Source organism: Apodemus sylvaticus, chromosome 18 (genome assembly GCF_947179515.1).
Source record: "Apodemus sylvaticus chromosome 18, mApoSyl1.1, whole genome shotgun sequence".
NCBI lineage: Eukaryota > Metazoa > Chordata > Mammalia > Rodentia > Muridae > Apodemus > Apodemus sylvaticus.
Genome location: NC_067489.1, coordinates 52,204,072 through 52,265,019, shown reverse-complemented (window position 1 = coordinate 52,265,019; position 60,948 = coordinate 52,204,072). Strand labels below are relative to the sequence as shown.

Here is a 60,948-nt window from a genome sequence, read left to right as displayed (position 1 = left end):
TTTTCCTGAAGCCTCTCTCACAGTTCCCCGTGGGTTGTGTTTTTTTGCCTGTGTTGCACCAAATGGCAAGTCATCTCCAAGTGGAGGAAACTATAATGTCAGTTTACAAATGAAAACTCAATGCGAATAAATAGCTTTCTTTCTTTTTTTTTTTTTTTTAACTATACAGAGTTCCAATTGTGTTTTTAGAAACAGTGAATCAAGTGCTGTAGAGTGACCAAAGCTAAACTATTGGATCTTGGGCTTCTGGTGGCTTGGGGGCGTCTAATAATATATCTGTAGATCTGAGATATCTGTAAAGCCTAAGGCTGCTGGCCTGTTTTCTGGGGCAGTTTTCTAGCCCACCACACTCAACCCAACTTCCCTGCCACTGGGTCTTTCCATGGGGCTCTCTCTCTCTGCTCTGCCTCTCTAACCTGTGCCTTGCTGCTTCCATCTCCCTGCCTTTCTCTTCCTCTCTCCACCCCATCTCCAGCCACCAGCTCTTTATTCCTCAAAGGCCACACTTCTTTCTCAGACAAAAAAAGCTATTAGCATAGTGGAAGAGATTCTTCTCCCACCCAGATGGCTTACCCAGCTTTTTAGGCAGGTGAGGTAGCTACAAACATATATCCTGGCATGTTGCAGGAAATATTAAAAAAAATGAACCGGCCCATTCCTGTGCTTGTGCAGGCAATTCTTTGCCCCAGCCGCCTGGCAGGCAATGGCCAACCTGTTTTGTCTTTTGGAAACTCCTTGGCCTGGAGCTCCTGAAATGTCTCCACCCAGCTCACTAAGTGCCTACTGGCAGGTCACTACCACACCAGCCCCATGCTTCAAACCCCCCAATGGCCTTTGTGGTGCACATCAGGCAAAACCACACTTTCCCAGTTGAGCTGTTGTGTGAATGAAAACTCAACCCAAACTTAGTTCAGAAACGAGGGTAACTCAGTCATTGGGCCCAACAACTAAATTCCTAATCTTGTACGTCTTATTAAATCTAAATCCTCCGGTAATGAATCCTGAGGGTTCCGCCATTGAAAGAGAGAGACTTTAGTAGCTATGTCCTATCCAAACACTTTCCACAACCAAAAGGACCAAACTCTTTCCTGCTTCCTCTCTTCCCCTCTCCAACCCAGAAGTCCCGCCTACTTGCTCAGTAACTGGCTCCTTTATTCATTAGGGGATTGGTTCACAAAACATCACCAGGCCCATCCACAACACTGGCACCTCTAGCATAGCAATTAACAATAGAGAAAACAAGGGTACACCTTCCTAACCAGGTGATACAGTGTGCGTGAGGATAGATTACCCCAACTCTGGACTCTGATTACCTAAAGTTAAATACTGATTTGTGTTGGTCATAGGTGCCGCAGTAGAGAGAGAAGCATACCAAGGTCCTAAGCCTTATAGCCTCTCTGGGAAGACTGACACGCAGCTACCTCACTCCAGTTACTTTATTCATTCAAACATCATACAAGATTAATTGGAGGTGGGAAAGGTTCCAGCTGTCAAAGTTATCTTGCCCTTGCTGCGAATGAGAGCAGAAAACCCACACAAATCTCAGTCCCTTTTGGCCATGTCTAGCTGTAATCCAAAGTAAGGACTCCAGGTTTGCTAGGAGTGTCTCAGGACCAAGGTTAGTGCCGCGCAAGCTCTCACCTAGCACCAAGTGCAGACCTTCCAGAGAGACCTTCAAGATTCAAACAGTCTCATAACAATTTCTTATCCTCTATTGATTGCCCCCCAAAATAGAAAGGCTTTGCTGAAACATTTCACTCAAAGCCAGACAGAAAGGCTTTACTACACATTTCATTTAAAGCCAGACATAAAGGCTTTATAATACATATCACTAAAGTTAAAATATAAGAAAAGTAGTTTTGTAAGGGCCCAAAATTGATGAAGGAAGACCCCAGATTCAGATAATATGCAAAAGCTTATTCTTCAGAAACTACCAGCATGTAGAGGCCAACCATTCTTTGAAATGGTGACCCAAGACAAAGGCATGCAGGCCTTCTTATAGGGAACTGGGCAAAATCTCTAGAAGGATTAAGTAATCTAAAATTTCACTGGTGAGTGCTAAGGGGTCACAGGTGATCGGTGGTCTACATTCCTATGAGTCTTCAGTAATGTGATGAAATATGGCTATCCAGTGCAGATGGCTCATTCTGAGATTAGATTATTTCCCCATTTTTGTGCTTATCCCCAGGCTGTTCTTTGGGAGGGTGTTTTCTGATTCTGTTCTGGATTTTATAGTCTGTTTCTAGAGTTGGTGTCTTATGACTTAATTTCTGGGACTCATGGTCTATACCTGAAGTTGGTGATTTATGGATTTTTTTTAAATCAGGCCTGGTCCTTAAAATGGAGACAAATAGGGTTTATATTGTCCTTTCAGTTTATTAAGTTGTGTGATCCTAAATAAGCCTTACAAACTAAAAAGTCTTTGTGGCCTAACATTGACATTTTGTTTGTGCTTTGTGCCATGGTTTAAGAAGCAATTTTTATATTCAGGAATTGATTGTCTTAGTTGGGGGTTTCTTATTAGTTTTATTATTGCCATAATAAAACATCATGGCCCAAAGCAACTTGGGGAAAAAATGCCTATATCAATTTACAGTTCCATATCTGACTCCATTACTAATGGAAGTCAGGGTAGAAACAAAAACAGTACAGGAACCTTGTATTAGTTTGGGTTCTCTACAGTCACAGAACATATGGGCAGTCTCTATATAGTTAGGGAATTTGTTGATGACTTAGAGTCTATAGTCCAACTCTCCAACAATGGTCAGCAGCAGCTGTGGCTGGAAGTCCAAGGATCTAGCAGTTTCTCAGTCCCACGAGGCAAGCAGGCAAGGAAGAGTGAGAGAGAATCTTCCTTCTTCCTTATATATCTCCAGCAGAGGGTGTAGCCCAGATTAAAGGCTGTAGGTCTCCAACAGAGGGTGTGGCCCAGATTATTGGCAAGTGGGTCTCCAGCAGAGGGTGTGGCCCAGATTAAAGGTGTGTGCATCCATGCCTTTAATCCCAAATGATCTTGAACTCAGAGATCTCCTTGTCTTAGTCACTATGCTTCAAGGTCTCCATGCCAAGATCCAGGTCAGAAACTTATATCTCTGAGCCTCCAAATTAGGATCATAGGTGAGCCTTCCAATTCTAGACTGTAGTTCATTCCAGATATTGTCAAGTTGACAACCAGGAATAGCCACTACAAACCTGGAGACAGGAACTGATGCAGAGGCCGTGCAGAAGTGATGCTTACGGGCTTGGTGTCGTTCCATGCTCAGCCTCTTTTATTATAGCACCTGGGACTACCAGCCTAGGGGATGGCACTGCCCATAGTGAGCTTGGACCTCCTACATCAGTCATCAAGGCAATCACACACCCTTGCCTATAGACCAAACTGGGGGGATTGTCTTCTCAATTAAGTTTCCCTCTTCCCAAACGATTTTAGCTTGCATTAAGTTGACATAAAACTAGCTAAACACAGTTATCTAGGAAGGTGCAGAAGGGCCCTACTGGGTCATCTATTCTCTGAGGTTGTCATGGGGGTGGGGAGATGGAGGATATATGTCACAGGATTTTCCCTGTTGAATTACATTAGTGCAGAGGAGGCCTGTTATTGGACATGGAAAAGGGAGGCAGAGCAAAGAGTTGCAGAGACAGAGCATTTAATTTTCTGTCATTAAGCAGCAGCAGGTACTCTGTAGCCCACATGCACTTGTAAAAGTTCCTCACAATTTCTTACAAGGAAAGGTAGTAACAGAGAAGTGAAGAGAAGAAATAAGATGAAAGTCCTCATAAAACCCTGGCGTGAGATATTTCTATCTTATTGGCATCTGCTGCTATATAATAAAATTATTTTTACAGTTATTGGTTAACTCACATAAGAATGCATTTCTTTTATACACTCTTCTGGAGCAGCATGTGGGCTGGACTCAACTGTTTGTTGGCTCAGCTTAAAGTCGCTAATATGGCTTAAGGTCTTTGTCTACTGCACCTGGGCATCATGGCCTAAGATGGCCACATGTAGTTGTTTTAGTGAGGATGCCTCCCATAGGTCCATGCACTTGAACATTTGGTTCCCAGTGTATGTCTCTGTTTGGAAGATTTAGAGACCTATGCATAGCCTTACTGAAGAATGTATATCACTGGATGGCCATTGTATATCATTGGATCGTCTTTGAGGTGTCAAAGCCTATGATCATCCTCAGTGCTCTATCTCTAATTTATGATTGTGGTTCAAGATGTGAACTCTGTTTGCTGCTACAATTACCATGCTGCCTGCCTGATATACTATATGACTGATATACTATAGTGATGGAGTCTTATCTCTATAGAACAGGGGTTCTATAGAGATAAGGGGTTCATGACCCCTTTGGCAACCCTCCATTTCCAAAAACATTTACATTATGATTCATAGCAGTAGCAGAATTACTAAAGGGTCACAGCATTAGGAAGGTTAAGAACTATTGTCTTAGAACCATAAGCCCAAATAAGCCCTTTTCTATTGGTTACATTGGTCAGGGAGTTATATCAAAGCAATAGAAAATTACTGAATAATAGTTGGGCATGGAGGCACACGCCTATAATCCCAGCACTTGGGAGGCAGAGGCAGGCTGATTTATGTGTTCAAGACCAGCCTGGACTACAGAGTGAGTTCCAGGATAGCCAGGATTACACAGATAAATCTTGTCTCAAAAAAAAAATTACTGAATACACCACACTCACATGGTTTTGGTATTGGCTGTTACAAAACCAACTGTCTCATTTTCCAGTAGTCCAAACTAGGCTTCCTCCCTCCATGGTCTCAAGTTCTTCACATGAAAACAGAAGTGGAAGTTTGCAGTGGTATTTCTTAGTCGTGGCAAGAAACTAGACCCATCCAAACACAAGTCACAGTAAAGAGACAGTCTCATAGCAGAGATGTGTGCAGGGAGAAGAGGGATGCTTCTAACAGTTTCAACAACTATACAGTCCCCTTTACCTCTCTAAAGCAAGTATAGTTTCATTTTCTCAAGGTAATTTTCCAAGGAAGGATTTAAGACAGAGGTTCTCAACCTTCCTAATGCTGTGACCCTTTGATATAATTCCTTGTGTTGTGGTGATCCCTGAACAATAAAAATTTTTATTGCTACTTCACAACTGTAATTTTGCTGCTTTTATTAATAATAGTGTAAATATCTGTGTTCTTTGATCGTCTTAGGAGACCCCTGTGAAAGGATGCTCTTACAAGTAACTTTAGGGCTCAAATATATTTTAAAATAATTTTGACCTATAGAAACCATATATTGGGAGTAAAACTTAGACAAACTGCGTGCACATGTTTGTAAAAAGTCTACCCTAAAGAGAAATAATTTATTTTTTTTTGTTATCTCAAATTTCTCTTTCCCAAGTGAAATTTGGCCTAATTCAGCCAATTCAGTAATCTTTCACTTTCTTTGGGGAAGCAACCATTTGGATAACTTAGTTAATCCAAACCTTCTTACTTCTGCTCCACTTTTTCCAGGGAGGATGTCTGACTCTGAGAAGCAAGTAGTTCTGTGAAATCTACTCTCCAAGTGTTAACAGGCCAGCAGCTGTCCCCTGCAAGTCTTGAGTATGTCAGCAAAGCAAGTGTTATAGAGATGCTATGGGGCTGGAATATGTTCATATCAAAAGGATCTTCACATCAAAGAAGGTTCATAATATTAAAGGCAAAAGATGCAGACTTCCAAACACCATGTGGCTACTCTGCTTCCTCTGCTTAGAATACGCTCAGTGCACTTTATCTATAAAACTACATTTCCATGAACAATTAGCTTAAAAAATTACTCTTTCAAGAAATAACTAAAGCTTTCAGTGTGGTTATAGGTATATCCATCTTTAGAGACCTGTGCAGACCTGTAGTTTACACAAATAATTTTTCATCAGTCTTTTCTGATGTTGCTTTTCTATAGGTGGTACTGTGGTATAGTCATAAATCTCTCATCAATCAAAGACACATGTATGCCATTTTTCTTTTAGGGAATGTTAACATGCCTCTTCTAACCTCCTTCCAGTACATTACAATATGTAATTGTATATGGAAAGAAAACCCTCTTCCTCCTGGTGTCAAACAAGAGAATGGGGATATGAAATGCATTTGTCTGCTTCCTTGATCATTGGCCCTATCTCAAAGACTGAAGTCAAGGAATACATTTCTCAAGGGAATGACCCAGTCACTTAAAGTGCAGACTCTCAGGAGTTAGGGGGCCCTGGCACACACTCTTCTGAGACAGTTATTGTGGAACTCTCTCTTACTGTATGAATTGATAGTTCGAGAATGTAACTCAGGCCTTTATCACTGAGGCATATAGTCCATTTTCTTCAGTGTGTTATTGATAGGTTCTGACAGTGTTTGAACTAGGAGAAGATTACAGTAACATTGTTGCAGGGAATATTAAAAAAATCCATCCACCAACTCTCCAGCCTCTGCAGGGCCATCTCTCCGGCTGGGGTCCCGATTACCTCTCACTTCCATACAACCCCCCACATACCACACGATCTGTCATCTTATCCTAATCACCTAGTAGAAATCAAGACTCTTAATGCTTAATAAACCAATAATATTTATGTATCAATAATATTGCAATTTGCAAGATGCCAATACTGTAATTTCATAGTCAATTGATAATGCTGAAAGCCTTATGCCAATGTTTCTAACCTTGTGAAAACTTAGCTACTTGTGGCTGGTAATTGCCACGTGGGTCCACATCTGTGGTCATGGTTCTTCTTAACCCTCTGGGACAACTCTCTGTCCCCACAACTCCTAGCTCTGCCTCCTGTTCCTGTCCAATCACAGGTCTTCCACTGCCCTAATGTGATTGGACAGGGAAAACCCTGCAACAAATAAGAAAAGCTCTTTAGATATTCCTTCAGAAATTTCTTTTGAGCAAGTTTCCAAAGAGCCCTCACAGGTGTTTAGCTTCCCACATCTGTCTGTATGAGGGCAGAACTAACTGTAAGGCCTTCTAACTTTTAGTCTATAATGAAACTTAGTATGTGAAAGTAGATTTGAGACCTCTCTGCAGAAGAGGAGAGATTATATTTCTTTTATGAATTGATCATTACAATAGCAAGTGCATAAGTCATCTTTATTTCAAAAAGCATATTAATTGCTCTAATTTTTGACAATATTACAAACACCAAGGACAGTAGCTGAAATTACAGTTAACCAATTTTTTGAGAATACAGATCCTTCAAAATGTAACACAGAATGAAATTTATAATTAAACTAAAATTTTAGCAAAAGTATGCAATTTTGTTTCTACTCTATAATTAAAAAAAACATAAAATGAATAAATTCCCATCTTTCCCCTAAATCAAGAAGATACACTGAGAATGCTGAGATGGTATAGATATTTTAAACATAATCCAAAGACTGTAAAAATTGATAAACAGTACCAATGAGTATTCTTCAGATGAAAATCCACTGAGATTTTACGGCTTTCCTGGGTGAACTTATATGTATCATCACCCTTATCATTCTATATTTTAAAAAGAAAACAAAATAGAAAATTTTGATTTCTCAAGAATGTGAAACTATTTACTATGTTATCGATATTGTAAGAAATTCTGCAGCAATGTCGGTAACTGGAGCTGAGGGATAAGATGAAACCTTTGTCTTCCTATGTAGTTGCGGATGCAAAGTCGGCACAGTTGGCAAAGAGAGCTTGGAGTAGCTACAAGGAGAAATGAACATATTTATTAAAAACAAAATTAGTGCTTACACATGGTAAGATATGGTAACTAAAAGCAAAAAAAATTAGAATTAAATTTGGCTGATGACAAATGTCTTTTATTATTATATTGCCTTTACTTAAGAAAGCTTGAGATATATTTAATGAGATCTTACGAGTGAGAAATGTCCCATACAAGTTCTTTAAAGCATGAAAGCATCACAGTATTGGAGAGGTGGTTCTGTACTTAAGAGCACTTGCTGCTCTTATAGAGGACTTGGATTTAGTTACCCGCCAGGACCAGGTGAAGAGGCCTGGTGGAGGAAGTAGTACTTTTATAGTTATTTCCCACTACACCCATATGTTCTCTCTACCTTCATGTTGAAGAAGTACTCTTTCTACAGCACTGTTAGATGTAGCCAAGTCGACAGGCCGCAAAAGTTCTGTGTTCTTGGCGTGGATGTCCGCTCCAAATTCTAGCAGTAAGTTCACAACTTCGGTACTGGGCTGCTGAGCAGCGGCATGCAGGGGCGTGTCCCAGTACTTGCCTCTGTGCACATCGGCACCTGTATGGGAACACGGAGGAATGATGAAAAGACAGTCAGTACACGAGGAGTTACCTCTGTAGGGAAAAGATGGAAGACAGGGTGGAGCAGGGCACATGAAGGACCTTTACTGATAATGAGTGTTTTCTTAATAATATATATTTCACAAATACTCCAGATATACATTTTATACTTGTTACCTCTGGAGATGCAGTATATACATTAGTTATTATTTTCAAGTATTTTTCTGCCTATTTTTTCTGACATCTTCCCAGATGTCAGAAGAAAAGAGATTTATAATTTTGAAAGAGCCTTATTTATCATTACTGTTTATGTGTGTGCTTAAGGTGTATGTGAATGGGGGGTTGGTCACAGTGTGCATGTTTTGGCCAGGGGACAACTTCAAAGAGTCAGTTCTCTCCCTTTATCTTCACATGGTCTCCAGGGATAAAACTCAGATCACAAGGCTTACAAGGCAAGTGTCTTTATACACTGAGTCATCCAACCAGCCTAAGAACACGATTAAGTTCATACATATTTTATTTTTCATCATGATAATAGCTCTTAAAGTTATTTGAAATACTATGACTTTCATTTTTTTTTTCCATTTAAGGCATGAGACCTCATGGGTCTCTTTGAAAACTCATGTGCCTGTCAGTTTTTGCCTGTGCAGTTTCAGCTAGTAAACACGTAAAGACAATAAACCTCTGTAGTGGGAAAACACTTCAATGATATTTTCATAAAAAGTCAAACTTGTGAAAACGTCATTAAAAGACATTAGCCTGGAGAGATTGCTCAGTGGTTAGAGCACTCATTGTTTCTCCAAAGGAACAGAGTTCAATTTTCAGCACCCATATGGCAGCCTAAACCTGTCTGATGCTATCTTCTGCTGTGCACATATGCATGCAGACTGAAGTGGCCCAATACATAATAAATAAATCCTTAAAAAAACAAGCCTATACAAACAAAATTCTCTAGTGCCTACTTATTTTAGCACAAGTTGGCATGTAAGAGTCATGCAAAAGCCCATGTAACAAGCAGATAATATTTAATACTACAAAAATATAGAAATATCATTGTCTACTATATAAATGGTCAGAAACCAGAAATGTCTATTAATCAAAATCATACATTTTTTTCTGACTCAGTTTCTGATAGTTTATAAAATTATAAATACTAAACAAGACTCATTTTACTTTAAATTTCTCCATAGCGCTCTTGCTCCTTTCAACTTTCAGTAGAAATGACAGTTTTCAGTATTTTTAAACAAATATAAAATGTTTAGTGGAGAAATGTTTCTTGGCAAATTTTCATAAAAAATCATAAACTTCATGGGATTTATCAATTTTATGAGAGCAAGGGTGCCTAAAAATAGCAACTAATTAACTATTGCAAACAGCAATTTTTCAAGGTTCTTTAACATGTTAAAATGATGAAAAAAATGTTTCTAGCAAAATGAAGAAGGGTGACAAAGCATATACTGTATTGCTTATAGTAAATTTCTGGGCAATCTGTCTAGGAATAACAATCTATCAGTAGTAACAGAACTCATGTTCAAGCCTCTATGTGAAATGTGAATAAAACAGTGAATTCCAGTCCTGCTTATAGGACCTGCCTTTGTGTTCCTTAGGTCAGCTAAGATTGTGTAAGTAGCATATAATGGACCTTCTAAAATTACATGTCTGAATAAACCAGAAGGAAATGATAGCCGCAGTCAAATAAACAGCATAAAAAGCCTAGTGTTTAATTCTTGTGTATTCTAAGTATCCACCCTGTGACAGAGGAATTCTGAGAGAAAACAGATAATGAGGGGAGGCTCGAATCATCTCACAGGGGCTCCCAGCTCTAATGCAGGTAGACCACTGGGGTGGCGATTCCTAGTTGTCAAACTGACTATATCCTGAATGAGCTACAGTCCAGAATTGGAGGGCACACCTGTGATCCAGACCTTGAGGCTGGAAAAACACAGGTTTCTAGCCTACGTCTTGACTTGGAGATCTTGAGGCATATAGCCATGAAAAGCTTAAGCCCAGGGAAGGTAGTACACACCTTGAATACCAGGAGACTGAGGCAAGACGATCTCTGAGTTCAAGGTCATCCTGGGACAAAGCAAGTCCCAGATCCAGACTTGTTGGTTCACACCTTAATTTGGGCCACACCTCCTGCTGGAGGCTTACTTGGGGACACTGGAAGAAGATTCACTCTTCTACTGCTTGTACTTACTTACTTGCTAGAACCTACTTCTACAGAAAACCAGCTGAACCAAATTAGCCTCAGGGGACTGAGCAACTACTAGATTTTTTGATTTGCCATCCATAGCTGCCCATTGTTGTGTTAGTTGCAGTACAGACTATAAATAATCACAATAAATTCCCTTAATATATAAAGGCATTCCATAAGTTCTGTAACTTTAGAGAACCCTGACTAATACAGACACTAAAGTCTGAATGGGTTAGGATTATTTCTCATGAAGCAGTAGCTAAACTTTGAGGATCTCTGTCACTTGATATAAGTGGAGAAGGCAGTTGACCTTTTCAAGTAACAAGAAAGAAAGTACAAAGTCTGGGATAGCCCGTAAGATTTTATGGTTAGTAGGTGTGATGGTTTGTATACGCTTAGCCCAGAGAGTGGCACTATTAGAAGGTGTGTGGCCCTGTTGGAGTAGGTGTGTCACTGTGGGGATGGGCTTTAACTAGTATTCTGCTAGCAGTCTTCAGATGAAGATGTAGACCTCTCAGCTCCTCCTGCACCATGTCTGCCTGGATGCTGCCATTTTCCTGCCTTGATGACAATGGACTGAACCTCTGAACCTGTAAGCTAGCCCCAATTAAATATTGTTCTTATAAGAGTTGCCTTGGTCATAGTATCAGTTCACAGCAATAAAACCCAAACTAAGACAGTAAGTAATAAAGTTGTTCAAGTACTTAGAATCCCTAAATTTCTGTGGGATTTTTTTTTACATACTTAGCAACATTCTATTCAGTCTGGGGAATCTTAAATTTATGACAAAGAAAGGCTTTTCCACTTAATTATGTAACAAATATGTTCTGATTACTCAGCTGCAGCTCATAGAGAGTGTATATTCATCTATGAGCTTTGATGGATTCTCATGAAGTCTAAGTTTCCTTAGTAAACTGTATATGCATAAGTTAGAACACCTATAATAAGAACCTTTTAGCAATGAGATGTGACTTTTAAAAGAAGCTTAGTTGATGAATGGATAATTATCTACATGTATGGATAGAATGGGAAAGTACCAGCATAAAGAAGCTTCCAGACGCAATGGAACTGCTGTGACATACAAGCTACATAAAGAGGAGTCCCCAAGTGAGGAATGTCTTGGTCAACATCTATGCCCCAGGCTATCAAAATGTCGAGACATTCATGGTGACCTGCCAATGCAAAGGAAAGACAGCTTTAGTTTTGCTGATCCTCTCTTCTTGAATACATATCTCCCCTACCCATGCTTCCCACAGAAGTAGAATTCATTGAAAGACAAATAGGCATAGGCATTATCCAGAGATTTTTTTTTTTGTTTCTAACTCAACCACACCCCATAACTAACCTTTACTGGCAGCCTCATGTGTTGGAGATGGAAAACAGGACTCCAGTTGGGCTTTGGCACCATACTCCAAAAGGAGCTCTGCACAGCTTGTGCTGCCTTGTGAGCATGCGTTGAACAAGGGAGTCACGCCATCTATTGTGATCGCGTTTGCCTACACAAAACCCAAAATCTGAGAATGAGATTTGAAAATCAGGAACTTTTTTATGCACTGCCAAAAGTTCTATGATTTGCTGGTTGGGAACTGTGGGGTGAATGTAAGGCAATGTGTATTTACTTCATAGGCATCAAGGAAAGAAGCTTTAAACCTTCAAGAGATACACAGAAACGGGAACGCGAAAGAAGAGTCATAGGAATGGGCACCCTGCTATTGAAATGCATTGGATAAAAACAAGATTCAGGGACAGAATCCAGACGAACTCAACAGGAAGTCAAACAAACAACAATTAAAAAAAAACAACCCCAAACCAGAAACCAGTAATGGTGAAGGAAATGACAGGCCACATTACTAGTAGATGTTTAAATATGGAATATTGGTTGTATTCTGAGATATCGGCTCTGTGTGTGCGTGTGTGTGTGTGTGTGTGTGTGTGTGTGTGTGTGTGTGTGTGAAGATCTCATGTCACCTGAGATAGCTCCAACTTTCTATATAGGATGATCTTGCAGTTCTCATTATCCTGCCTCCAAAGATAAAGGAATACAGGCATGCATCAAAGCTATTATTTCTGAGAATTTATCTCTGGAGACTTCTTCAGAAAACAAGCAAAGATACAAGATACAGATGCTCATCTTTTGTTCTTTTGATTGACAGAAGCAGGAAATCTAGGGAGCCCCAGTGTACTACTCTACACAATGGCTGGGATTCCTTCGCAGGGTGTCCTGAGAGGCTGTGGCAGTTCTAGGGCACTGTTCGTACACACTGTTGTTTTCCACACTACTATGAAGAAATGAGAGAAAGGGAAAAACAAGAACTTGGCTTCTGTTGGTCAACAGATGTGAAATTTAATTTACTCTTTAAACTTACATTAGCTCCAGCTTCCAGGAGAGTCCTTGCACATGCCACATGGTCACCCAGGCAGGCCTCATGGAGTGGAGTTACATGGTCTATGGTTACTGCATTTACATTATAACCCTACAGTGAGAAAAGAAGGTATACATCACCCACCCTGTAAATGTCACATCTTTACAGGATGAAAGCATCTAGTTAACTGGTTTCCAGTTTAGCAGTTGAGCTAGCCAGTTGTTGAAACTCCTTAACCTTCACTTCTACTTGCAAACAGCATACATGTTAGGTTACTGTGATGTCATCTGACGTATGTTCTAGAACTTTCTTTAATGTCAGCTAATCATCAGTCTGTCTTCAAGTCAACTTTTTAAAGCTTTTCTCCATGTGCATTTGTGTCAATTGCTTACTTAATATTCTGATTTTCATTTTACTTCTGGTTCTCTCCTTGAGCTTTTTAGAGGAAATGTCTAGCTGACAGAAGGAGGGCCCTTTCAAAACTCAGGACAAGTTTATGAGTTACAGCCTTGCTGCTTCTGCTCAATGGTCTCAGCTTTGGAAGCATGTGAATGTAACAAGCTGTGTGGCTGGCTGGCTCCTCACCCCAGCCCCAGTCACCCGGCTTCCTCTGTGTCACAATGTCAGTCAGAGCAAACCTTTCCCCTGAGTGGATTCTTGTAAGACAATTGGTCTCAGTAATGAGAAAAGTAACTGATAAAAATCAATTATTTTGCTTTGCCCTGTCACAGGGAATACATGGGTTGAAACATTATACTGTACTCAATACATATACACAATTATTAAATGTCAATCAAAATTGATTTTAAAATGTATGGAATAGAAAAGTTAACTACCTTTGATCATTATACAGTTTATACATTTTTTAGCACACCATACCTATAAATATGTAATAATTTTAATATGCACCATTCACAAGCCTGATTAAAGCTTAGGAACCCATGATTTCTATAGCACTGTCACCTAATAATGTCAAGCATTTTATTACTAGATTCTGACACAGTTTCTTTAGAGTTAGTTTTCTTAAGGTTTTTCATTTTATAGAATTAAGTACTTTTTATAAACTGGATAACTTGTTTTGACTATGATTATACGATCAGTGGTTAATCTAGAAGAGGAAAATAGAGTTTAGAAAATTGATTTATGAATGTATTACTCAATAGTTATTCACTTAATAGATAAGATTAAGTTATACAATAGGGTTGTCTTCAAAATTAGACTTGTGTTTAAATTGTGACCCTCAGAATAATCATAAACAAATACTTTGATTTCTAAGTTTTAGAGTGCCCATAAGAGTTAAACAGGATAAATACTTTTACAGCAGCAATTACCATTCCCACTGAGTAGAGAATAAGAGATTTCTTTCCATTTTCTACCTTAACAAACACTCACTGTGCTCATTTAGTTTACATTATGAGGCTAAATCATATAAAATTATTAGTATGTAAGCTTCTTTGCCCTCTAGAGGATCATTTGTAATTCATTGTCCACTGGTGATCATTTTACTGAGAAAGTTATATGACATTTCAAGGCAACAACATCTTCCTAACATAGTACTGAGTATCATAAGCTGTAACATGGGTACACAGGGAGCACAGGCATAGATAGTCACACTGTCTCTTTGTTGCTTGCAAGTAGAGTTTTTAACCATCCTCATCCTTTCCAAAATCAGTAAGCGATCTGGTTTGAGGAGATGCTGCCACCCCCTACTGTGACCAGACGACAGGAGCTTGTGAGAGGACTCAGGGGAGACTCTCCCTCCGCTTGGCCAGCATATCTGTGGACAGGAAGCACACTGAGAAACTCTGTGACTGCCTTTCTCTGACCGCACTCTGTGATCTTCTCCAAAGGATTATCTCTTGAAACCACTGACCTTTTTATATAGGTTCCTCCCCCCGCCCCCCGTGACACGCACACCATGAAGTGATGAGCAAAACAGTCACATGGCTGTCACAGGACTCTGAGGGAACACCTCGGACACATGGTCATGTTACAGGTGGGAAAGTGAAATGCTGGGTAGGCTGTGGCTTCCTCAAGTGTCAGGTGTTGTTCCAACTAGTTTGTTAGGAACTTTGCTCTCTCAGAACCATCCGAGGAATTCCTTTTTATGTGACTGGGGGGTTATTAATGCCCCCACACTGAGTATCCATTACAGTCAGACGGGAGGCTGAGAATCTACAATGGACTGATCCAAGCTTAGTTACTTTCTGCTTGCAAGAGGAATCCTTGCTTTTCTTTCTCCCTCTGCTCACTCTGAAGAAGTAGGCAGGTGTAGAAATAAACACTTTCCTGCCTTCACAAGCAGCTTGTCAAAATATTTCATAAATTACTGTAATGTAAGATATGCTGTTTTCACATCTGATCTGACTGCCCCTTTGGAGATATTATATGACCAAACTAAGTCTATAATTAGCTGTAAATATTATACCAAATTAAGTATATTTAGAGTGCTAAATAAGTAATACATAAATAAAAGCACTAATATCTAAATACCCTATTAATGACCAAATATAAGAGAAAGTTAAAATAGGAAGACACAGCAATATAACAAAACATTCATGAAAGAATTTCAAATGTAAAACAGAAATTAATTGTCTTCTCTGATACAAGTTATAAAGAAGGAACAGTAGTGACACTTAAGGTTTATTACTTTTGAGCGGATTTGTTTTGAAGGTGTTCTGTGCTCATAGGAAGGGAGCTTATATAATGTAATAGTTTACTTGTGATAGCAATGTCCTCAGAGCAAGAAGACGACCTTGGCTTGCAGCTTCGTGCAGTGGTGATCGATCTGCCCAGGATCCTGTCCAAAAGAATGACAACAAAATCGTGGGGGTCAATGTAAACTCTATTAGGTTCCATCAGTTCTAATATCATATAAGTTATACATAGTCAGCATCTAACAAGGTGACCTAGCTACTGTTCCTATGTTAGGAAACCTGATCTTTAGCTGAAGAATCCAACTAGTGAGTCTTGAATCAAGATGGGTGTATGTGCTTTAGAATTGACTTTGGACTTAATAGTATCTACTGAATTATCAATTAAAGGGGATTGGTCACAAAAATGCAAAAATGTCCCAAAATTGGGACTGCATGTTTTCCCACATATAACCAGAAATAAATGTATTTATTGCATTTTAGCAGTGCTCATAGCCAGACTCATGTCTTTACACTCTAAGCTGGTCCTATTATTCTTCCTAACCACAGGCCTCACACCGTCCTGGTACTGATGTGCATGAATTGTAAAATGTTGCTAAGAATGTCAAATAGCTAATCCCAAAGTCTGAAACATAGCATAGCCTAGGTAGGCCATAGAAAGGGTTATCAAAGGGGACACAGGGTCAGTTAATTTTTGAAATGGTGCCACTATTGTCAAAATAGAAATGTCCCTGGTAGAACATCATTCTCCTTGTGTTTGGCATATGTGGGCCAAAGCACTTAGCTCCCAACCTAGATGTCATGCCCCATAATTTCCTCCTTCAGCTGTGTCTTATACCCCACCCACTAGGTAAAGCAGTCTTCTTGCATTAACTCTCTTCTCCTCTTCTTCCCAAGAGACACACATCAACTGTTCCTTCCTCTCTCTCCCTGTAGTCACCCAAGCAGTCAAAACAGATGCCAGGTATTTTTCCTGCATAAATTTTTCTGCAATTAAAAGAGCCCAGTCCTGTTCCTGTTGGTTTAATTTCTTGGATATTACAGATAATACCTATAAAATTATAGATTTAATGTGATCACTTTAAAGGGCTTTAAAGTGATTAAGCAGACTAAGATTACCTATTTAGATAAATTTTAAGAAATAAAAAGCAACACTGACTAAAGATAAAATATTCATAAAATATTTAGATTTTTGTCTACTTTTCTTCCTCTGTTAAATTCATTAAGTAGGGTAATAATTTTTAAAGATTCTGATTAATTTTACCACATAAATTGTTATAAAGTCACTTTATAACAATGTTTATAAAATGCAAGTTTCCTGAAACACTGTCTAAATAAATCTTAAAATTATTAGAGCCATAAGTACAGAATAATGCTGTATTTTAGGACTGATTTCATTATTTCCATTTTTTAGAGAATTCAAAAGCCCAATTTGATTCTTCACATGAGTTAGTATTATCATCTTGCTACAAGCTTTACCCGAACCCTATAAATGATGGCCAAATAATTCCAGCGACCAAAGTCTGGGTACATATGACAAGAAAAATAAGAGCACATGAGCGTGCCATTGAGGGTTGAAGTCACTTGTCAATCAACATTCTATTTATATTTAATGGCATAACGACATTTTACTGAAAATACAAATATTAAAGTAGGTTGGCAAGAGAACATTTTCTCTTTACTGTTGACTTATAAATCGTGATGGTATTACTTTATGTTAAATAGGCTCACTATGTATAGGACACTAGGTCTAAGCATTTTTACATGTATGCACACCTACATACATGCAAACTGACATATGCCCAGGCACAGACACCATACATATTATTCAAAGAAGGGAGGGAGGAAGGAAGGGAGGAAGGAAGGGAGGAAGGAAGGAAGGAAGGAAGGAAGGAAGGAAGGAAGGAAGGAAGGAAAAGGAAAGCAAGCAAGCAAACAATCAAGAAAAGACAATTTCATGGCTGGTGAAGTGCTCAGCAGGTAAGAGTGCTTGCCAACTTGAGCTGGATCCCTGGAACCCCCAAAATGGATGCAGCCAACCAACTCCCACTATTTGTGTTCTGCCCTCCCTATGTGCTCTGTGACCTAGATTCCAAGATGAAATGTAATGCTTCACAAATCATACATATTTGTTTGTTTTATCACTAAAGGTTTTAGTGCAAAGTGAAATATGGGAGACTTCAAAAATGTAGATTATTTTTTTAAAGTGATAAAGAAAATGTTGGCTTTCAAAACGGATCACATATTGGGACGACTACTCTCAGTTTTATTCACAGAGAGGTAGAAAAACCAGTGAGTTTCAAATAATCAACTTGAATTCAACCATGTATGATATTTGCAATGTCGAGTTTTCAGTTCTTTTATAATGATGTAATAAAATTCACTAATTTTATTTGTCCTAAAGACAGATGCCAAATCATGATTCTGCTGCATTATGCCTACCCATTTTCCTACTGTCTCTGACAAGACAGCCAGATGCTAAGATTGACAAAGGCCTCATAAAATGATCCCTGAAGTCCTTTGCGGTGTTGTGAAGGCCTTTAAGCAGCAACAAAGCTAACAAGTTGACAGCTGAGGGCTCCACCACAGCCTTCCCAGCAAGCTTAGCTCTGTATCCTAACGCTTTGTTCATCAGGATGACTGTATTGATGCTCAGAATTGGTCCCATATCCACCAAAATAAATAATCGCATTACACTTTTTCTTTCTGGATTAATCAATTAATAAATGAACCAATTTATTAAAGAAATGATTTATAATATGCATACTAGCCTACACAAAAAGCATTTGTCAGCCAGGAGGTGATGGCATATACCTTTGATACCAGCACTCAGGAAGCAGAGGCAGGCAGATCTCTATGTTTGAGGCCAGCTTGATCTACAGAATGGAGTTAAGGACAGCTGGGGCTATATAGAGAAACACTGTCTTGAAAAAAAATAAATAATTGGTTTGTTTTAAATTCCGCTTAACTAATTCCCTAACAACCTCATATCACTTGCTTCCTCTAATTTCTTAGGAAAATTTCTGTAATTAATTTTGGTAAAAAGAAAATCAAAAGATATTAGATCACATTCTAATTCTGTTTCAAAATCTCTTCATCTGTCCCTTCTATTCCTAGTCAATATCAGAAACTTAGCAACTGTAAATTGCAAGTATCTATTCAAATACATTCAGTCTAAAACATCATACTTTTCCATATGGACATGATGTATATTATTTTTATATGTTTTTTCTAAGATCCAACAAGATATAAAATACCTTCATATGTAGCTATTTCAATCTCTGTCTTTTGAGAATCGAGGATAAAGGCAATAAAATCCTTACCTGAAAAATATTCAGTTTAACTCATCAAGAAACGTTATCAGTATGAAATTGTTTTACAAAATATCTGAAAACTCCTACAACTACAGTCTGTGGAGCTATGTAGGGGTGCGTGTCTATATTTAGAAACAGCAACAGTTCTCAGACATCTGGTGTATTATTACATGGTAAGAGCCTGCTCTGCTTTGTAAATATCACACTGAAACGGCAAATCATTCACGGTTTAGTATCTATATGTATACAGTTTCATAAAGATCTATACCATACCTAAGTCACCATCGCCCCATGGCACTTCAAGCCAGCCACTGCTGAGGTAAATCCGACTCATCTTATTTTAGCAGCACACACACACACTCAAAAATCACTTGTCGTTTCCTAGTTGTGTTCGGCCATTTTAAGAACCTCAAAGCTCCTTGTAATATGATGACTTGGTGCTTAGAAAATCTGATCTATCTTTAAAAATGTTTTCTCATCCCCTCCCTGAGTGTCCTCTTTGAGAAAAAGTAACCCTAGCTTATTTTTATCCTTAAGACCATGCTCCTGTCATGAAATGAAAGTATTTTACTTTTACTTCCACCCTTGCCTATGGCAAGATCCTGTTATTTAGTCTTTGCCTGTTCTGAATCTTGGCCCCATTGGTGAAGCCTAGACTCCCTAAAGAGCCAATTTAGCAATGTTTTAGAGGACTTGAGAGTTTGGGAATGCCTGCTTTATCCCCCCTAATATTTTCCCATATAGCAATTACACCACACTTATCTCAAACAGGGAATTATAAGCAGAAGGCATTTTTATATAACTTTTTCATTTTGTTGGGAAACTTGGAGGCATTTTATAGCTGTCTTAGTTATAAAACATTAAATCGTCTGTGTCCTTTGCAATGGGTACAGATTCACTATGAATTCAAGGCAACTTAACCTTAGAACCATAGCTGACAAGAATCCTTTGTAAAACTCTGTAACTTGAAAATTAAAAGAAGTCCCCAAACACATGTAAGCTGCAGGCCCAACAGCATTTAGTCAGTCTCCTTTTACATGGTTATAAATAAGTCACCAGACATGTAATGAGCTATAGTGTATGCTTTCAAACAACCAGATTAACAGAAATTCTCAAGGTCGTGCCTGCGAAGAGGAAAGTGAACTGTTAAAACCAGAGTCTTCAAGAACTGAGACTGATCTTGTCTTGTTATGACTATCATCTCCATGAAACTTTATTTATAATAATGCTATCCTATATTTAGCTGGACCCGCCATTGCTACAGAATGATATACTAAATTACATGGTCATGCAACTTATTCAATTTCTTATTGTTCAATATGAGTCATTCAGATTCTCATAAGACAGCCTATGCCTGTGGGGCTCGACAGAAATAAAAAAGCTAAGAAAAAATAAAACCTGTTACAGTTTATCCCAAGGAAATGAACTAAATGTTCGCTGTCTTCTCTGATCAGTTTTTTTTTTCTATAAATATCCCCAAATCAAGAGACATGAATTTGAAGATCACTTTCAGAAAAAAGTTTTAATTTGAGGGAGATAATATAATTATAGCAGTTAAGCACTGTAGAGCAATGGAGCTTCCACGCACTCATGCTGATCTTCAACATCAGATAAGATAGTCTTGTTTTTAAAATCAAGTGTACCTATGTAACTATCCATGTGAGCTTTGGAAGCCAGCACCTGAAAGTCGGGTTTTGATAACTGCAAATGTTTCAATAGCTCTGCATCCTTCATGGGATTGAAGTCAGTGTTAATAAAGTACTTAGCTTAGTGTTTAAATACAACTTTTATAAAATAAATATTTTCATGTTTCTTTCTCTGGAACTTTTAGATGTGTATCACTTTTTTTTTAAAAAAATTAAAATTTGTTCCTAGTTTCTGAAATCATCCACAAAGAAGAAAATAGTTGAGCATATATTCATATATATATATATGTGTGTGTATATATATATATATATATATTAAAAAAGTTCATAGAAAACAGCTAACACTGCTGAGTTTATTATAATCAAATAAATAAATTATAACTACATATCTATACTCAACCGACTTCAGGTCAATTTATCATTCGGCCATAATTACAAATAACCATAGATCCTACTGGATTCTTCTCAACAATCAGATCAGCATTGTAATCAATAGACATTAGTGGACATTTTTATGATTGCTGATTAAAATATTATGTGAAACCAATGAAATAGCACATTTCATTTGAAAACCAAATAGTGATGGTATACTTTACTGCTTCTTCTTTGAAATTGTTACTAATCATTTTTATACAACATGTTTTAATCCTATTCTTTCTCCTTCATCACTCTCCCAACTCCACCCAGATACTACCCACCTATTTACCCAGCTAATTTCATGTTTTCCCTGCACTTCTTCTAAAAAAAAGAAAGAAAGCAAACTAAAAGAAGAAAAAAATTGATAAAAACAGAAATAAACTAAATACATTAATAAGACAACAAATATCAAAACCAAAGCATACACACAGAAACCATGGAGAGAATTATAGGACTGGAGAGAGAATTCAGTAGTTACAAGAACTTGTGCTTTCAGAAGACACTGGGTCCCAACATCCACATGGCAGTGCACAGGCATCCATAAATAGAGTTTCAGAATAGAAAACCCCCTCTTCTGATCTCCACTGGCACTGGGTGTGCACATGGAGCAATTACATACATGTACAGAAAACTCTCATCACTGCTACACATAAAATAAGTGTGAAAATTTGTTTAATGTTATATATACATTGATATGGGCTCTTAGAACTAGTGAGTTTCTGAATAAATACATTATTAAGAGATCAGTATCATACAAATGTGAAGTTTCCCGTGGTTTCTACTCATCATCCAGCATCATTTTGATTCCCCTTTCCTTACCGTGTGGGAGTAAATGTTAGGAAATGCCTAAGGCAATACACACAGAAATGGTTTTGCCATGGTATTTCAGCTTGGATTACTGGCTCCTAATTGTTTTTCTCATGGTGACTGCTTCTTACTAGAAACAAATTAGCTCCATATAATGAACAGAACAAAGAATAACATGATTATGGAGCTGTGTCTCATCTAACCCTCTTTGTTTATTATCCATAAGTGAAATGAGTAGGTATGGAATGGTCACCGTGCTGGACCAGGCATCCTGTATATATGGACACCCTCATCAGGTCTGCCTGATTTCTCACGAGTCTCAGTGCCGTCATGGGGGCACTCATCCAGACAACGCTGGGACTTCTTAAAGCATTTCTAAAAGCAAACACATTGTTTTCTTAAAAGCAGCTACTTTTTGTGTTTGTTTCTCCACTGGTTTAAACAGAATTACCATCCTTCCACACGGCCGTAGCAATATGGTCTTAAGGTTAAGCCTATGGTTTTCGAGAACTTTATAAGCACTGACAGCTCTTGTGTTTTCTGATCAGCTCTTACTGGCTCAGATATTATCTCTAGATTCATCAAGTCATCTCTATCGTGGATCCTCACTGTTCCAAGCTCAGGTTTTGTGCTTCTCTTTACTAACTCATGAGATCTGTACCAGTCCCCTGGGTATATCACGCACAGGTTGGGTAACCTAATTGTGTATTTCTAGACTAGTCCTCTCTTCTAAATTGGAGACCTCATTTCCACCTGGATATTCAACTTCTTCATTTAGATGTCTAAACAGGCCATTTAACTTAAATAAATCCTTCATTAGAGGGCCCTAAAACCCTGTTGTTGGCAAATGACAACTCTACCACTAGTCATAACTTTTTTTTTTAAATTAGTATGCCAATTTGAGATGCAACTACACTGTTGACACTGCTTTGAATGTACTTGGAGTTTTATTTTCAAGGTTTTTAGATAGTGTAGTCCAGGCCATACTGGAACTTATTAGGTAGCTCAGGCTGACCTTAAACTCAAGGACAATCATCCTGCCTCAGCCTCCAGTAAGCTGAAATTACAAAAGTCACGCACCAGATCAGTATTCTGTTTCATTTAGTTATCGTGATCATTATTTCTTTTGTTTGTTTGTTTGTTTGTTTGTTTTTTGTTTTTGTTTTTTAGAGATAGGGGTTCTCTGTGTAGCACTGGCTGTCCTGGAACTCTCTCTGTAGACCAGGCTGGCCTCGAACTCAGAAATCCACCTGCCTCTGCCTCCCAAGTGCTGGGATTAAAGGTGTGGCCACCATCAGGCCACCACTGCTTGACCTGATGATTATTTCATGTCACAAAATAAAATTCTGTAACATTTTACATAACCACTATATGATAGATACCATTTATGATAGCCATATAATTACTATACCTCACTATATGTCAACTAATGATTAATATACTTTATATTACATTTAATTATTTAATGTGTGTCTGTGTGTATACATGTATGTGTATCACATGTACACTCAGGCCAAAACATGTGGGTGGATGTCAGAGAACTACCTGTGGGACACATTTCTGTCTTTCTACTACAGAATCTAAAAATAAACCCCAACTTGATAAGCTTTGCTAGGGAGCATATTTCTTTTATGCCCTGAACTATTATTTTGGGTATAAACATTCCCCACATATTGGTGACTCCAATTGTCTTCTCAACTTGAGTTTCTAGCTTACTACTTACTCAACGACTCCCCTTAGATATCTAAATAGACAACCTAATGTAACTGAAACCTTCATTTGAAGGCCTTAAAATCTCCTTATTGGTAAATCATAAAGTTCTGCCTATCTATAATTTTCCTGGTTAGCCTCAAATAGTTTCTAGATATAGGAAATCAGCAGAATCACCTTGGTGAATATCCCTACATATTTGCTTAGGATGAATTCCTAAAATTTTGATCCTTATCATCAAATGACCTGCATCATGTCTGGACCTATTTACACTCATATTAACACAGTTGGAAAATTATGAACCTCAATGTAATAGAAGTTCGCTGAGTAAGTCTTGCTTTTTACCCCTCAAAATATATGCTGGCCATTTCTCATTTACCATAATTTCAAGGTTTAAAATAGATCAAAGGTCATTTATCACAATTAGATTTGGAATGTAATTTTATGACTTACTTTCACCCTCCTATGTAGTTTCTATCAGTACTAAGATGCAAGAGATGAATTTAGACACTAGATTTTTGCCATCTCCCACACACAAGTTGTCACTACTTTCTGAGGTCTACCACAGAGATCTTTTTTTCTCCATTTAGGAAAAGTCTGGAAGACCTTCATTTCTACCATAATCACTGTAGTCACTGAAGACATAGAAGTTTATAATGTGCCACGAGGCTACTTATTGACGCTTCCTGAAGGCTGTCACTAACCCTAGCAAGTGATAAACACACAATAAAATAACAATTTGTACATCGTTGAATCAAGCTTTTGTATTTTAAAATGACAGCTCATTTCTTTCTGCCTGTTTCCTTTGTAGTTAACTCTTCGCTCATATTATATATTGTTAAGCATATTGATAACATTTAAATAGGAGACAGGTTTGCAGTGAGAAGAATCAATCCAATTACTTGTTTCAATCTTCTAAAGAAAATATCATGTGTCCTTACTTAAAAATACTTTGTCTGTAAAGTAACCATCATTTATAAATAACCATCTTCCAACCCTATCATATAGCAAGCACAACTGTTATGATGGAATGACCCTTTGTGTCAGACTCTCCATTTCCAACATTTAAATCTTTTTATGTATATATAAAAATTTATTTATCATTAATATTTTCAGAAGTAGATAAAATGAAGTACAAATAAACAGGTATATGACACCACATTTAAGTCTTTTATGGACTACATTAGTGTTCTATTATTTGCTAAGGTATTTTCTCTTTTTAACATAAAATTCCCCCTATAACTGCTCTTTTAACTGCCGTGTTCATCCTTCTTTATACTTAATATGATTTTCTATTATTAATACTCACAAAGTGTGAGGACAATTTCCACAAAGTCTTTGAACTCATTTTCTTTCTTAAATCATCCTTCCAATTTATGATGTAATTTACATGATTTTTAAAAGCCGATATTGCGTGTAGTCTTTTCCTGCCCAGTAGCCTGTTTCTATTCCCGTGCCAGTTAGAAATGATTGATGAAAGGAAAAGAGGGTTAGCCTGGACTCAAATGTTTACCATCATCTTTACTATACAATCAAGGTAGAGAATCAGCAGATGCATTTTCAAAAAACTAAAAGATGAGAACACTGTTCAGTCCTATGCCATGCCATACAGTCACACCTCAAAACCCACATTCTGGAAAGCACCCACAGTTTTAAGTTAGTATTTGCAAAAAGAGGTCAACATAGTTTATTACAATGCCTGCTGTACTAACCTTGACTGGTCAGAATACCCCAGCTAGCTTTTCGCTTAGAAGAACATTCCTCTACATTTGCTAGCTTTCTTTTCGAGAGGATTTGCTTACTGCCGTTCCCTTCAACATTAATGTCTGCAGACATACTTGGATTGGTGTATTTTTTTTTGTCTGTAACAAGCAGGTGTCACAAGAACAAATGCTCTACCGAGAAGAAATAGTAGCATCTGGCTTTCTACCTACTTTTTCCTTCCCTTCAGACTTTCACAAAGGTTCCTGTGTGCAGTCTGGAGAGAGGCTTTGACATTGAACTCTATTCTGAAATACTTGGAAAGGGCCTGGTAGATGCGGTGTGGGGGAAGGGCCAGAAACGCTGTACCATTTTCTATTTTTAAAGCAGAGACTCTCGGCAGCAAGAAATGTTTAACTCTTTGTGTGATCCAAAATGGAAAACATTACTAGAATGGCTTTTTCTTGGTAAGAACAGAAGATGAATAAGCAGTTGCTTTGATGTCAAGCCTATTTCTATGATATGCAAGCCAGTCAAATATACAGTTGCCACCAATAACAGCTGCAGACGTATGGTCATACGGCTGAGAAGCAATCAAGGAGTCCTTAGTCTTGTCCCCATCCTCATCAGAAATAAGCATTAAATGCACAATAGGACTAGATGGTATCTAGCTCCATGCCTTAAGTTTGTGAAGATCTAAAGTTAGAATTTAAAAATTGCAGACATTTTATTTATTTAGGCACAGGACACTACTATCGTGTTTTTTTTTTCCAAGCAGACAATTTAAGTACAGATGAGATGTTTCACCCTAAAAGGTAACTGGAGGAGAAGCTGGAGCGGTGAGAGGAAACAGTAAACACGAGCCCGTTCCCTTTTGCTGGCGTGTAGAGCTGAGCAGGGCTCCCAGGCCATGATGGAGGGACGGAAATCAACCGAATGGCGATGCGACTCCGAGGATTAACTGGGCTGCTCATCATGTTACCGGGTATTAACAGACTGACGAATACTGGCGACAGAGCCTGATAGCGGACTTTGTTATTACCATCGATAAGTCTCTAGCTGCTATCGACCCAGAGAGGAAATGAAATAACCAGAACTCTGATTCCCTGCAATAAGTCAAGTAGCCAGGAAAACAATATTTAATAAAGAAAATGAGTTTCCATGTTCTACTGTTTACATCTGCTGCTACATTACAGTGCTGGCACTTACCCATCACATATGTCACTGACGGATACCATAAACATGTTTTTCTTATCTCAAGTTCTGGGATTACTATTTGGATGTCTTTGGAAATGTCACCTAAAACCACCCCATCTTCATTTCCTTTACCATAGGTCATGTGGGTGTTATCAGAGTCTTCTAACTATAAGAGTCTTTGATTCAGTTTTTAGAAAAGCTAATGCATGAGTTTTGGGTACAATATATTACCACCGAAGGGCCTGGCCTAGATACTTCCAATAAAACTTAAATTCAGAGACAGCTCATCTTAGGCAGTTTGTCTGGGTAGTTCATTCCTCAGATGAAATAAAGACTAAAAGGCCTATTCAGTCTTTGGTATTCAACTTGAGCTAATTATAATTAACTACTGGTTCCTTATTACATAGCTTATTCTGACAAAGTATGAAATCCTAACAATAAAAGTAAATATTAGTTTTTGTTTAAAAAGTAATTAAATAAAGGAAAGAAAATGCAGTTTTAAGCATAGGTTTTTTTCCGCTTCATGTTTTTATTGATGTATAAGAAATACAGGAAGCTTCAGATACTGGAGTGATTTTGTCCTTAAAGCAGTTGTAGATATGATGTATTACACTGCACTATCTCTGTGCCCAGCTCTCCATCTATGCTGTGTAGGATGATTGCAAGGCCTGAGTCATTATGTCATTTCCAGGCCCTTATCTCTTAAATGGCATGCCGCTTTAAAGAGTAATTGACATATGAAATTTAAGAACACCTCAGAAGTGGCTCTCGTGATATAAACAAATTTCTCCTGCAGTGAGGGGCAAAAAAAAAAAAAAAAAAAAACCCAACAAAACAAAACTCATTATCACCACTTTGCTAGATACTACCTTTATACCCACAGATCAAGAAAGCTCTCACTCCTCATCTAAGAAGCTTCTCTTTGGAGCAAATGGAAACCATCACAGAAAACCACAATTGGACAAAAAAGAGAGATGAACAGATCGTGGGAAGCCTGGCTCCAATGGATTAAGTCCATCACAGCTCCTGCTACCATGACTCAGAAAACAGTGGGGAAGAGAGTGAGGAAAGGCTGTAAGAGCTAGCGTACCAGAAAGTCTTCTGTGAATCCAGTTGTCCTATAAATGGCGGCATGAGCAAGACCACAACAATGGCAACATAGACGGATGTGTTAATGTGGAAGGGAGAAAATATCACAGGGTCCCACTCCTAGACAAAGAACTACAGGCAACAAATAATGTCTGGGAGAAGGAGAATCAGCTTCTACTAAGAATGAACACTCTTATTGGTTTTCCAGTGCAGAGGGGACAGTTTTGAAATTATGTATACATCACTAACTAAATCAAGTTCAGTCAAGATTCATATACACATACACATACATATATGTGTTTGTTTATATGTATATACATATACAAATATAAACACAAATACATATGTATAAAAACCTTGTGCATATACACACATGAGTGTGTGTGTGTGTGAGAGAGAGAGAGAGAGAGAAAGAGAGAGAGAGCATATAGTCAATGAAGATATCAACTTGAGGAGGGTAAATAGAGGAGTTGGAGGGAGGGTAACTGGGAAGGCAGAAGGGAGGAAAGCAGGGGGTGGAGTGATACAATTCTATTTTAATCAGTAAATATGTATTTAAAAATTAAGACATTGGTTTTGAACATGTCTATATACTTAATTGAGTTATGTGCTGGCTTTGAGATAGGCTGTAGCAGATTTATTTTCCTTTTTTAAAAATATATATTTTTAAGATTTTTATTTATTTTATGTATGTGAGTACATTGTAGCTGTCTTCAGACACACGAGAAGAGGGCATTGGATCCCATTACAGATAGTTGGGAGCCATCATGTGGTTGATGGGAATTGAATTCAGGACCTCTGGAAGAGCAGTCAGTGCTCTTAACTGCAGAGTCTGAGCCATCTCTCCAGCCCTCCACCCCCCCCCCCTGCTTTTTTTCCTTTATACTATTGTAAATTATTCAGAATAAAGGTAGATTTTTAAAAGTGACTTCACAGATTAGTAGATGTATAACAGGTCACTCAATTAAAAAGTACAAAGGGTTGAACAGAGTCTGATCATTTTAAGTATGCTCTGCTTAGTGAAGACTTGAAGCAGATCCCCTTAGATGCTGCTTAACTGTGCAAATGAGGATGACCTCTGTAATTTACTCTTATACAGAGGAATCTAAGATCTTCCCTAGTGTGAATGGAAAAAAAAAAAAAAACAAGTTGGATATCTTATGGGGTATCATTAGGTCTTATAAGTAGATAGAAAGACTAAAATAAGACCAAACAATAAGGAAACTAAGGAAAATTATATCTTATAAAAGATGATGGAGTGTAAATTACTAAATTTTAGAGAAACAGCAACAAAGTTATACCTTGGACTAGAGATAACCCGGTATTTATATGGATGGTGTTGGGATATGGAAGGGTCGAATTTTATTCGCATGAGTTATTTTATTCCCATTTTTATTAGCACCAATATGTCTGAACACACAGAAATCTTTGGTGTTATGACCAGTCTCCAATAAGAAAGTGAGATTAAAGTGAGACACGTTTTACAAGGAACCTAAGACACGGAAGTTCTTGTAGAGGACAGAAATCCTTACTTTTAGACACCACAAGGTAGAGAGTTAAAACCTGAAGCATTATGACGAGATCTGCATAACAATGTAAAGCAGGATTAGGCAAAAATAAAACTTAAAAAAAAAAAAAAGAATAGAAAGTGTACCTACCTTCTGACCACTTAAAAATCTAAATTGAAGGCACACATTTAAACTATTTTAAGTTGGTTGGCGTGGCCAATCACACAGAGAGACTACTGCTTCTGAGGAGTACTGTTTAGATAAGTGAGGAATGCCAGACACTGCCCAGATTAGCATTTCTGAGAACATTTGTGAGGCATGGAACTCAATCCAGAGCAGTTTTTTCCACGGTCAGAAAAAGACAGACTAAACAAGCAAACAAACCCTGCTTACATCCCCAGCAGCACCATTCCCCAGTGGTTTTCTAAGCAGTGTTTCAAGTGTTTCACAAAACCATCACCCGCCTCCAACAATTACCAACTCATAGTTTGTCTCATCATCTATAATGTACTCTGAAAACACTTCTAGGATTATTTGGCAATAAATCACGGTGTAAAATTTCATCCATAAATATTTCAGTATCTATATCTAACCTTTTCACTATAATCACAGTATCCTAATCAAGGAAAAACTAATTTTACTATAAAAACAAGCATAGGTTGACAGTTTTTATTTCCCTTAGAGGAGCTCAATTTATAAACTTGCTTCTAAGGGAATACTTTAATTTATAAAATCTTTACTATTGGGAAAAATAATATATACAACATACACTTGTGATCCCCCCAAAGCACTAAACAGTGTCTTTTATTCTATATTATATTTTGTGTATATGGTATGCTTTTGTATTTGTATGTGTGTGTATGTGTGTATTTGTTAGTATGTGCATATATAATGTTTGTGTGTATATGAAGTGGGTTTGTGTGTATATGGTATGTGTGTCTGTGTGTATTTGTGTGTGTATATGATATGTATGTATGTTCATGTGTGTGTGTATCTGTGTATATGTGTTTGTGTGTGTATGTGTGGGTGTGTGTTTGTGTGTGGTGTATGTTGTATATTTGTGTGTTTGTGTGTAGGTTTGTGTGTATATATGGTATATGTTTGTGTATATGCATATGTTGTATTTGTGTGTATATATGGAATGTGTGTGTGTGTATGGTATGTTTATGTCTGTGTGTTTATGGGATGTGTGCTGTGTGCATGTCAGGTGTATGCTGTTTGTATATGTTGTGTGTATGTGGTGTGTATATATGGACATGTTTCACATGTGCCACTCCAGGGATTTAACTCAGGGTGCTGGACATTGATAGCAACCACTTTTCCCTTTGAACAACCCCTTGGCCCTCACTCCACTTTCTAAACTAACATTTTCATCCTTAACAGATGTTTATTTAGTCATCCAAATTACTGATGGATCAGTGAGTACCAGGCAGGGTCTTCTTCACTTTGTGCCACCACAGAAGCACCTCAGAATGGCTTACCTACCTCTCAGTGGCAAGTTTTCCCCCTTACAGAGCCGCATGACTCGCTCCCAAGAGGCTGTGTTGGAGCTTCCTTACAAGGCCCTGTGTTCGTCCAATTCCTAGGAGCCGGCCCTGAGCCCCATTCTTGCTTCATCTTACTTCCTACTGGATTTTATTGAAGCATGAATAGCTTTAAGCCTGTTGGCCGCTGGAGGTTCAAGGACAGTAGACTGAGCCGGAGGGCCAGTCAACCAGGAGGGTCTGGACTGATTGTTATCTAACAGTTAGCCTCTGTGTCAAGTTGTCAGTGAAACCTGCAGTGGCCGGTCTTGTGGCACATGATATTTTCCCTCTTAACTACAGCAGACAGAGTAGAAAAGAGCATAGTCGACTTAAATGTCACACTTTAAAGAATGGCTGGGCAGTGACAGGATAGCACACACAGCTACATAAAAAGTGTGGCAAAAGACATTTAATCATGTGTGGAGAAAATTTTGAGAAGACGGGATACACGAGTGATATCTAAATTTCACCAACTTAAGTACAATTTAACCAACATAAGCAGGATGCTGCCAGGTCCAGGCTGGAGAGATGGCTCAGTGGATACGAGCTTTGGCTGCTCTTCAGGTGGACTTGCTTTCAACACCCAGCACACAAATGGACCCAAATGACAGCTCACAACTGTCTGTAATTCTTATTCCAGGGGGTCCTGACCCCCTCATACAGGCACACATGCAAGCAAAACCAATGTACATAAAAATAAAAAGTATATTAAAATATAGGTTAAAATGGCGAACAGGGGTGCCTATTAGCACACCAAAGCATATGCTGTCTTTTGGCTCTTTCAACAAGTCCCTGTTATAAAGGCTGCTGGCATCCTGGCTCCTCTCAGCTCTTCGCACCCCACCCACAACCCTAAATGTTTTCAGCCCATGGGCCTCCCTTCCTCCAGATTCTCATTCGTTTATAGCCCTGCCATTTAGGTTGGTGTGTGCTCTCTTGACTCTCCTTGGTTTCTTGGTCCCCCTCATCCTCTCTCCACCCAGCACCCTCACCCACCTCCTCTCATGGCCAGGTTAAGTGTATTCCTTTTTCTCCTTGATGTGGATTCTTCCTTATGCCTGTACTCTCCCTCAACCTCCCCTAAAATCCTTCTCCTCGGCCACACCTTGGAGCGGTAGTGTCCTCACATCATTCAGGTATAAAACATACTCTCTAAAAGATCAGCCATTTTTATGTGAAAGAATACTTTTGGGACGCATCTCAAGGGGAGGCCCCACATCTGATACTATTACTGATGCTATGATGTGCTGACAGACAGGAGCCGAGCGTGGCTGTCCTCTGAGAGGCCCAACAAGCAGCTGACTGAGGCAGAAGTAGATACTTGTACTCAACCAATGGTCTGAAGTCGGGGACCCCTGTGGTTGAATGATGAAAAGGCTGGCAGAAACTGAGGAGGAGGGTGACCCCAAAGAAAGATCAGCAGTCTCAACTAATCTGAACCCCCAAGATTTCTCAGACACTGAGCCACTAACCAGGCAGCATACACGATATGAGATCTTCGACACACACAGCACAGGACTGCCTGGTCTGGCCTCAGTCAGAGAAGAGGCACCTAACCCTTGAGAGACTTGAGGCACCAAGGAATTGGGAGGCCTAGAAAGGTGTGTGTGTGTGTGTGTGTGTGTGTGTGTGTGTGTGTGTGTGTGTAGGGGGGTGTGGGGACAACCTCTTGGAGACAGGAGGAGGAACTGCCAGAGGGCAAAATGGGAAGTGGGTAATGACTGGGCAATAAAAGACATATTAAAGATAACAAAAAGGATCAAGAGAATACTTTAATAACTAGGAGTAAGGAGGTATTCTAGGTTATTTGGTTTTTATTTTTTTATTTTTATTTTTTATTTTTGCTTTTAAGACAGGGCCTTACGTAGCCCAACTGTCCCCAAATCTTTCTGTAGTTGACAGGCTGGAATTACAGCTCTGCAGTCAAGCTCATAATTAAAAAAAAAAAACAGTGTTCAGAAGAGGACAGAAAGTTTGCTGTAAATTGAAGTAGCAATATGTTTGAAGCCTAGAAGTCTCCAGATTATTATCCTGACACCATTGCTAGAAGATCTTGATAAACTATGTAGCCTAGACAATGTCTACCACAGGTTTGCTGGTATGAATTGAGTGCTGTGGTCTGAGTATTTCCCTAGGTATCCTTGAGATCAATAGAGAACTAGTGGTAATTAAGTATTTAAACACGTAGTCTCATGTGTTTAGACTGGAAATGTCTTAATAAATTCGATTATCTATACCCCAAGGCTTTTACTGAAGTGGAAGCATACATAATCCAATTCATTACTTCATTATGTCAATTCACCACTCATGAATTTTCCCTGATTATCTCCAAATTTTATTTCTATTCCATTGCTTCTGAGGCAAGCTACCAAAATACCATCAAAGAGCCTAAGGAAAGCTGGCTGGAAAACTCTTGCGTAGTACATACAAGGCTTTAGCTTTGACCACCAGCCAAAAATAAAATTAAAATAAATCAAATTAAATACAGGAATACTTGCTGTGAGTGCTGCCCCATTCCCTGACCATCTGCCAATCTGTTCATTCTCTACTGATTAAGTGAAATCTCTGAGGTTGTCTTCAAAATAACTTACTTGAGAAACTTCACAAGTTTGTGCTCTTTTACAAAAGCAAATTTATATATATTAAAACATTATTATATTTATTATTATTTATATTTTTCTTCTCAATTTAAAGCCAGGGTGTTATTTCAAACAGAAAATGTTCACAATAAAATCTGTTGAAACTTCATCTTTATCTCTCTGAGTATGAAGGATATGTTACGCTAAATTATATATTCAACCTTGGTAGAGTCTGATTAAGAAATCTCTGTGCTCAATGTTGGGCTTGGAGTGACTGAGGTCGACCTCACTCTGAGAGCTAATGTGAAGGGGGTAAAGGGCAAAAATGAAGCAGAAATTACGGGGCAAGCTTATGGCCATGTCTCTCTATAAATACGTTCCTGCTCGGTTACAAAGGATAAGAAGAGGAGCTGGTATCCTACATAAAACTGTTTGTTGGATTGACTTGGGGACACAAGCTGATCATTTGGGGTTGGGGGTGGAGACCAGGCAGAGCTTAGCTAGCTGTAGATCTGGATGTCTGAACTGACTATCCGCATGTGCACACAGCCACAGGACCTGCCACCCTACACTAACTTCATGGGGTGAAACAGACAGCTTTGTTATGCTGCTAGAAAGCCTTATACTAAGTTCTCTGGTCTGGCCGACCCCATACAGAAAAACACAAAAAAGAGAGTAGTTTTAGCATAAAGAAGGCAATGTAGCACAAAGCCTCAGCAACTGGCCAGACAACAACAACAACAACAACAACAACAACAACAAAACAACAACCGAGCTTGAATGATTTTAAAATAGAAGGCATCACTGAGAATCATATAGCTCCATTAAGGTAAAGAGAGGTCAAATGTGCTTTTATCTGATGACCTTTATTCCATGTTAAGTATTATTGGGTCTCCATGCTCTTTCTGACTGTCTACATCTTCTGAATACCTGTTCTACTTGTGAGAATAGTAAGAAAATGGTGTTTCTCCCCCATGTACCCCAAGAAGTAACTGTTCATCTTTGTAGAGCCAAAGGAACACTCAAAATGACCTAGCAGCATTTTCTAAGCACATTAAGTGTGCTTGATGGGTGTGAAGAGAACATACGCAAATAAAAGAGTAATTTCGATCACAATGTGCTCCGAGTCAGCATGGAAGACACTGGAGAGGAAGTAAATGACAAAAGTGTGTATCATTTGCAATGCCACAAGAAGTGCCCTAAAATAGCTGCCATTTGTAGATCTGTTGACATTCTGAATGTTCACTGTAGCAACGGCATGTGTGAGATCATGAGCTAGAGGTAATTTGGGCTCTCTATGTTGAAAGCTTCTGGGACAGAAAGAATTAACTACAAGTCAAAATATGAACTATAGCATGTTTTAACTAAAAACAGAGTTAGGTACTGTCTATTCCCGGACTCACACATACCTACAAAGAGCATTATGAACTTAATAGGACTGACAGAGGGTGCTGGGCTGGGCAGGATGGTGTCTTGACACAGGGGAAGCATGCAAAGTATCAGCTTCTGAAGTGAGCCTCAGATCCTTACAGAAAGGGTCAATGGGGATGGGGGTGTCTGGGTGGGAATCAGCACAACTGATCCTGTCTAAGGCATTTTGATGACAAAACTTATGGTAAAAAAAAAAAAAAAGATAAAGTGTTATCCTCAAAGTCACCACCAAGACTGAGAGCAAAGCAAGGAGGAGGACCCAGGGTAACTGCTTTTACCTTAAGCTCTTCCCAGGATAGGAAATTGCTACCAAGCACTACTGGCTAACATATCTGAACCAGTGAACAGACCACAAGGGAAGAAAAACCACACACAATCTCCAATACCACATACGTCACTAAACCTTGTATAATGAAGTGAGTTCATAAAGAGGACATGTTTAGGATAGCCTGCAGAACTTGGTGGTTTAGTAGTCTCATAACGTAACGTTTTCCTTACACGCTGTTACTTTGGTAACATACATTTATATCTCCGCCACTTGCCCGCTGGAAATCTTAGAAGGGTCAGAAATTTGTACAGGGAGTAAAATTAGCAACCTGTGTCTCTTGTCTGAATACAACTGCTTGCAGAAAAACAAATGTGATGTGTACCTTAGGTGAAGACTTTACATGTAACCCTTCTCCACTGAATTGTAGTCACAGAAATTGTACTACGACAAAACATGTGTTTATAGAAGACTTGGGTTTCTGGCAGCTGTTAAGATTTTTTATGTCATATAGCCTTTTTCCACATGAAATTTGAGTTTGTTTGCAAATGTACTTAAGAACAGAAAACAAAGACAAAAAGAGAGTAGATAGTAGATGAAATCTAAAACTGAAGTCGAAAGTACTTACTGTATAACTATTTCCTTTTAACTCAAGCATTCCTTCTGGAAGGGTGATTCATAAATCCCAGGAAGCTAATTGAATTTCCAGGGCTTAGGAAGCTCATGACACTTAGGCATCTCACAAAAGTTACAGGATTCAAAAGGTCCCTCTCCCACCTTCTGAAAGCAGTAAGCAATTTCAGGAGAGAAAATTCTCTGGTGGAGCTGCCTACACCTTGAGCAGGGAGCTACAAGAATGTAGCTTTTGTGAGTCATCACATATAGTCTGCATTTACCTGCAGTCTAGTAGGACCAGATGCTCAGCAAGACTTTAAAAACAAATAATTTAAAAACTGAATGATATCTGTTCAAAGAATTTCTGTGAAGGAAAAAAATACTTTTGATATAGTAAGATCATAGAAGAAATTCTTGCAAAATCTTTTATAACTCCCAACTGGGTGCTAGGCTGTCTAAACATAATTCTGCTTAATTCCTGGCCACCTAGCTAATTATTTGCATTATTCTTCCTATTCTAGGTAATGTCTCAGGATGGCTAATCTTTCTTCATGAAGGCAATCACAAGATCCAAAGTAAGCAACAGTATCTGAATCTTTGACATACAATTCTCTGTTTCTCTTGCTTAGGGTTTTGGCCAGCTTTGTGGTTTATAGACTTTCTGAATAATTCGAATTCTCTGATATTCATCCTTCTATATGGGGGAGGCCAGAGGAGAGAACAGGCAGTGTGGGGCAGAGATCACGGATTACAGCTTCTAGTTTTCATTCACTCTGCTTCTTTTGTCCCTGTGAAGGACTAGAGTTGAAGCTACTATTTAAAAGCTCATCAGCCCACAGAACCTGGTTTGAAATTGTCCAACTTCTAGCTACATAATAGACATATGGCAATGTAAATAAATATTCCAGGGCCCCCACTGAAGACAAAATTGACAAATAAAATCAAACACTTGAATTCTGAAATTATTGACCTAATTTATTAACACAATATTAGAATAGAAAGCATGCTTAGTAGATACAACTGGCCATGATCACATGCCTCTTGGCAAACATAGTTCATTCCTAGAATTCCAGCCTTTTCTTTTTTCTATTCTATTAATTGTTTTAGGGTTTCATGCTTGAATAGGCTGCATTTATATCATTTCCATCTCTCTTTCCTTTTCCTATAACTACTTCCATGTTCTGTCCCTTGCATCCTTTCTCAAATGTGTGACCTCTTCTTCTAGTTATTGTTACACACACAGACACAAACATACACAGACAGAAACACACACACAGAGAGACACACATACACACAGATACACACACACAGACACACACATACACAAAGACACACACACACAGACACACACATATACACAGACAGAAACACACACACAGACACACACATATACACAGACAGAAACACACACACAGAGACACACACATATACACAGACAGAAACACACACACAGACACATACACACAGACAGAAACACACACACAGACACACATATACACAGACAGAAACACACACACAGACACACACATATACACAGACAGAAACACACACACAGACACACACATATACACAGACAGAAACACACATACACAGACAGAAACACACATACAGAGACACACATACACACAGATACACACACACAGACACACACAGACACAGACACACACACACATATACACAGACAGAAACATACACAGACACACACATATACACAGACAGAAACACAGACACACACACATACACACACACACACACACACACCCTTCCACTGGATCCAATTAGTGTCATCATTATTCACATATCTTTAGCGCTAAGCACTTGGGATTGAATAACCTATCAGCAGTTTTACCACTATATTAAAGCATATTACATACCATTTTTAAAATTTTCAATAGTATCATTTATGTACTATAAGCTCTAAGCCAGATAGTGTAGGAAGTGGTTTTGTTAACTTATTTCTCATGTAAGTTTTACTAATCCCTTGGAGTTAAGGTTGTTATTTTAATTTTACTGAAGAGGAAACTGAGGCCCATGGACATTAAGCTACTTCATATGGATCACATAGCTAAAGCGAGCAAGAACCACGATAGATCCGTGTCTGTTGGCCATCCACAACATAAGTTCAATCTCCATTTTCTCTATTAGGCCCTTTTATTTATTTTATAAGTAGTTGCTGAGTTTCTTTAATATCTAAAACATTGCTTTTCTTCTATCCCATGAACAGCTATTTATAATATCCGGTGACATTTTTGTCTAGGAAGTTTTCATTTCCATCTTCAGAATAGCAACAGTCCTGAAACAGTTTCTTTACTTGTCAGACTTATTCTAGATCTTACTTGAGATCACTTAGTTCCACGTAAGTACTGGGCAGAAGTATTTGGGCCAAGAGCACCAGGTTAAGTAAGTATGTGCTAAGTACACTTTTCCTTTTCACATGAATATTTTGTCTTCTAAAAATATTTTAAAATGAAAATAAATATTTATCCTAATTCTGTAGACTTAAACAGAATGAACCCTGTAGGATTCAATTCTGTAGTTGTATGACATAGTAATACAATTGACCTTTAAATAATTATTTCCACTGCTTAATCCAGTTGACCTTCATAAATGCAATTTTAAAAATAAAACCAGTTCCAGTAGAGCCTAATTGCTCAACTTACTTAAAGAGACTCTTCCATCTCTCATATCCTTGGAACAGTGAGTCAATTAGGTATACAGGTGTCACTGGAGGACTTAAAATTCAGCAGATTCTTTTCAACCTAAACCAGTCTTGTTTTGTTAAGTCTTTTTGTTTGTTTGCTTGTTTGTTTTTAATTAGAAGGAAGTCATAAAGCACAACTAGTGAATTATTTTATCATAATTGCATGATCTGGGAATGATAGACATGAAAGAGGAAAGAATCAAAGTTGTATTCAACTCCCTGACTTGTAATGTTAGAAGAGCCATTATAAAGATAGTATTCATTATATTTTGTGTATTTAAACTAAGAAGGAACTAGGATTTTGGTTTTCAGATTCACAACTGTGGATCAAGTCCAAGAATGAAATAAGACACAAAGCTTTCAAGATCAGTATATATATATATATATATATATATATATATATATATATATATATATATATATATATACACATACACTTACATACACACATATACATATATACCTTGCCACTTGATTCTAAAAAGTGCTTTTTGCTTTCACTTGATGGGTGGTAAACATTATTATTTTCCTAGTAACCAAGGCAGGACTCAGAAAACATGAATGTTTTTAGTTCTCATCAGTGGTTGGTCAAGGATGTGTTTAGTTGCTGGGTTGATTCGCAGGGGCATTCTTGCTTTTGTGCTCATAGTGGAAACACCGTTGTGGTACAATTAAGCCTTTTGAAATGATGGCTTCCTCTCACACTTGAGCAGCCTCACCTGGCTGGCTCTAATGAGGGACCTGGTGATGTCATGATGGAGAATGACAGATTTTCAGTGAATAAACTTTAGTTTACTAGTTGTCATGTTTTTCTCTGACTCGTGCTGCACACTTGACAAGGGATGGGAGCCAGTGCTTCTATTTAAGAACACGAGAGGCATTCCGGGGTTACATTTCAGTTTGTTTGTTCTTTGCCCAGAGTTTAAGACTATAAGCCTTCTGGAAAGAGTCTATGGGTTTCTGAAGGTTTCTATTTCCCTCAGTATGTAGTGGTGCCATGGAAATTGTAGCTGCCCTGTTGGAGAAAAGCTGCCCTCGTGCCACTTCACAGTTAGGCGCATTCCGAAGGGCCCAAAACATTAACTGTTCTTCTAATCCCCACCAAAGATTGTTGAATGGATATGTGGTGATGGTCAGCCATATTAGAAGGTTTTTAGGTTCTTTAATGATGCACATAACTTATTAAATTATATCTTGAGAAATAGAATGCTTTGGTTGTAAATATTATCGTATTCTTTGAAGAAAACTTTGCCTATTGCCCAGTTTAGGAAGACTCATGAAGATAGATTGATTCCAGCTAAAAACCAAATGGAGCTCATGAAAACCTGATTTTCCCTACACCATCCTAGCCTCTTAGTCTTTCAGCATCTCTCAGAACTCCCTTAAATATAATAGAGTAAATTTCAATCTCCTTTTTCAAAGAAACCAGTGGGGTTTCACATGGATTTACAGGATAAATTACAGAATTATATTGCATTCAATTTGTCATTAATCTAAACTTAACATGGACTTCCCTACTCAGAGACACTATCTGAAGCAACTGGCCATCCCCAGTATAGAAGCCCATGGTTTACTTCGTAGCATTAACAAGGGAAAGCTGGAAAGAAAAATGGCTCCCTATGGGGCCAGCAAAGAAGAAATGCTATACATCGCTCACAGCCCATATATACATGCTTTCATCCTTCATTCCTTCCTCTCTCCCTCCGTCCTTTCCTCCCTTCCTTTCTTCATCCTTCCCTTTCACTTCAGTGTGGATTTGGAGGAATAGACATTCTAAATCAACAAATACCTTCTTGATCACATCACTTTGGGCAGGGGGCTCACTGAGAAAAACTTCCTCTAACTTAGGAAATGTGCTTAGTATACTAAAAGTTTGACAGGATCTGTGGAATATCCATGGAGCTACTAGGAGGGCACGCACTGCTATGCCCATATCAAGGAGGCCATCCACCTTCTCCAATATGGATACGTATTTCACACAATGTAGACCATGACACATTGAATCACCACAACAGGGACTTTACAAAGTACTTATGGTGGTAATTCTTTCTACTGTCAGCTAATGACACCGTCATATGCTTAATCCAGTAAAGACATTAGAAAGCTTTGAAAAGAACAGGAGTGCTTAGATCCAGGATTTGAGAAAGTGTGCATCATCTATTCAACTAGCTACCATTACCGCTAAGCTTCATGCTTCAGTCTTTGGTAAAAAATAAACCAGAATTCTTATGGTTCTCATTTTAAATTTGTCCTCATTTTTGTATGTAATGTAGATTTATTTATACTTCTTCATAAGCATATATCCTCACTCTTAAACTATGTCATCTCTATGAATAGACCTCACTCTCTTCCCTTCCTGCATTCTAAGATAGCAGTACTTGCAAAATCTCATTTTGAATTTAGTACTTTAGGAATGGCCCCTTTGTGTACTGGTTAGTTATTTTACATATGTAACCGTTGGCTCTTAGTGACATTGTCTCATTTTATTCCAAAGTAACTTATTAATTATTATGCCACGTATATGTTGTAAATATAAACATATAACATTTAATAAATTCTGTGTCTAGACATATATAGGCATACATTATGCATATTACAATGTGAACACCTCAGTGTGCCAGAAAGAAAGTGGTATCCAATATTTGCTGGGCTGAGTTGACGGAGAACTATGTCAGTTACATAAACAAGTAAGAAAAATAGCTCAAGCCTTTACCAATTTTGAAACGAAATAGTAACACAGAAAACAAGAACTTATTATTTACTTTTTTGCTGTCTGAACTGATAGGAAATTTTTATGAGTTTATGGACTAAGCATACCATTTCTTCATGAAACTTAATAAAAGTGAGAATACCAGCTTGTGCCTTTCTTAGAAATATTAAGCAGTGAAATGAATTTTGGGTAAAGTCTTATGTATGAGATATATGACTCAGAATTGACAAGTAGATAAATGAACAAGAAATATGGAAAAAAAGTGAAGAGTTAGAGATTCTGAAGAAACCATGAAAGTAGATATGTGCCCATTTTGAATAAGAGAAAATGAGTACAGCTTGGGGCTGACGGGTCCCAGGCAAAATGACTCCTGGCTGTGTCCTCTCCAGCCATACTCCCATAGCAATTGGTTGACTTTGTACGTCATTTATGATATCTTTAATTATTTTGCTATTTATTTTCCCCATACATTAAGGAAACTTTGGGCCCTGTCATATTTTATCTTAATGACTAATATGGTACCTTTGACTTTGGAAAAACAAAAATAAACTGAGGGTCTTTTAAGGAAAATAGATAGAATTCCTATAAGAAGAAGGGAACAAATGCATAAGAAGTATATTCCTATCAAAACTTATCCCGTTGAAGCTATCATGAGCTAAGTCAGGTTCCGTAACTCCAGAATTAATGTCTTTCTCACCAAAGACAGCAGGAGAAATTATAAATATATTAAAATCTGATAGTCATTTATAAACTTGGAACTCTGTTCCAAAACTGTTTTTTTTAAGAAATTCATAAGAGAACAATAGCCCCTTCTAGAAAAGATGCCCTGCCATTCTAAAATATAATGGAGCTTGGACAAATCAAAACATCTTTTGAGTGTAATGTGATGTCATTTGTCATTGAAGAACAGGTCTTGATTTCAGTTCTTCCTATATAGAGTTACTTCATGTAAATTCAGTACACAAGCTCAAGATGTTTTATTATATTATGTATTAATATAATGAATGTCACTAAAGAAGTCATTATATTTGGCTCCTGAAAGTATTCATTATTGAGATGACAAGTGTTCCTACCATAAGTGATCTCTTAAATAATCACACAGTAGCACAAAAACCACTATTCATATTTCTTCTGACATTGCTAACTTCTACCATAAAGTTTAGTTATTAAAGCTGATATAAACACAGCATGGGCTTTACCAATACAGAGTAAATGATGCAAAGTAGCTTAGGGTTAGAGTTTAGTTGGACCATACTTGCCTCACTTGTGTGACATCTTGACTTCAGTGTTGTTAGATAGAATTCTAGTTTCTTTTTATACATTGTTTGCATTATTTTTTCAAAATGACAACTCACTTCAACATCTGACCAGAGGTGGCATAATATACACATATTATATCCTGCTTTCAAGTCTCAACCACATGTGTGCCAAAAACAAAGAAAGAAAGAAAGAAAGAAAGAAAGAAAGAAAGAAAGAAAGAAAGAAAGAAAGAAAGGAAGGAAGGAAGGAAGGAAAGAAGGAAGGAAGGAAGGAAGGAAGGAAGAAAGAAAGATAGAAAGATAGAAAGAAAGAAAGATGATGCTTGATCTGATGGTAACTATGAGCCCAAAGTTAAGTTCAGAAACTAAGAAATCAAAATCACAGAGATAAATCTGCATGCATCTTAAATTCCTCAGAGAATCTCAATCACAAAAGGACTTCCCTGTGAGCTTCAGTGTCCCCAGTAATTTCAAACATACAGCAACATGTTACCTGAGGTATTTTCCATAGTCCAAAATTTTGTCTATGGCCTTGAAAGCTTGAAAATATTTTGAAGCAAATTCCTGCTTTGGGGGGGGGGTGTGTTGCAACCCCAAAAGCTCAAAATAAATAATACTGATACCAAGAGATAAATATTCTAGTTCAAAATAAGCGTTAAACATCTCAGATAGTCTAAGAGACTGGAGGGAAAACCAGACAGTTGCTGCAGCAGAGAGCAAATCATAATGACAATGTTAATTGGCAATTTTTAAGTGAAGAAAGGTTATACATCAAATAAACACAACCAACCACTAAAACCAGATTCTAGCTTTGCTATGTCCTGATTTTTCTTGACATTTCATCGGGAAGTAGGTGGCCCAGCAGATGCACAAGACAGCTGAGCATCCCCTGTATAATGTGTATATTGCCTGTGTAGCTGCTCAGTTCCCACTCTGATGGACCCGCTCTTGTAATTCTAGGACACCGAGGTTGGGCTTTAGCTTACTGCAATTCATTCTAATATTATTTGGGGGAGTTCTATTATTATTTGTTGCTTTTATTTCTTTTCTAGCCACATAATCATAGTCACTGCCAAACTAATCAAGGTCTCCATCATTGTCCAACTAAATTTTCACTTAGCATACAAAGAAAGGTGTTTCACTGTCCTCTCTCTCTCTCTCTCCCTCTCTCTCTCTCTCTCTCACACACACACACACACACACACACACAGAGAGAGAGAGAGAGAGAGAGAGAGAGAGAGAGAGAGATGCAAATACAGGTATAAATTTAAGTAGTTCCTCATATCCTTTTAGCAAGGTCCAAATTGGTCTACTTATTGCAAATATGCCCCCTTGTGTAACTTTGACAATTACTACAGTGTAAATCCATAATAAATTGTGGTTTTATTTACATTATTTCTATCTTCCTGACTTCATTCATACCCAAACTCTAATGACTCTAGCTTCAACAAAGTTGAAAATGTTCTCATATTCAAATTCTTTCAAAATATCTGAGTCTCACTTGTTGATTTTCTATTTCATAAACTCTTTACTTTTCTCAGAGCTATTTTCTCTCTTGTGCATCCTGAAATTCATGCCTCTGGTCCTTCCTGAGATCAAGAAAACAGCTGACTTCTCTGGGAAAATATTTCTGAATGTCGAAATGGAAAAAGGTCCTTTAATTATCTGGATTCACTTCCATTACTGTATCTGAGAGTGACTGTTTTGTGCCACATCACATGAAAAAACTACTTATGGAAAAGAGCAACATATTTTCCATCCTTATCATCTTGATATCATGGAGACTCAAGAAACAGATGTTTAAAACTGACTCCATTTGCTTGAAGGTAAAACTGCTGTAATTCTTGCAGCCTGTGATTAAACTTGACAAATATTGCCTTTAAGACCAGTGAGAGCTCTCAACATCTCCTTTGGATATTTATGGTATTTCATATCTTTATCAAGGGCTTGCGGATTTTTATCAAGTTAACATACCTTTCAATACTGCATTTTCTTCACTGTTTAATATCTCAGGTGAAATATATATTCCAATTCTTGTTAGTCTGAGAGTCAATCTCAAAGAATAGTGCAAATTTCTAACTGAAGTCCTCTGAAAGGTCGAGGCTCTAATCAGAGTGTTTAACAGCGAAAATGATATATATGGAAAATAGAGAAGCTAAGCAAGAAATGAGTCCCTTTATTGTGGGGTGGGGTCAAAAGTCTTCAGAGACAAAAAGGCAGGGTTATGAAGCTTACTGGAGTTCTTTAGGGTTCAGAAAGGAAATGTCTTTATCCAGTTCATCTACCATTTAGCTCATGAGGTCTCTGGTTTGTAATCAGACCATCTCAAGCTTGACTGAACAGCGCTTAGCAACTCACAACAACAACAGCAACAACAACTGAACAGCCTACATTTGTCTAACACAATGAGCTGCTGCCTTGAGATAGCAATCAGGGAAGCAGAGGGGTTCTTGATTTCCTAGTGAAGACATTGGAGTTGCTGTCGATAACATCTCCACTATTATGAAAGGCATGAACTGCACGGATCAGCCTTACTTTACGAACTTGGCAACTGCACTCCAGAAATGTGTGGGGAGCAGTCTGACTAAACCCCAAGAGTGGAAAGGAGAGGAATGACAGTGATAGCCTATGAAGTGAGGAGGAAACTGCTTGATTAAGCAACAATGATTAAACCTGAGCAGTCAACATTAGACACAAGCAAGTCAGAAATAGTATAAGTATGATCCTACATAAAATAGAGAAGATTTTTTCAAGGCGTTTGACTTATTTTCCTAATGTTAAAATAAAACCGGGCACAATTATGCTTATCTCGAATAATAATTACAATTAATTACCCTTGTGTTAAATATATAGCGAATACTATATGGCGTTGAAAAGGGGAAGTTTTGTTAAATAGAACAAATGTTATAATCACAGCAAAGCTTTTCAAAACTCTGTTTTCAGGAAGTAGGTTCCTACTAGTGAGTATAGATTTCCATCTTACTATCTGGGACAAAATCTTACAGTTCTAATACATTTTAAAGGACTATAGTGTGACAATGAAACATGAAAACCATTTCATAAATGCCCAGGAATTGTCTGATTGATCATATCACAATCTAACGGGGGATATCTGGTTCTCTTACTTGCCAAGATGCACAGAAAGAAGTCTCATTGGTCTCCTCCGACACCTTTGTCAAGGCACAGACATCTTTCTTCTTTTTAGCCAATATTTCACTGCTTTATGTAAGATCAATCTCATAAGACAGAAACAAGGTCTAACTCTGAAATAATGAGCTATAAGATTCCTGTGAAATAAATTTTATGATCTTATAACCTGATAGCTTGCTTACTCATGTCCGGAAGTATGACTTACATTTTACAATCTATTTACCAAGTGACTTTTTAATTTTCAATGCATCACAAAGTATAGCGGCTGCTTTTAAATGCTAGTTCAGAGTCAGTGATTGGAGATACAGGCTGGCTGCCCAGTTCATCTAGGGTTCATTTTCCCAATGAGAATTTCATGGCGCACTTAGATTTTCCTCTCTGAGTGTGAATGCAAATTCCTCCATTTACACAAGAGCAACCTTCCATATGGGAAAACAGTATCTTCCTCACAAACCAATGTTGATTCCTCATCTTTATTCAACATTCCACCATGCCAACAGTAGTCTAGATTTTAAAATAAATTATGTAAAAGAATTAAAACATATAGAAAATTAGGTTTCAACACAAGCTTAAAGTGCTCTTTGCAAAAATTCTGTATTTTCTAAGTATGTGACGCTAAGTTTTGACTCTGAACATTTAAATGGCTTGGGAGGTATCAGGAAATACAATGTTGGTGCAGGCCTTGATTGATCCCAAATCAGAAATAAACAGAAGGATTACAAGAAATTAAAGTGTCACTTTTCCAACCAACATGTGAATCATTTTTACCATCTAGAATAATGCTCCAATAAATGGTCTTATAAAATTTAAAATCTATAAGTAGTAGTACTATTTCCCGGTTTCATTTCATCTCAGATTTCAATTTACTCTAACAAGCACAGATGCACCTGGCTGTACAAATATCAAATTTGCTTATTCATGATGCTATCTCGTAATAAACAACTTCCACAATCCAAGCAAAACAGTTTTCCCTTTAGAAAAATATATGCCCAAAATATTAATTGTTGTTTTATTTTACAATTATAAAATCATAATGAAAAACAATTCTGAAACCCTACACCTTTAATAACAATTCTTTTATTTTTTTAGTTGTTTTAATTATGCTTTCAGTGCTGAGGACTGACCCTATGGCCTTTCACATTCTAGGCGAGCTCTTTCCTACTGAGACATAGCCTCTGCCTCCATCCAGTTCTCACGTGAGACAGGGTCTCAGGAAACTCTTTCACCTGGTCTTGAGCTCAATGAAGAAAGGCCTTCAGGTTATAATCCTCCTGCCTCAATCACCTGAGTGGCTAGGATTACAGGTTGCATCGCTAGTACTAAGTTCACACTTTTTTGCATGACTCGATATATATTGTTTAAAATATTACAATACTAACAATGTTAAAGGAGAAAAAAACCAATCAGTTATGTCTTCATTATTCTCTGAAACAACGATATGGCAAGTGAAATATTTAAAAGTTTTTAAATGATTACTAATAGGTGAGGGTTTCTATATTTAATGCTGTATTTTCAGAGTGCCCAAACATTTACACTGGAAAAGCAACTTTCTTTTTCATGAAGCCTATGAGGTAAGTTACGAGAACTCCCTTCCAAAGAAGTTTACAAAATGTCCCATAGAGAGAACCTGTGATGTTTTCTTGGATTGCAGATCAAATGATAGTTCTACTCAACTTGAAACAGGAGCCTGCTATCATAAACATACCTTGTCCTTGGCTTACTCCATAAAACTCAGCTGCTATCCTCGCGGCTTCCTTTCTGTTGCCTTTCACGATGTAGAAATGACTGAGGATGGCAAGGCTGATTTTCACGAAAAGTTTAAAACAGAAAAGGGAGAGTATCGTAAAATAGACATTAGATAGCTGTTGAGCAAACGGCCGGCTTTCTTCTAACACCGACATCGCTGCAGAGGAATCTGCCCCGGTGTTAGGTCCCAGCCAAGTCTCAACTGGGTCTGGCTCTGTTCCGGGATGCTCTTGAACAGCTGGTCCGAAGGAAAGAAAATATCAACTGGTAATGATGTCTAAGGTTCAAATTATTTATACTGTCCATAAAAGTTCTTCACCAGCTCCTATTGGTCTGACAATATTCCATGGAAGCAACCGCATCACGTTTCGCAAGCCTCCTGGCTTTCCATTCTTGGTATAAAATGATACAGCCTCTTTCTGTTCTGGCGTTCAGGAGTCGAATATTGACATAACTAAGGCCGACGGTTTCCTTTTGTGGTATTTAATTATCAAGAACAGTAAATGCATTTGGCACCTAGCCTGCGGACCTGAGTTCCATTCAGCCCACACAGTGGAAAGAGGGTCACAATTCCCACGTGTTCTCTGACCTGGAAGCTTGTGCTACGTGTGTGTGTGTGTGTGTGTGTGTGTGTGTATGTGTGTGTGTGTGTGTTCACACAGGCGTGTGCGCGCGGGCGTGTGTGCAAGACACAGACACACACACACACACAATAATAAAAAAAATCAATGGATAAATGTAACTTACATAAGAAAATTTTAAGTTTTTGTGTCTTTTATACACATGGTTCATGTAATAATATTTATAATATTGAAGAGAAGTCAAATATTCTAACTCAACTCTAACTTTGTTGACCATGAAATAAATCATTAAATAGTTCGTGGAAATGACCTGAATGAGGACTCATTGAAGTAAATGACTACATTGAATTAGTTGTTATACAATATTTTATATAACTGATTAGACTGTCCCCAGCATCTATTAATAGATTTACACCAGCACTGTAACACTTTAAAACACTTACCAGCTATTTTCTATATGCTAAGTAGACCAAGAAGAACTAACAGTCCCTGCCACTAGTGTAGCAGAGTTTTGCAGGACAAAACCAAGTGCTCAGAAAAATAAATGGCCAGTCATTATGGCAAGATACGCAAAAGGGACCTAATCCTCAAGGAAAATCTGAGAGAGCTTCCTGGGAGGTGGGGAATAATAATACACAAAAGAATTATTAAACAAATATAACCCTTTCACAAAACTGCAAAACCAACCAAACTAAATTTAATAACAGACCTAGTTCTAATACACCTAGAAGGTACTTTTTATACCTATAATCTTGGATAACTATGATCTATTCAGGAATAAAATTTATTTGGGTATCCTATGTATATATGGCTAGTCTTAAGTTCATCCACATATAAATAATAGCTTAAAAGAGAAACAAGATTGATTATCTAGAAAAACAATGTGCAGTGCCTTTGTTTTCATAAATTCCTTTCTATTTCCTTTTCTTCTTTTGAAATAATATTTTTCCTTGTCAATATTTAGGATTTTAACTGAAAAAAATGCACTAATACAAAATATTGTGCTATATGTTTACATCACCAGATTTAGGGTCTGCTCATTTTGGAACATTTCTTTTTTTTTTTTTTTTTTCTTTTTGGATTTGTTTTTTTTTTTTTTTTCGAGATAGAGTTTCTCTGTATAGCCCTGGCTGTCCTGGAACTCACTCTGTAGACCAGGCTGGCCTCGAACTCAGAAATCCGCCTGCCTCTGTCTCCCAGAGTGCTGGGATTACAGGCGTGCGCCACCACCGACCAGCTTGGAACATTTCTTAATGCTGCTAAATTTCAAAGTAGCAATCAAAAGACATAAAGAAGCAACCGTGGCTCTGGCCGAAGAAAGGATTATATCTGTGACGAGGCATTTCGGTAAGTGCGACACGTCACTTTCATGCTGTATATCTCATTGGATTATTCTGGTTTCACCAAATGGTCCTAAGACAAGGGAGACGTGGCTATTGAATAAATGTGCTAAAAGAAGGAAGCTGTTTCTGCTCCGGTGAATCACTTGCTCCCTGAAACATAAAATAGATTGATGTCTTAGAAATCACCAGCTCTTTGATAGTGGTCTTTGGTGTCCTTCCCTTCAGCAATACAGGCAGGACAATTACAAAATGGACCCGTGCGCCACGGCTCATGCTGTCGGGGACACAGTGCCAGCTCCTGCTGAAGTGCTGAAGATAAACCACGGCATGTTCTTCTCCACCGCTGATATGGAAACTGTGTCAAGCGAGTGAGCTCATCACAAGTACGTTCCGGTGAGTCTTCTGTCTGGCATGAAGATGCTTGAGCACACGCTGGAGAGGGGCCTGTGGACAGCTGGTCCACCACAATGCTCTGAGTCATGGTGTGACTTCCCCTCCAGAGCTCCGGAGTCAGAAATAAACCTGCCTTAGTCACATCTAAGTGCCTGTCTAAGGTTTCTCCCCTTTCTCTTACCAGTAAGTGTCATTAAAAATAATTCCCTCCACAGCAGCTACTCAGCAGCCTGGATACTTTGGGGCTAAGAAACACTTCCATTCAGTAAGGCTGTCGTCATCAGTTCAGTAAGCTTAAATCCCTCACGCTTTACTAGGAGCAAAGCATTACCACTCAATATTTAGAAATTTATTCCCAGATGTCAAATGTACGTTTTATAAATTCCTTCATTCTTTCCTCTTTGTTTATGAAGGCAACACTCATGCATAGCAAAATTTATAACCTGCTAGTTTCTTAATTTGAAGGCCCAATAAAATAACTCAGTATGAACTCAGAAATGCAAATCAGATGTTAATTTTCATATAAAAGACTCTTCAAAACATCATCTTAAATGATTGGTGATATATAAAAGACTATGAAAATTATTCGAGCATCCATTTTCTTGACTTTAGTGGTTTTTTTTTCTGGGTCAAATATAATTTTTACTTTGTTTTAAATAAATATATTTTGAGAATCTCGTACATGAATACTGTAGTACATCATTTCCATCCCATCTCTACCCATGCTTTTAAGTCTAGAACAGGAGATGCAAGGTTCAGGTGCTATAGAATGGAAAATAGAAAAAGATTAGGGGGGCTGTGTCTGGAGAGTGGGAGAGAGGGAAATGTAGAGGGAGAGAGGGGGAGAATGAATAAAGTGCAATGTGTATGTTTGAAAGTGCAATAGGGAATTATATTACTTTATGTTTATTTAATGTGTGTGTGTATGTGTGTGTGTGTGTGTGTACATATGTAGTTTAAATGAAATTAGTCACTTGTGGTTATAATACACATCTTTCCCACAAGGGTCACAGACTAACAGAAACCCTAGTACCAGGCTTAGGAAACCTCAAGGGTGTCTAAGAGATTAAAGAAACAATAGAGAATACCATCATTGTCCTTGGTTGCCTCCAAGAACTTAAAGGGAAGACCCAATTTCTGATGACTGTGAACTTTGGACACAGTACTTGGATTTGAACTGGAACTGATCTGGAAGCCTCCTTTTTGAGGAATAGCTACCATAGTACCCAAAATTGCTATGCAACTGCCAACAGAAAAAAAGCAGTCCACAATTCTAGCTGCAAAGCCTGTGACCCACAACAATGACCAGCATGACAGATACCCACAAGGCTGCAATAACGGCACATATGTCTTAGGAGTAAGTAGAAACAATCTGATTGGAATTAAGGCCTGTGTAGTAAGAAGGAATTCCTGCCTGGTATTGGTTGCTATTCTAGCCATCTCCCTGTGGCTGGTGAGGTCATGAACCCTACAAGAGAACCTACTGTTGCCACCTTCCAAAATCAGTAGAATTCCTTACTGAATACTTACTCTCTTAGACACAGATAAATGTAGGTTTTCTTTCCTTCACCAAACAATAGGTTCTTTTTGGTAGTACAGATCATCACATAAATCTTTAACTGGTCAAAATTCAGACAATCAGTGACTGTGGGATGCCCAACTTTAACTGCTTTATTCACATACAATCCCTCCACCTAAGGCTCACAGACCATTGAAGGACAGGGAGAGGGGACAGAAAAATTATAAGAGCTAGAGGACCTGGATATCTTCTATAAATGACTGGGAGCTACACTCATGAAATCTTACCAATATGATCACCTAAACAAGATCTCCATAACACTAGTTGACATTCCTTGGTGGATGGCGAAATCTCATAAGGCTCTATCCTTTAGAAGAAGATCTACAGATAATTTTCCTCAGAGAGGGAGATTAAGACTTCTCCAGGGATATGTTATGCAATTCTAAGTGATCAGCCTGAAACACGTACAAATACATCGAACTGACACTAAATGGACTCAGAAAGCTTCGATTTATACAGGCACATGCATCTATGCACACATGTAGCAACAATTATTATAGAAATCATGAATTCGAGAGCGAATGGGGAGAAACAGGAGGAGGGGAGGGGAGAGGATGAGGTGGCAATTATGTAGGCACCAAACTCGTGTAAAATTTTCAAAAATTGGAAAATAAATCAAAATAATTTGAAATTATATATAATTCTAGCTCTCATATAGACAAAGAGTTTTCAGGATATTTTGTATTTTGACCATATTTATGCCTTCATACCCTTTCTTTCTTCTTCCTTTGCCCTTTTTGTATATAAGACATAGATTCTATAAAACATGCAATATTTATCCTTCTGAATCAGTCTTAATCTGGTTAAGACAGCAGTGAGCTCATTTGCATGCTTTCAATAGTTTTTAAGAGAATATATTCTGGTTACTCTTTCTCCTCCCCCAAATCCTCAAAGATTCTCCCTATCTCCCCTTCCATTAATGACTGATTAAAGATACATTCTAATTAAGATTAAAGTTAGGGCAATACTTATTACTTAAATTTTTTGTTGGGGAGACTTTGGGTGAAAACTATTCTATTGTGATTGATGGTAGGACTTTGGAGTAAATGATTGTGTTAGGTTCCATAGCAATTACCAGTATAATGGACCAAAAAAATCTGCTAGTGTTATGATAATCGCACGGAAATATTGCATACAAGATTTTATTAATTTTGTTTCTAGGCCCTCTGGGGAAGGTCATTTACTTTTTCTGAAACAGAATAGATTCTGTCTAAACTTTGAATTATATCAAACTTAAACATTTTGATTAGATGCAATTATAAGTTACCTTATATTCAACAAGCTCTCATCTTTATGTGTGGTCCTAGAAAACATGGCTAAAAGCCAACAACTATGCATATTTAAGTTTAAAATAGATTATATCTTATTACGAATATTATTTAGTAAATACGCTACACTAAATACTTTTCTAGATATTATAATTTACAATGTATTTCTACATTCTATTGTGTTTTATAATACTGTATATTACAATATAATTAGTTTTACCTTTCAATCTTGTTTAGTTTATAAGCACAAAATTACTGTAAAGGATATCTCACCCAACTTTTTCCAGTCACTTAATTTTCTGGTTCAAGAGAAGGATGCTTGATCAAACAAGGTAAATGAAAGATACTTTTGAGAATATATCTGAGGAGTTAGACATTTTCTTTTACTCTGTAGGAGAAGTAAAGTTTCTAGGATCTCTTTAACAGTAAGGACTGGTTTGTGTGTGGCTCATGAGAGTAAAAAGGGAAACCCAGTCAGTATTTGGGCAGGAAACACTAAGTTATCTTCATTTGAGAATCCGGGTACAGGTTTAACTGAAGCAGATCAATCCAATACTAATATGAATTTAAAGTACCAAAAACTATTGAAGTCTTACTTGTTAATGAAATCAGTTTTCAATTTAGTGTTTTCCATCTTATAAAGAAAATGTACTGATATGTTTTCTGGAGTCTTTTTGAAGAAGTTATGAAGTGGGTAGGATGGAACTTAAGAAAAAAAAAAGCAGGTAATTTGCAAGTTTTATAACTGGAGGTGGGAGCACCAGATTCTGTTTTCGTGGCTATTCTTCTGAGGCTACTGTGTAAAAGTCAGCACTGAAACATTCACAGTGTCGAGTTCACCCACTGCCCTCTGCTTACCACACCCTTTGATCATGACATGCATTTGTGCCACGTGTGGGCTATAAATAGCCTTTGGCTAAATACATGTGTGCTGCAGTGGGTTGAATCCAGTGGGCTCCACTCATCCCTCCCGTGATTAAGAATTTGCTTTAACTTGACACTTTAGTTAATCATGTATTTAAGAGATTAAACATAGGAAAACCTATCCATATACCATGTGTTGAAGATTTTAAAAAATGGGACTATGTTAGAAATTATATGGTTAGGTCATTTTATAGGTATGTCCAGTCTGGTAATTTGATCATGATATTTAGACACTTAGATAAATTAATAACTATCATTCCTCTGGAAATAAAATATATCATTAGCCTAGACTGTGATCAATTAGATATTAACATTAGCATATTTGAACCAGATTTTGGTTAACATTCTGTTGCAGTTTCCTTGTCAACAGAGGTATTGTCTGGAGTGCTTACAAGTTTATTTTTAGCTTCAATTATGAATTTCAGGGAATATCATAGCTTTAACGCATCCCCATTATATTATGGCTCCAGTATGTATTACTTAGTAAGAACATAGTATGTTACCTTTCCACAGTGCTTTACAGTCTGTCAGCTTTTCTTCTTCACCCTCATTCCTCAGTCCAAGTTACAGAAACTGAACAAAGCCCAGTCAGCAGAGGCTCAGTGGTTGCTTCCAGTGTTCCAGCCATCATTAACCTCTGGCTGGTCTCTGCTAATCTCAGATACTGCTCTCATCTGGAAATAAGAAGAAGGTCAAAGGCACATTGTAAACATTAACACAGCGGTAGAGAAAGCACAGTGGTTATGTGAACTTGATGCTGTTGCAGTGGACCAAAGTTCAGTTCTTTGAGACAGGGTTTCTCTGTGTAACACAGTCTTGACTGTCTTGGACTCACTTTATAGACAGAGCTGGCCTGGAGCTTATGGAGATCCACCTGCCTCTGTCTCCCAAGTCGTGGGAGTAAAGGCATAAGCCACCACCCCGGCACATCTCACTGTTGAAAAAGAGCAAATAAGATTTGGACAAATTTTTAATCTCTCTGATCCTGTTTGCTTACCTACAGAGAGGGATATCTATTCTCTCATGGATGTCTATGGATCTTTGGAAAAACTGTCTAATCTATGTTACTCTCTAATAAATTTTGATATCATTTAAAAGCAAATCACTGGTTTTATTGCATTTAAAAGGCATAAGAAAATCTGATGAAGTCTGTTTGTAAGTAATAAACTCTAATTCGCTGTTACATACCTAACTGCAACCACCTCTGCTCTGTTTTGCTTGTCAAGAGGTAACTCCCGCATTCGCTCACATTTCTGAGCACTTCCTGTGAGCCAAGTGTTCCTGGTTTACATGGACAAATCAGTGAGGAAACAAGTGAGAGCTGTGTCTTTGTGAAGCTAATCCTGACATCAGCTGCTGAATCCACACCTGGAGCAAATAACATATCCAGCTTTTCCAAACAGTCCATTTTCTCTCAGTTTTACAATTTGTTTTGCGCCTTTCTATAGCATATGGATTGTAAAACCAACAGAAAGGCGAGAGAAGCCTTCCTCTGACTGTTGCCTTCAATAATAATTTGGTATTTATATCTTCTCCTTGACCTTGTCAGTTAGAGCTTGACCAATTCTCAAACCTCAATTTTCTTTCGAATTACCTTTTTTTTTCTGGTTTCACTTTGTCATAGAAACTGCTTCCTGGCTTGGCTTTATCAAACTCCAATTGGAACATCCTTTGGAGAACTCCCTCATCTGGCCTCTTAGTCTATGTTAGCATCACGGTTTGTAATGAGCTTTTGAACTACTTTGGCAGAGACACAGATGCAAGACAGTGAGGTCCATGATACCATCACCAGATTATTTTTGTCAACACTAGTGGAAGGCTGATAGCAAGAGAACATGGAGGTAACTGACGCCTCACATACCTATCACGTGGACTTGCAACATGTATGGGAGAAGATTAAAGATTGCTCTCTGAAAAGTGAATGAGTATTATTAGGCAAGAATTCCCCCTTTCCTTATACTTATGTTTTGTTTAGTAACCCTACTACTTCTACACATTTTATATGTATTCATTTTTTTTGTGTGATAGTTCAGGATAGTGAACATCTGTATCATGTTTGATACAACTAGTTTTTAAAGGTTGTATGAGAACGTTTTTGTGGTTTTTCATGATCAGATGTGAACACTTTCAGGGACACAGAAGTCCTTCTGGCACCGAGGTATCTAGTCCATTGAGCTTAGATTGTTACCTAGATTTACTGTGCCTCTGTCTCTTCATTTGTGAGATACCTACATCGATTGAGGAGTTGTCAAGATGAAGTTAATAGTTTAGAAGCACTTTGAATAACATCTACCACATATAACATGCTTTGCGAGGATTGATTAAAAACCTAAGTCTTCAAACAACAACAAAAACATGGCTGTTGTGGTGTGAATGAGAATAGCCCCTATAGGGTTATACAGTTTTATGCCTTGCCTCCAGCTGGTGTACTGTTTGAGAATGATTAGAAGGATTAGGATTGTGGCACCCTCCTAGGCATAAACCACAACACAAAGCGTATGCAAATATAACTCAAGGAGGGAGTCAAGTTCCAGTCCCAGGAGGCAAAAAGAACAGCATTGGCCACATTGTTCTGTGTTTTTTGTAAGATTTCTAACCGTGGGAATCATTGCGTATTTCTGACTCTTTGCCTGCTCTTGGGAGACTTTTTGTCCTATTGGGTTGCCTTATCCAGCCTAGGTAGGAGGGCTGTTCCCTTGTCTTATTGTATCTTGAATTGCTATGTTTGTTTGTTGTATCTTGAAGGCTGCTCTTTTCTGAAGAGAAATGGAGAGATGGAGAGATGGAGAGGGCCTGGGAAGAGTGCAGGGAGAGGAAACTGTGGTCAGAGCGTGTTATGTAAAAGAATCTATTTTCAATAAAAAAGGAATTGAAAAGAAAAACACAGAAGTAAAGGGGTTACGGAATCTTCCTCAGTGGTTAAGGAGAGCCACTGAGCCCAGGCGTGTGACAGGAGAGTCACTGCATGCATAGAGGTCCAGAGAGGCCATTATGTGATGCTATGATGTTGAGGATGCCAGAGTGTGTATAATTGTTGAGAATGGTTATACACCACACTGCTGCACTGAGCCTTTCCAGGACCAGGGGCCTCTCCTTCCTTCTTCTTGGGCATCATTTGATTATGTGAATTGTTTCTTGGGTATTCTGAGCTTCTGGGCTAATATCCACTTATCAGTGAGTGCATACCATGTGTGTTCTTTCGGGATGGGGTGACTGGGGAACAGGGGGATGGAAGAGGGCTTATGGGACTTTCAGGGAAGGAAAGGGGATATCATTTGAAATGTAAATAAAGAATATATTGAATAAAACAAAAACAAAAAACAAACAAACAGTTACACACCAGGTTGGAGCCCAAGGGAGGGAAGCATGGCGCAGTTAACAAGGCTGAAGGAAGTTGGAGATATGAACATCAATCATTCGGACATCAGACATGAACATGCAGATTTGGAGTTGGTCCCGCTTGGCTTTGGTCTTGCTTTGGTCCAGTATTTCTTACTGTAGTTCCTTTCTTCCCTTTTGTAATGGCAGTGTATGTTCTGTGCCATTCTAGGTTGTTGTAAGTACGTGATCTGCCTTTTGATTTTTTTCCTTTTATAGGGGAAGGATGTAATGGATAAGAGATTATCTTGACTCTCAGAAGAAACTTTCAACTTTGGACTTGCAAGCAGTCTTGAGACTGTGGAAAACTATGTGGCTTTTGAAGTTGGGTTTTGCATTACAATGTGGCTACAAGCTTATCTCGTGAGTGGTTTCCATGAGAAAAAAGCCCTTACAGGCTCCTATTGAACTGTTTGAGAAGGATTAGGTCTGGCCTTTTAGAGGAAGTGCTCTACTAAGGGAGTGCTTTGAGATTTCAAAAGTCCCAACAGGCCCTGTGATTGTTTCTCTTCTGCCTGCTGCCTATGAATCAAGATGAAGAGCTGTCAGCTACTGTTCTTTCTGTGCTTGTCAGCTTCCTGGCATTATGATAATGAACTAACCCTCTGAAAATATAAGCAAGGTCCCAATCAAATGGTTTCTTTCCTAAGAGATATCATGGTACTGCTGTCTCCTTACAGCAATTGAACAGTGGCAAAGACAATGGCATACAAACCAACCAATGAGGACTAAGATGGAGGATGGTACCTAATGGCTAGCTTGATGGGAGAAAATGTAATAACATGAATATGGCTTAAGATATGATTTTTTTCTCCATCCTCCTAGGGAGGTCAAATTCTAAGGATCAGAATGTTCATGAAATGTATATTTATATGAATAAAAGCCAAAAACATCTCAAATGTCATCTGTAGCATGAATTAAGAAACTGGTCTATTTAACAGTGTAGTATAGTGGCTCAATCCAAGAAATATACAAATATAGAAGGATTTCAAAATATGTTGAACAGAACTGATACTATGCAGTAGTTTATGATATTAAGGCTAGCAATATACATGTTATAGAAATTGAAAGAATGCTTGCAAGGGGTTGCAGTGAGGTGAGAGTGCTCACTGGAAAAATGATGCAATTTTCTAGGAAAGAAGAAACAGTACCTATCTTTATACAACTTATGATAACGTAAGAATGTATATCTTAAGATAAATCAATCTCTATTTTTCCAGTTGAGATCTATGCCTTGAACTATAGGTGATAATAATTGTTGCAAAGTCAACAATAAAGATAAAGGAAAACACAGTGGTACAGCCCCATTACTTGAGAACCCAAGGCAGGAAATTCACAAGTTCAAGTCTAGCTTGAGATACATAGTGAAACCCTATTTTCACATGTTATTAAAAACCAATACCACAAAACCACATACACACACACACACACACACACACAGAAATGTGTAACAATCCCTAATGTGTACTATTTCTCTCTTACTATACTTTATAGAATCAAAAGTGTTCCTCCTTCCTGGTCCCCATTTGTGATGCTCCATTCTATTACTACAAAATTCTTTTGCTTTACTACAACTACAACCGTAACTTATTCTGAATTACACTCATATTCAAACTTTCTGTCCATAAAAGACTAGACAATAGATAATCCCTATAATCCAGAAAGACCTGTTATAACTCTAAGTTTGGGTCCTGTGAGACAGAGTGATGAGACTTGACCATTCTTCATAATCCATTGTCATAGTCGTTATCATCATCGTTGTCATCCTCATCTTGATCTAGAACCCTATCAGTCTGAACGTTAATTAATTAGTCATTAGAAAACTCAAATAATTGAAGTGAAAGTCCTCACAAACTCCATTCAGCAGAACTCCCACATTGACTGTGTACTGACCAGACTAGACCTGATTGCTACCTAGGGAAAGAAAGCTACCACAAGTTCAGCAAACAGTTAGGGTAGAATCTTCCCCTTTCAAATAGTTCATAATGAACACACCATCCCTTCACTGTTGATCATTTCCGAGGAAACAGAGGAAAGGATGCTTTTCTAGATACAGCCACATGCAGTAACCAAGCTGCGCAACCCATATTGTATAGACAAAGAGGGAAAGGAGATTAAGTCGCTTTCTCTAGTTTAGGTTAGAGTAGGTTATTCCAAGCTCAACAATGTAAGTTTTCTTTAGAGTATTGAACATGCAAGGTTTATGAAAACATCCTGACTGTTCACTCACTCCTGAGTAGCTTTGAGGTTAAAATGTAAACCACTGTCAAAGAAAAATAAGGCAGAAGAATGATTACAGGACACATTCACAATATTGAACTATGGTTTCAGTGTCTGCCAACATTAATTTGACATTTAATTACCAATTAAATGGCAATGGAAGATGGGGCTTTTAAGAGCTATTTAGATCATAAGGGCTCCATCCTCACGGGCTGACTTAATGTCTTGATAACCAGTTTTAAGGGAGTGAATTCTGTTTTGTCTTCTCAGCTCTTCTGTCTGACCTGTATGGAACACACAGTCCATCCCCTTGGAAGAATAGCAGGCCTGAGCATCCAACTCAACAGCCTCTTTACCCTATACTTTCCAGAACTATAAGAAATAGATTTTGTTCACTTTTATGTCTTACCTGGCAAATGGTATATTCAATTATAGCAACAAAGGTATATTGAAACATACAAACATAGGAAGAAAAATGTTAACCGAGGCAAAGTACCATCAATAGCCACACCAATGTATCAAAGGTCTGCGGTAGTCAGTCTGCCAACAGGGAGAAGATCCACATGCTTAGCATGCAGATTTATTTTCTTCATGAAAACAAACAAACAAACAAACAAACAAAAAAACCCACTCAGTTTCATGTGTCTGAAGCAGGCATAGCTGATGCATCAAAAATATAAAACTCCTGGGTTGTACATCTCCCCCTTCTGGACATGCTGTAGCCATTACACTCATGAACACACTAGATTTTGTTACCTGTACAAGTTTGGACCCATCAATATTTTATCACCGCTGGGTTTGGGACTTGAGGTCCACCCTCCCAGAGGAACCATAGGCAGTTAATGCTTGTTGCCAGAGGGAATCGTGCTTTCTTCGGTGGTGCAGCCCCACTGGGCAACTTCCCACTCATGACTGACCAAGTAACTGAACTTAAACACAGCGTGCCACACACAAACAAAAGACACAGAAATAAGAGGAGACTTGTTGAGAAGAAGGATGCTAGTGGGAGAGGGAGAAGGATAGAGGAGGAGGATGGGGGTTGAAAATGACTGAAATTTATTACGTAAAGGCACAGAACTGTAAGTAATTAAAAACACGAAAAAGGTATGTCTGTAAAGAAGAGCAACTTAAATTTGGAAGCTTTAAAATTTAAATCATAAATATGAAATGGCATAGATAAATTTGACAGTCTTTAAATGAAACTTTATTTTCATATTTAAAAATGCAATTGCATAATGCTCAGAATTTTAAAGGCATCTAGTCCAAATATTCATTAGCATATTTAAATAAATATAAATCAACAATTATGTTTTATTCATTTTTTTCATTTTATTTGTATATGTGTATAGCTGAGTGTGTGCAGGTACCTACAAAGGTCAGAATAGGGATTCAGATACCATGAAACTTGAGTTAAAAGTGACTCTGAGCTGTCTCATTGTGGGTTCTGGAAACCAAGTCTGAATCCTGTGTGAGAGCAGTAGATGTTTTTAACTTCGGAGACATCTTTCAAGTCCCCTTATGTTGTGCTTTAACAACCAGTATGTTTTTATTTTAATTTACTTTATTTGCCTGTTTATTTTTTCCTCACTTTGGATTCTATAAATGTATTCACTTTAAAGGACTTTGGATAAACTTATTTCACAAGTCAGTATATACAATACCATCTAGTTAACAAAATATCATTAGATTTAACTTTATTTTGAAATTTTATTGTTAAACAATCTCTAGTTTTGAAATGTATGAAGCTCCACAAAATCACTCCCAATTACCTCCTGAACTGGAGTTTCACTAGCAGTCTGGAGATGGCTCTGATGGTCATTTTGACCCTTTTAAGACTACTAATTCTTTGAGCATCTTTGTATTTGGTTCTTTGGCTAAGTCATACAAACTTAAAGCTTTGGCTTGAGAGTATGACCTCAACTTGTGTTTTGTATTACTACCTCAAGGAATAAAAATAATAGAGTGAATGAGGATTTACTAGACTGGCTTACAGGTAGTTCAATAATGGTGTCTCACACTGAGACGTGAATCATCAGTTGCTCAGTCCCAGAGGCTAGCTGTCCTTACAGTCCCAATCTGCCTCTGGAATCCTGGAGGATTTCTGGAGAGCCACTTGTCCCCAGTCTCCTTGGAATAGCTGTTTCTAGCACCTGTGAGGGAGTGAAGCCATAAAAAATAGATGGACTCTCGGGGAAAGTAAGAGCAAGTAGGCAAAAAGCAGTATTTTCTTCTTTCCTGTCATTTGTTTTTCTTGACCGCCTAGAAGGTGCCACCAGGATTTATGGAGGGCCTTTCTGATTTAAATGATCTGATTACAAAAGCCCCTTATAGGAATGACCAGAAGCTCTGGTTTTAGTTGATTTTAGATGTAGTCAAGTGCGCAACCAAGATCAGCCATCATATTATATTTAAATGTAGAATGTAGTTCATTTT

At 38.0% G+C, this 60,948-nt stretch overlaps 1 protein-coding gene across 3 annotated transcripts; it reads right to left on the bottom strand.

The window, feature by feature from the left end:
• Positions 1–7,541: 7,541 nt before the first annotated feature.
• Asb5 (ankyrin repeat and SOCS box containing 5) lies at positions 7,542–46,984 on the bottom strand. 3 transcript variants are annotated; one of them, XM_052162444.1, is made up of 7 exons: positions 46,789–46,984; positions 15,525–15,604; positions 12,808–12,915; positions 11,787–11,937; positions 11,479–11,613; positions 8,051–8,242; positions 7,542–7,679 (listed from the first exon to the last, which is right to left on the bottom strand). In XM_052162444.1, exons 1-7 carry the CDS (start codon positions 46,982–46,984, stop codon positions 7,552–7,554), a joined length of 990 nt encoding a protein of 329 aa, XP_052018404.1. In that variant the 3' UTR covers positions 7,542–7,551. The 3 variants fall into 3 exon arrangements, with proteins under 3 accessions (XP_052018404.1, XP_052018405.1, XP_052018406.1); XM_052162445.1 differs by lacking the exon at positions 46,789–46,984 and adding an exon at positions 25,065–25,188; XM_052162446.1 differs by lacking the exon at positions 46,789–46,984 and adding an exon at positions 19,046–19,106.
• Positions 46,985–60,948: the final 13,964 nt, after the last annotated feature.

Bases quoted from the DNA above. Each gene is read 5' to 3' on its own strand.
- Asb5 (XM_052162444.1), bottom strand. From the start codon at position 46,984: ATGTCGGTGTTAGAAGAAAGCCGGCCGTTTGCTCAACAGCTATCTAAT. The intron at 11,614-11,786 runs GTTAGTTATGGG...TTGCATTGGCAG, and splicing joins ACATGAGGCTGCCAGTAAAG to GTCACCATGAATGTCTCGAC. The intron at 8,243-11,478 runs GTACTTTCCCAT...GTTCCCATACAG, and splicing joins CTGGAAGCTTCTTTATGCTG to GTGCCGATGTGCACAGAGGC.